The following is a 72,089-nucleotide window of genomic DNA, read 5'->3' on the forward strand; positions in this document are numbered from 1 at the left end:
GTCCTTTCCAGTAGGGCTGGTGGAGTCGGTGTAAGTTGGTGGCACTGTATGGCCGGGGGGGAGGGGGCGAGAGCGACACGGGCCGGCCGTTGGTCACAGCACGAGCGGCGACTCGCAGTTCCGACGGCCCCTGCTCACCTCACTCCCCCTCCCCTCGGCCTCAGAACAGTCCTCGCCGGGCTGTGTCTGCAGCGACGAGTGACGAGGCTGCATCTCCGCTCAGCGGTCCCAAGAGCTGTTAGGATGAGGAAAGGTTTTAGGCTCGCAGGTAGGCCTCAGTATGACTTCGGGCCTATATACAGGCCGCAAGGCTCCATTGCTTTCCTAAGAAAGATAGTCCATATAAGAGAGTGCCTAGGCTTAACAGCCCCTCTCCAGAGTCTTCCAAGCGTTGATTAATAGTTTATTCCTGCTTATTTGCGGAGATGTTAGAAGATTACTTGAGGAGCTCTTAACCATGCGCCCTGTTCCTTCCCCTGCTAGCCACGTCTCCCCTCACTTGTCTTTATTAGTAAATAGCTGTATTCCCTATAAAACAATTATGGAGCATTTTTTTTGCATTGTGTTGTCCCACTGTTATTCCCCCTGGAAACCTATGAATAAACTAAGAAATGGCTGTTACCATTCATCTGTGTCCCTACCCAGTCTTATCTTGACTAATCATTGCTGACAGTTTCATACAATGTAGGTATGGATCTTATTTAGAAGGGGAATGGTAACCTGTCGTTGTCAGTTAGGCCCGGGATACAGATTTTGCAGCGCTATTTGTTGATTTTACCATCAAGAGACACCTGCAGCTTTGAGAATTGCATGTCATGCAGAAAATGGCTTTGTACAGCAGCTGCAGCCATATAGGCAAGATCAGGTACAGTAATTGTGTCTCTGCTTACACCAGGTGCTATACACACATTTCCAGGAGTAATAACAGAGGAACTGCACAGATACTTAGAGCTATGACAGCAATACATATTGTTCTCAACAGAAAAATCACAATGACATTGACCTACATGTCACATCTGTAATAGTGTAGCAATCTAAGAGCCACCACAGAGCGTCGACAGGACTCTCAATCAGCACGGACCCTAAACCCACAGTCATCACAAAGCCTACAATATAGTTAAATAACCGCTATCACCACTGTGTGGACTATTACACTCCACTGCTATAACGACCATAAAAAAAAATATGTGAATGCAGACCTATTGAACAAAGTGCGAGCCTCTAGGGAATGTTTTGGAATGGGTAAAAAAAAAAAAAACGCTGCAAAAAAGCTGAAAGAATTGACCTGCTGCAGTGTTAAAAATGCACATTAGCTCAAAAAAATGGAAGAAAAAAATGGAAGAAAAACATTGTGATTTTAAAAATCCCTTTAATTTTGCTGCTCCTGTAAAATGTTGAGTTTTTTCTACACAAAACTCAGGTAAAATGCATTAAAAACGCTGCATGCTCTTATTAGGATTCCTTCAGTTTGATTTTTTTTAAACACTTTGAAGATTATAGAAAACATTAGAAAAAAACAATTTACTTACAGCATAGTGTGTCCAGAAAAAAACATTGAATGGTTCATAGACTTGTATGTGACACAGATCATAAACGGACATGGCTCTGATTGTTTTGCCACATACAGTTTGCAAAAAATGTGGACAGGCAGTAATGGGTTTATGTCCTGTAGAACATATCCAAGTCAATCTGAAAAACGTCGGAATGAGGCCTAACAATTTTTTTTCGAAAAAGGATTTGTGTGTAGCCGCTCTTATGAGAAGCCTAGAGATGGAAGCAGGTTACATATGGCCACTCACTTATCCGTACACAGGTGTCTGACGTACAAAGATGGAGTATGAGAGGGATGTTATGGATGAGAGGCGATCATATAGATAAGGTGCGGAGAGGGCGAGAACTGCCGAACATACAGCCATTATGTGCTGGTTTTGGGGTACGGAGCACAGCGCTCATCTGCAGACATGACCCATCTAGTCTCACTGTGCACAGGGATCACTTATACCACGTCCACACCCTGAGACATCACAGGACCCCAACACGTTACTGCAGGGCCGGCGTCAGCTCCCGGCATACCCGGGCAAGTGCCGGGGTCCTGGAAAATCAGAGGGGCCCACCGCCCACTCACTGTCGGGGCCCACTGCCCACTCACTGTCGGGGCCCACCGCCCACTCACTGTCGGGGCCCACCGCCCACTCACTGTCGGGGCCCACCGCCCACTCACTGTCGGGGCCCTGGCCGCTTCCTCGGCACCTGTTCAGTGACGCAGGCGCTGCTTGATTGCCATCACTCCCCCAGACATGGCCGCGCGCAGTGCAGCTGTGTCTGCTAGCAATGACACGGCAGGGTCGACGGCACTGCACCTTTAATTGTGCTTGTGTGTTGCCCCTGCCGCATCATTACTAGCAGACACAGGCGCACAGCGCGCGGCCATGACTGGTGAAGTGACGGCAATCAAACACCGTCGGAGGTCCTGCACAGATGGGGGGGAGCGGCCCGGACCCGACCGCAAGTGGGCCCCTCTGATGGTCCAGGGCCATGATGTCTGTGACACGCCGGGGGCCCTGCACTGCCCCATACCTGAGGAGCTGCTGGACAGGACACTGGACCGGGGACAGGTGAGTGAGGCTTCCCCAATCCCCATATTAAAAATATTTGTAATGGGTCTGTGTGAGTGCATGTATGTGAATGTCAGTGTGTATGACTGTGTTTATATATTTGTCTGTTTTATGTATGTTTTTAAGAATTTGTGTAAAAATGTCTGTATGTGTACATATCTGTGTACCATGTGTGCGTGCGTGTGTCTGCGTACCGTGTGTGCGTGCATATGTCTGCGTACCGCGTGTGCGTGCGCATGTCTGCGTACCGCGTGCATGTCTGGGTACCGCGTGTGGGTGCGCATGTCTGCGTACCGCGTGTGTGCGTGCGCATGTCTGCGTACCGCGTGTGTGCGTGCGCATGTCTGCGTACCGCGTGTGTGCGTGCGCATGTCTGCGTACCGCGTGCGTGCGCATGTGTGTGTGCGTGCGCATGTCTGCATATGTGAAGGATGAGGTGGCAGGCTGGGCCCTGCGTACTATATATATATATATTTCTCTGCTGTATCTGTGCATCATGAATCGTGTATGTGTTAAAAGGGCCCACTGAGACTCTTTCGCCCGGGGCCCAGAAAAACCTGGAGCCGGCCCTGCGTTACTGCACTAGACAGGACCCCCAGGTACTCAGGGGTGCTAATGTGACGCCTCTTCTCGGAAGCCCTTTTCTTTACCCTGGGAGATGGGGGACTCGGAGTCGGGTCCTATGATGGAGAGATGGGGTGCAGCCGTGGCCCGGACCCGACCCGTGCTCAGGGCCGTCACATTAAAAAGGATGGTGTGGGCTTATCCGGGTTGAGTGGCTGAATTACGACTACGCCACCTGTGGTACCTGGTGAAGGCCACCAGCGCTGCCGCAGTCCGCTGAGGCCTGGTGTTAGGGCAGCCGACGATGTTACTACTCCCCACAGGCGGAGCAAGGCATCAGGGCAGAGGGACAGGATGGAGGGGGTAGTAGTAGAGGAGAACGGGTGCCACGTCGTGCGGTGTAGCGCAGAATAAACAGTCCGGAGGCCATAGGGGTGAACTTCCAAGGCTTTACTCACATTAGAGATGGCAGTAGGAAGGCGACTCCCTGCTCCCCGCGGAGTCCTGCGGTCACCAGGGACGGGGGTCCGACAACCTCCGAGCAAGTCCAGCATTCAATCGGGACCCCGCACCAGAGTGTTCCTGAACTACAGACCGTATCCTCTCCTGTCCGTGTGTGTGAATAAGCCGGGTCTCCCTCTGAGCTCCTCTCAGAACAAGGGCACGGGTGGCAGCTCCGCTCCTTCCGATACCCGGTGGGATCCTCAGGGCCTACCGGACTTTCCCGACCAGGACATAGAGTAGCAAGGTCGGGTGTCGGGGGCTGGTACCCCTCTTGCAGCCGGACTCCCTCTGAATATATCAGGTGGTGAGGACAGGTGGCGTGCGCCGCTCCGTCTGCATCCTCCCTGGGATCCATTTGCTGTGGAGCTACACTCTTAAGCTCCAGGCCTTCTTGGTCGTGGTCCTTGACCAGGTTGAGACATTCCTCGTCTGCAACCTGCCCGTCGTCCCAAGGCCAAGGTACGAGGGCTGTGTCCCCATCCGCTACAGGTCCACACAGGATCCACTTTCAGGGTATGAGATCACAGTACATGACAGCCAGGCAAGTTAACTACCAGGACTGTCAAAGAACTAAACTACAAGGACCAAGAACCAAGATGGCTTTTTATTAAATATGAAATTTACAGTGTCACTAAATTGTGAGTCCTCCACCCTCACCCACTAACTGGTTCCCCTAACTCTTGGTTCCCCAGTCTCCCTGTAACCAGGAGAGCAGCACCTGGTGCATACTAGCCCCCTCTGGTGGAGAAATGTGGTGTTGGATGCAAAGGTTGGGTCCTGACCATCACGCTGTTCTTACCTCAGAGGAGGGAGGAACACTACACTCCATTAGAGAAGCGCAGCATCCCTGTGGAGGTCGAACCCTCAGGGGCGCCACACTAACACTTTACACTGTGTCAGATACACGCAGGGAATTACGGTATTTATCAGGAGTGGTTGATGGCAGGAGTGGAAATCTGCCAGGCAGGGACAATTGTGAGTTCAGGCCTGATCACACACACACAAGAATCATAGGCAGTTTATCCAAGTACTCATTCACACACAAGAAAACACATATACTGTATACACTATATATTACATGCAGTACACTATTATATACCCTATATTCTACAGATACACTACTACACACACAAGCATCATTTGCAATCATTTACACACAGGAAAACACATACTGTGCACTATTACATATACTATAGACACTAATCTATATGCTTACCTATGCTGCAGCAGGGCCTTCACTACTTGCCCCATCCCAGGATAGCAGCCAGGGCTGACGTCAGTGGCCAGTATGAGACCCAAGCACAGAAGGCTAGCAGCTGCTGCTTCCTCTTTCAGGCTCTGCAGCTAGTGTCCCCTTCCCCTCCTCTTAGGCTAAGTGCCCACGATGCAGAAATGCTGCATATTTTTTATGCTTCTCCCTGGCAGGAAAAACGCATGCGGATTTTAAATGCGGTTTTCCCGCCAGGTAGAAGAGTTTGTGAAGCATCTTTGCATGCATTTCTGCATGCGGGTTATCAAGCACTTTTCCATGGATTTATAGTAGTGTGACCAAGTTAGTTAAAAAAAAAGAATAAGAATGGTGAAAAATAAAAAATATAAAGTTTATACTCACCTACCGATGTCTTCCCGGTGTTTTGTCTGCTCCGTCCGGTCTCTTGCACTGCTTGCGGGGGTGTGAAGGACCTGCGGTGACGTCATTGAGCCATGTGATGGGTCACATGACTCAGTGACATCATGGCAGATCCTTCACATCAACGCGAACATTGCAAGACACCGGACGGAGCAGACAAAACACCGGGAAGACATCGGAAGGTGAGTATAAACTTTATATTTTATTTTAAATTCTGTTTTTTACAGTTTCTATGGTACCCAGGTCTGGATGAGAGTCTCCTCTCCTCCAGACCTGGGTACCATCCGCACATTGAACCGTGTGATATCCGCATGTGCAAATGCAGTGATGCGGATGTCACGCGGTCCAATGCAAGTCAATGGCGGCGATTACGCTGCGTGTCCGCAAAATTAATGGACATGCTGTGGATTTTTGAGCGCAGCATAAATGCTGCGGAAAAATCCGCAACATGGGCATTGAAAGTGCGGCTTGTCATTGGGAACCATGGGGGGCGGATTACCAAGCGTTTCCCAAGCTTTTATGCTGCGGAAATTCCGCAGCATAAACACTTGTAAAACGCTACGTGGCCACCCAGCCTTTGTCCCACTGCCTCTTGTGATATCAGGACAGGCATACAGTGTCCATTTTAGAACATGATGGGATATCAAAGTCGAGCATCAGAATGATGTCAGTTTGAGGCTAAATACCTTGTCTGAGAACTGATTTTGATAAGTGATTTTGAGTGAGCAGCACTAGATCCAGGAGGCAGCATCAATGTGTGATAAAGCCAAATGAGAGCAATTTTATATCAAACATGACATCAACAATAGGCAAAAACCAAAGTCGAAAAAACACAAGTGGCCTAATTTATTTGGTGGGTGCAAAAAATCTGCGGCATCAAAAATGCACCAAATACTGATAGTGGGAACTTAGCCTAAAGCTAAAGCTCAGCATGCAAAAATCAAGACCTCATACAGGTCCAGCAACGAAAAAAAAAGTTATGGGCCTTGGAAAATGGCAACAAAAAACATTTGTTCTGTATGGAGGACTATATGGAGCCCATTATACTGTATGGAGGACTATGTGGGGCCCATTATACTGTATGGAGGACTATGTGGGGCCCATTATACTGTATGGAGGACTATATGGGGCCCATTATTCTGTATGGAGGACTATGTGGGGCCCATTATTCAGTATGGAGGACTATGTGGGGCCCATTATACTGTATTGAGGACTGTGTGGGGCCCATTATACAGTATGTAGGACTATGTGGGGCCAATTATACTGTATGGAGGACTATGTGGGGCCCTGTATATTGTATGGAGGACTATGTGGGGCCCATTATTCAGTATGGAGGACTATGTGGGGCCCATTATACTGTAAGGAGGACTATGTGGTGCCATTATTCTGTATGGAGGACTATGTGGGGCCCATTATTCTGTATGGAGGACTATGTGGAGCCATTATTCTGTATGGAGGACTATGTGGGGGCCATTATTCAGTATGGAGGACTATGTGGGACCAATTATTCAGTATGGATGACTATGTGGAGCCATTATTCTGTATGGAGGACTATGTGGGACCCATTATTCAGTATGGAGGACTATGTGGGGCCATTATTCTGTATGGAGGACTATGTGGGGGCCATTATTCTGTATGGAGGACTATATGGGGCCCATTATACTGTATGGAGGAGTATGTGGGGCCATTACACTGTATGGAGGACTATGTGGGGCCCATTATTCTGTATGGAGGACTATGTGGGGCCCATTATTCTGTATGGAGGACTATGTGTTGCCATTATACTGTATGGAGGACTATGTGGACCCATTATTCTGTATGGAGGACTATATGGGGCCCATTATACTGTATGGGGGACTATGTGGGGCCATTACACTGTATGAAGGACTATGTGGGGCCCATTATTCTGTATGGAGGACTATGTGGTGCCATTATTCTGTATGGAGGACTATGTGGACCCATTATTCTGTATGGAGGGCTATGTGGGCCCATTATTCTGTATGGAGGGCTATGTGGGCCCATTATTCTGTATGGAGGGCTATGTGGGTCCATTATACTGTATGGAGGACTATGTGGGGCCCATTATACTGTATGGAGGACTATGTGGGGCCCATTATACTGTATGGAGGACTATATGGGGCCCATTATTCTGTATGGAGGACTATGTGGGGCCCATTATTCAGTATGGAGGACTATGTGGGGCCCATTATACTGTATTGAGGACTGTGTGGGGCCCATTATACAGTATGTAGGACTATGTGGGGCCAATTATACTGTATGGAGGACTATGTGGGGCCCTGTATATTGTATGGAGGACTATGTGGGGCCCATTATTCAGTATGGAGGACTATGTGGGGCCCATTATACTGTAAGGAGGACTATGTGGTGCCATTATTCTGTATGGAGGACTATGTGGGGCCCATTATTCTGTATGGAGGACTATGTGGAGCCATTATTCTGTATGGAGGACTATGTGGGGGCCATTATTCAGTATGGAGGACTATGTGGGACCAATTATTCAGTATGGATGACTATGTGGAGCCATTATTCTGTATGGAGGACTATGTGGGACCCATTATTCAGTATGGAGGACTATGTGGGGCCATTATTCTGTATGGAGGACTATGTGGGGGCCATTATTCTGTATGGAGGACTATATGGGGCCCATTATACTGTATGGAGGAGTATGTGGGGCCATTACACTGTATGGAGGACTATGTGGGGCCCATTATTCTGTATGGAGGACTATGTGGGGCCCATTATTCTGTATGGAGGACTATGTGTTGCCATTATACTGTATGGAGGACTATGTGGACCCATTATTCTGTATGGAGGACTATATGGGGCCCATTATACTGTATGGGGGACTATGTGGGGCCATTACACTGTATGAAGGACTATGTGGGGCCCATTATTCTGTATGGAGGACTATGTGGTGCCATTATTCTGTATGGAGGACTATGTGGACCCATTATTCTGTATGGAGGGCTATGTGGGCCCATTATTCTGTATGGAGGGCTATGTGGGCCCATTATTCTGTATGGAGGGCTATGTGGGTCCATTATTCTGTATGGAGGACTATGTGGGCCCATTATTCTGCATGGAGGACTATGTGGTGCCATTATACTGTATGGAGGACTATGTGGGGCCATTATTCTGTATGGAGGACTATGTGGGGCCCATTATTCTGTATGGAGGACAATGTGGTGCCATTATACTGTATGAAGGACTATGTGGGGCCCATTATTCTGTATGGAGGACTATGTGGGGCCATTATACTGTATGGAGGACTATATGGGGCCATTATTCTGTATTGAGGACTATGTGGGGCCCATTATTCTGTATGGAAGACTATGTGGGGCCCATTATTCTGTATGGAGGGCTATGTGGGTCCATTATTCTGTATGGAGGACTATGTGGGGCCATTATTCTGTATGGAGGACTATGTGGGGCCCATTATTCTGTATGGAGGACTATGTGGGCCCATTATTCTGTATGGAGGACTATGTGGGGCCATTATTCTGTATGGAGGACTATGTGGGGCCCATTATTCTGTATGGAGGACTATGTGGTGCCATTATACAGTATGGAGGACTATGTGGGGCAATTATTCTGTATGGAGGACTATGTGGGGCCCATTATTCTGTATGGAGGGCTATGTGGGTCCATTATTCTGTATGGAGGACTATGTGGGGCCCATTATTCTGTATGGAGGGCTATGTGGGTCCATTATTCTGTATGGAGGACTATGTGGGGCCCATTATTCTGTATGGAGGACTATGTGGGGCTCATTTTTCTGTATAGAAGACTGTGGGGCCCATTATACTGTATACTGGTTGGTCTGCAAGTTTGTCCAAGCTTTTCATTTTGGCCCTCTGTGAGTTTTGCCATCTCTGCTCTGCACTGAGGCGCTGGCACAGCTGACGCCATTATTGATACATGGGGGTCTTTATGTGCAGACTACACACTTCATGAACACCGGGCACCGGCTCATGGTACAAGGTGACTATGATAGTAATAGCGGCGGTTTACAGGAAGATGGCGCACAAGCGGCTCACACGGAGACAAGGAAGCGCCGTGCTGGTCAGTCACTTCCTGCGTGTCTGTGAGCAGTATGTGGTGGCTGTGGGTTGCGGGCTGTGTGAGTGTCCATGTGACCTCGTCACTGCCCGTGTCTGCCGGAGAGCAGCAGCCGCCATGCCAGGCGGGCAGACCCCCAGCACACAATGAGAGCAGCACTGTGCCCGCCACCGGGGCGCTGCACGGACCCGCTCACAACGCCACAGTACGGCGCTTCCTGGAGACATTGGGCAAGAAATACCCGACTGGCACTCAGCTCTCTGCGGGCAGATACAGAATATTCCTGGTACTCGTGTATGTCTGTGTTTTGTGCCAATGTAGTGGGCATTATGTCTGGTTTACTGACTGCGATACAAGTGGAAGTAATGCAGGTGTAGTCCAGCAGGCGGCGCCATACTAACAGCTTTATGTATACGATCAGTTGTGTGCACGATGTGAGCGCGCATTCCAGGTGCAGAGTAGATACCCGAGTGCAGCCTAACACCAGGTCACCTGAAGAGGTTTCCTATAATAAACTAACATGTTGTTCTGGCTAAAAAAATGTGTTTCCATTTGAGACCTACAACTATATTTTTCCACCATGCAGCTATAGGATGACTTGTTTTTGCATGGCGTCTTGTAACTTTTTTTACACAGTGACTCCCTGGCAGGTGCGGGACTTGGATGACGAGACATGCACGTCACAGGGCACTGTGACCCGCAGGGGAGGGAGGGGACATTGTAATTCACAATGTAGGCAGGGATTTCTTCCCGTCACCCAAGCATCAGAAAACGGATTGAATAAAAAGAAGCGCGGCGTTTTCGCCGTCATTGACTTGCATTGGAACACATGGAATCCGCATCACTGCATCTGTACATGCGGAATTCACGCGTTTCAATGTGCGGATGGTACCCGGGTGTGGAGGACAGGAGACTCTCCTCCAGACCCGGGTACCATAGTACCTGTAAAAAAAAGAATAAAATAAAAAAAATATACATTATACTTACCTTCTGATGTCCCCCGGTCTCCTTAGCGATGCGTCCAGGCTTGCCGGAAGCTCGCGATGGTCTTAAAAGGACCTGCCATAACATCATTTAGTCATGTGACGGGTCACGTGGCCTCTGACGTCAGCAGGTCCTTCAGTGTACCGCGAGCTGCCGGCAAGCCAATACGCATCGGATAAAGACTCCGGGGGCCATCAGAAGGTAAGTATGTATTTATTTTTTTACCATTCTTTCGGTCACACTATATAAATCCATGCCGTTTGCATGGATTTATATAGTGTGACCAAGTTGACAAGCACTTTCCAAGTGATGCTAAAATCGCCTGGAAAGCGCTTGACAATCCGCATGCGGAAATGCATGTGAAGAACGCTTCACTTCTGCTTGTCCCTGGCAGGAAAAACGCATGTACAATCCGCATGTACAATTTTCATGTGTTTCTTCTTTGCGATAGTCAGTAATGATTTTCATCTTTTAGATTATTCTGTGAAATGCTGAAGTAGTAATCTTGTACCTTTTTCTCTTCTAGGACAGCCTGGAGAGACACAAGTATCTGAACCGTAATGCGCAAGATAGCGGTGATGCTTATTATGGAATTAATCAGTTTTCTGATTTGTCAGTTGAAGAATTTACCAGTAAGTTAATGTCAATTATTGTATCTCACATGGTGTAAGAGGAAACCCCCATTGTCACTGTGGGTGATTTGTAAAGGGCTATCGCATGATTCTACATGGATCTGTTCACATACAGTGGGGGAAATAATTATTTGATCCCTTGCTGTTTTTGTAAGTTTGCCCACTGACATAGACATGAACAGTCTGTAATTTTAAGGGTAGGTTAATTTTAACATTGAGAGATAGAATATCCCAAAAAATCAAGAAAATCACATTGTATAAATTAGATACATTATTTTGCAGTGAGAAATAAGTATTTGATCCCTCTTGCAAACAACACTTAATACTTGGTGGCAAAACCCTTGTTGGCAAGCACAGCAGTCAGACGTTTTTTGTAGTTGATGATGAGGGTTGCACACATGTCAGGAGGAATTTTGGTCCACTCCTCTTTGCAGATCATCTCTAAATCATTCAGATTTTGAGGCTGTCACTTGGCAACTCGGAGCTTCAACTCCCTCCATAAGTTTTCTATGGGACTAAGGTCTGGAGACTGGCTAGGCCACTCCATGACCTTAATGTGCTTCTTTTTGAGCCACTCCTTTGTTGCCTTGGCTATTTGTTTTGGGTCATTGTCTTGCTGGAAGACCCAGCCACGACCCATCTTTAATGCTCTTACTGAGGGAAGGAAGTTGTTGGCCAAAATCTCGCGATACATGACCCCATCCTTCTTTCTTTCAGTACAGTGCAGTCGTCATGTCCCCTTTGCAGAAAAGCACCCCCAAAGTATAATGTTTCTCCCACCATGCTTCACGGTTGGTATGATGTCCTTGGGGTTGTACTCATCCTTCTTCTTCCTCCAAACACGGCGAGTTGAGTTAATGTCAAAGAGCTCAATTTTTGTCCCATCTGACCACAGCACCTTCTCCCAATAACTCACAGAATCATCCAGGTGTTCATTGGAAAACTTCAGACGGGCCTGCACATGTGCCTTCTTGAGCAGGGGGACCTTGCCAGCACTGCAGGATTTTAAACCTTTAAGGCGTAACGTGTTACCAATAGTTTTCTTGGTGACTGTGGTCCCAGCTGCCTTGAGATCATTAACAACTTCCCCCCATGTAGTTTTAGGGTGATCTCTCACCTTCCTCATGATCAAGGATACCCCACGAGGTGAGATTTTGCATGGTGCCCCAGATCGATGCTGATTGACAGTCATTTTGTATTTCTTCCATTTTCTTACTGTTGCACCAACAGTTGTCTCCTTCTCACCCAGCATCTTACTTATGGTTTTGTAGCCCATTCCATATTTGTGCAGGTCTATGATCTTGTCCCTGACATCCTTAGAAAGCTCTTTGGTCTTACCCATGTTGTAGAGGTTAGAGTCTGACTGATTAATTGACTCTGTGGACAGGAGTCTTTTATACTGGTGACTATGTAAGACAGCTGTCTTTAATGCAGGTAACGAGTTGATTAGGAGCGTCTAACTGGTCTGTGGGAGCCAGAACTCGTCATGGTTTGTACTGTAGGGGATCAAATACTTATTTCTCACAGCAAAATGCAAAAAAATGTATCTAATTTATACAATGCGATTTTCTTGATTTATTTTTTTGGATATTCTATTTCTCAATGTTAAAATTAACCTACCCTTAAAATTATAGACTGTTCATGTCTTTGTCAGTGAGCAAACTTACAAAACAGCAAGGGATCAAATACTTATTTCCCCCACTATATATATTTGAGCTTTTTGTTTGAGTCCTTTCTTATGATAAAGTATCGCTGCACGAAGTGCGGCTCGTCAGAATGCCAAAACCTGGACTGAACCTCAGTGGGCCCAAACCTGTGACCCTCCTCCTAACTTCCGGCATCCCCGGTGCCTCTTCTGACCAGTAGGCCCGGTGCAACATTATCGTTAAGGCACGACACATACATGACATCACTCAAGGCCTACTAATCTGAAGCTTAATACATGAAAGATGTGTTTCTGTCATCATTAGAGATTTCTGATTAAATATGGTTTCATTACTGATGGAAGTATTTAAATGCCTTTTTCTATGTAGATATTTACCTGAGGAGTTACCCTTCAAAGAACCTGGATGATTATGTACCTGATAAGACAATATTTGGAGGAAATCCTTTACCTTTGAGGTTTGACTGGAGAGATAAAAACATGGTGACTGAAGTGAAAAATCAGCTGGATGTAAGCTACTGTACATTTTTATGTAAAATTTTTATGTACAATACAAAGTTATATTGTGGTACCGTGTTAGCCAGAAAAATTGATGTAAATACTTGTATGCCAAAAATGACAAAAGTATTCTTGGGGTGATACCTTTATTGGCTAACCAGAAAATATATATATATATATATGCAAGCTTTCAGAGCACAGAGTCTCCTTCTTCAGGCAAGATTACAAATGAATTCATAAGACAAAAGGCACAGCATTTGAGAGATGTTACAACAAGACATTTGTTCATGAGGTGTAAGTTGTGATGCCTTGTACAGATAAGTTAGGGAGAGCAAATTTAGTTTTTTTTGTTGCAAAATGAGAGGCCTTGGAATGTTTAATTATCTGGAGGTGTGAATTGTGTCCATGTAGTGAGTCATAAAGCCAGGTGTTATATTTAGTCCTGTTGTCAGTGAATTGAACATCCTTATCAATTTGAATTCCCAAATTTTTCTTTCTCTGTTGCCCTTGAAGTGACCTTTTAGTATTATAATTGGCCGGTGACACTGTATGAAAGATCTAAAAGTTTTAATACTAAAAAGTCACTTCAAGGGCAACAGAGAAAGAAAAATTTGGGAATTCAAATTGATAAGGATGTTCAATTCACTGACAACGGGACTAAATATAACACCTGGCTTTATGACTCACTACATGGACACAATTCACACCTCCAGATAATGAAACATTCCCAAGGCCTCTCATTTTGCAACAAAAAAAACTAATTTGCTCTCCCTAACTTATCTGTAGGAGGCATCACAACTTACACCTCATGAACAAATGTCTTGTTGTAACATCTCTCAAATGCTGTGCCTTTTGTCTTATGAATTCATTTGTAATCTTGCCTGAAGAAGGAGACTCTGTGCTCTGAAAGCTTGCATATATATACAGTACAGACCAAAAGTTTGGACACACCTTCTCATTTAAAGATTTTTCTCTATTTTCATGACTATGAAAATTGTACATTCACACTGAAGGCATCAAAACTATGAATTAACACATGTGGAATTATATAGTTAACAAAAAAGTGTGAAACAACTGAAAATATGTCTTATATTCTAGGTTCTTCAAAGTAGCCACCTTTAGCTTTGATGACTGCTTTGCACACTCTTGGCATTCTCTTGATGAGCTTCAAGAGGTAGTCACCGGAAATGGTCTTCCAACAATCTTGAAGGAGTTCCCAGAGATGCTTAGCACTTGTTGGCCCTTTTGCCTTCACTCTGCGGTCCAGCTCACCCCAAACCATCTCGATTGGGTTCAGGTCTGGTGACTGTGGAGGCCAGGTCATCTGGCGTAGCACCCCATCACTCTCCTTCTTGGTCAAATAACCCTTACACAGCCTGGAGGTGTGTTTGGGGTCATTGTCCTGTTGAAAAATAAATGATGGTCCAACTAAACGCAAACCAGATGAAATAGCATGCCGCTGCAAGATGCTGTGGTAGCCATGCTGGTTCAGTATGCCTTCAATTTTGAATAAATCCCCAACAGTGTCACCAGCAAAGCATCCCTGCACCATCACACCTCCTCCTCCATGCTTCACGGTGGGAACCAGGCATGTAGAGACCATCCGTTCACCTTTTCTGCGTCGCACAAAGACACGGTGGTTGGAACGAAAGATCTCAAATTTGGACTCATCAGACCAAAGCACAGATTTCCACTGGTCTAATGTCCATTCCTTGTGTTCTTTAGCCCAAACAAGTCTCTTCTGCTTGTTGCCTGTCCTTAGCAGTGGTTTCCTAGCAGCTATTTTACCATGAAGGCCTGCTGCACAAAGTCTCCTCTTAACAGTTGTTGTAGAGATGTGTCTGCTGTTAGAACTCTGTGTGGCATTGACCTGGTCTCTAATCTGAGCTGCTGTTAACCTGCGATTTCTGAGGCTGGTAACTCGGATAAACTTATCCTCAGAAGCAGAGGTGACTCTTGGTCTTCCTTTCCTGGGGTGGTCCTCACGTGAGCCAGTTTCTCTGTAGCGCTTGATGGTTTTTGCAACTGCACTTGGGGACACTTTCAAAGTTTGCCCAATTTTTCGGACTGACTGACCTTCATTTCTTAAAGTATTGATGTCCACTTGTTTTTCTTTACTTAGCTGCTTTTTTCTTGCCATAATACCAATTCTAACAGTCTATTCAGTAGGACTATCAGCTGTGTATCCACCTGACTTCTGCACAACACAACTGATGGTCCCAACCCCATTTATAAGGCAAGAAATCCCACTTATTAAACCTGACAGGGCACACCTGTGAAGTGAAAACCATTTCCGGTGACTACCTCTTGAAGCTCATCAAGAGAATGCCAAGAGTGTGCAAAGCAGTCATCAAAGCAAAAGGTGGCTACTTTGAAGAACCTGGAATATAAGACATATTTTCAGTTGTTTCACACTTTTTTGTTAAGTATATAATTCCACATGTGTTAATTCATAGTTTTGATGCCTTCAGTGTGAATGTACAATTTTCATAGTCATGAAAATAGAGAAAAATCTTTAAATGAGAAGGTGTCCAAACTTTTGGTCTGTACTGTATATTTTCTGGTTAGCCAATAAAGGTATCACCCCAAAAATGCTTTTGTCATTTTTGGCATACAAGTATTTACATCGATATGTAAAATTTTGAAATTTGTTGATGGTAAATTGGTAGAATGGCTACTGTGTATTTAAGGGGAACCTGTCAGCTGATACATGCTGCCTAAACCATGGGCAGCCTGTCTCTGCCACTGACTGTACGATCACAGCCAGGTATGTTTGTCTTATAGGGAGAGACTTCTCAGCCACTGTCAGCGGGAGGGGAGAAGTCGCCATGGACCCACCTGTACAACTAGTCACCTGCACGGCTCTGTCCTCGGCAGCTATTAAAAGCATGTTGTTCTCGGAAACGCCGCAGCGTTTCAGAGACAAACATACAGTACAGACCAAAAGTTTGGACACACCTTCTCATTTAAAGATTTTTCTCTACTTTCATGACTATGAAAATTGTACATTCACACTGAAGGCATCAAAACTACGAATTAACCCCTATGGTATTATATACTTAACAAAAAAGTGTGAAACAACTGAAAATATGTCTTATATTCTAGATTCTTCAAAGTAGCCACCTTTTGTTTTGATGACTGCTTTGCACACTCTTGGCATTCTCTTGATGAGCTTCAAGAGGTAGTCACCGGAAATGGTCTTCCAACAATCTTGAAGGAGTTCCCAGAGATGCTTAGCACTTGTTGGCCCTTTTGCCTTCACTCTGCGGTCAAGCTCACCCGAAACCATCTCGATTGGATTCAGGTCTGGTGACTGTGGAGGCCAGGTCATCTGGCGCAGCACCCCATCACTCTACCTCTTGGTCAAATAGCCCTTACAGAGCCAGGAGGTGTGTTTGGGGTCATTGTCCTGTTGAAAAATAAATGATGGGCCAACTAAACGCAAACCGGATGGAATAGCATGCCGCTACAAGATCCCGTGGTAGCCATGCTGGTTCAGTATGCCTTCAATTTTGAATAAATCCCCAACAGTGTCACCAGCAAAGCACCCCCACACCATCACACCTCCTCCTCCATGCTTCACGGTGGGAACCAGGCATGTAGAGTCCATCCGGTCACCTTTTCTGCGTCGCACAAAGACACAGTGGTTGGAACCAAAGATCTCAAATTTGGACTCATCAGACCAAAGCACAGATTTCCACTGGTCTAATGTTCATTCCTTGTGTTCTTTAGCCCAAACAAGTCTCTTCTGCTTATTGCCTGTCCTTAGCAGTGGTTTCCTAGCAGCTATTTTACCATGAAGGCCTGCTGCACAAAGTATCCTCTTAACAGTTGTTGAAGGGATGTGTCTGCTGTTAGAACTCTGTGTGGCATTGACCTAGTCTCTAATCTGAGCTGCTGTTAACCTGCTATTTCTGAGGCTGGTGACTCGGATAAACTTATCCTCAGAAGCAGAGGTGACTCTTGGTCTTCCTTTCCTGGGGCAGTCCTCATGTGAGCCAGTTTCTTTGTAGCGCTTGATGGTTTTTGCAACTGCACTTGGGGACACTTTCAAAGTTTGCCCAATTTTTCGCACTGACTGACCTTCATTTCTTAAAGTAATGATGGGCACTCATTTTTCTTTACTTAGCTGCTTTTTTCTTGCCATAATAAAAATTCTAACAGTCTATTCAGTAGGACTATCAGCTGTGTATCCACCTGACTTCTGCACCAAACCATTTCCGGTGACTACCTCTTGAAGCTCATCAAGAGAATGCCAAGAGTGTGCAAAGCAGTCATCAAAGCAAAAGGTGGCTACTTTGAAGAACCTAGAATATAAGACGTATTTTCAGTTGTTTCACACTTTTTTGTTAAGTATATAATTCCACATATGTTAATTCATAGTTTTGATGCCTTCAGTGTGAATGTACAATTTTCATAGTCATGAAAATACAGAAAAATCTTTAAATGAGAAGGTGTGTCCAAACTTTTGGTCTGTACTGTATATGGCTGTGATCGCACAGCCAGTGGCTGATACATGTTGCCCAAACCGTATCAGCTGACAGGTTCCCTTTAGGAAACCATGCCATTGTAACAGGTTTGTATAAAACTGATCCAAAAGGAAGAGCAATTGCCCCAGTGGCCCCTAGGTAAAAGAGAGTATAATAGGATAGGTGATGACTATCAGATCGAGGTTCGACACTGGCTCCCTACTGATCAGCTATTATTAATTTCATTGGCGGCTGGATGTAAAAATTGAATGGAACTGAGCAGCATATCTCCATAGTGGATGCTGACAAGAACTTGCACATTTATTTTATTTATTTATTTTACTCACTTATATAGCGCCATTAATTCCACAGCGCGTCACAGACATCACATCAGCTACTTTTGTTGATTCTATTCCCTATTTTACATTATGTAAACTGTAGTGGACAGCCCCTTTAACGATATTTGAGGGAGATAAACCAGTACAGTTGTCCACCTTTACCTTTCTGCGAATTTCATTCGCTCCATCTTTTCATGATACAATTGTGATTACATTCTCACACAGACTATCATTAACATCGACTAGGATTTAGTCAGGACTAAATTGAAGGATGTACACATTATATACATTGATTTTTCCAGAGTTGTGTGCTCCAGCACCAAAGCCAGTGGCTCAGTGGGTAGCACTGCAGTCTTACAGCACTGAGGTCATAGGTTCAGATCCCCCCCCCAAGGACAACATCTGCAAGGAGTTTGTATGTTCTTCCCATGTTTGCGTGGGTTTCCTCTGGGTTCTCCGGTTTCCTCCCACACTCCAAAGACATACTGATAGGGAATCTAGATTGTGAGCCCCAATGGGGACAGCGATTACAATATCTGTAAAGCGTTGAGGAATATGATGTCGCTATATAGTTAGCGTAATAAAATAAACTCATCATTTTGATATTTCACATAATTAGTTACCAGCATTTGGTTAGGCCAGTAAAGTAATATAGGTAGTAAAGTATATTATTATGTGGAAATAATTCTGACCTTCTACTATTCTCAGTGTGGTGCCTGTTGGGCCTTCAGTGTGGTTGGTGCTGTAGAGTCTGCCTACGCTATCAGCGGACACCCCCTGCAGGACTTCAGTGTACAGCAGGTCATTGACTGTTCATACTTGGATAGAGGCTGCGATGGGGGATCCACAGACAGTGCTTTGAAATGGCTGTATCAGGTAATTACATTTTATGTGCAGATTTATTTTACACATCAGGCACATGTTGTTACGTAGCTGTACTGTAACTGTGAATTTTAATTTCTTCCTGCTACATGATGTACCATTACGTCATGCAGCTGGTGTGGGTTAATGGAGCGAACTCAGGAGCTGAGCCTGCATCATTGCCGACATCTGCCTGTGCATAAGAGCCAAAAGCTACCAACCATAAAGTAGTTTAGAGCAGGGTAGTGGGTAATAAGATAAAAAATAACCTTTATTAATATATAATAAAAGAACAAAAGACTCCAAAAGGATAATAACAAAAGGACAAATGACAACACATATAAAACCAGTGGTCACCAGGTAAGGTAACACAGCAATTAAATATGAGAAAGGAACGGTCTCACCATTAGTTGGAGTAAAGTCCAAACTCAATCCGGATAGATTCCGTGTATCCCGGAGCTTATCCAAGAGATGTAATCCGTAGAAGAGATATAGAACACATGGGGGGGAACAAAATAACCTACACAATACCCAAAATTAAATCTCATATTTGATACGGGTTAATCTATTGCACAAGCCCATTAATGCTCCCACTCCCTAGGGTCCCTTTTAGATGCAGATATCACTTTAGAGGAAATAAATGCAGCCCTGGCAGATATGACTTTGGGTAAAGCTTCGGGCCCTGATGGCCTACCTCTAGAACTCTATCTTAAATATCAAAGGGGCTTAATGCAACATCTTTTAGAGACTTTCTCAGAGGCGATGCAAAGTGGTTCCCTGCCTGAATCCTTTTATGACGCCAATATTATTGTTCTTAAAAAGGAGGGGAAGGATCCATTGGAGTGTGGATCATATCATCCTATTTCACTGTTAAATGTGGATTACAAAATTCTCACAAAAATTCTAGATTTGAGACTTAATAAGGTGATACTCTCAGTTGTCCACTCGGACCAAACAGGCTTTATGCCAGGAAAAAATACTTCTATTAACATTAGAAGGGTACAATCAATAACTCAATATAGCTCTTTGATACCAGAAAATATTTGGGCCTTGGCTTCACTGGATGCGCCAAGGCTTTTGATTCACTGGAGTGGCCGTTTTTATTTGCCTGTCTAGAGAAATTTGGTTTTGGCCCTAAATTTCGGGCCTGGATTCAAATATTGTACCTTTTGTGTCTCCCCCATTTCCTCATAGACTGTAAGCTTGCGAGCAGGGCCCTCACTCCTTTCGATATGAGTTATGTTTATTCTGTATTGTTGTATAAGTCCCCCCTAAAATTTGTAAAGTGCTGCGGAATATGTTGGCGCTATAAAAATAAAAATTATTATTATTATTGTACAAGGCCCCTAAAGCTAAAATAACGATAAATAATTTATCATCCACATCTTTTTCATTGGAAAGGGGAACTCGCCAGGGATGCCCTTTGTCTCCGGCTTTATTCGCTCTGGCAATTGAAGCTCTGGCTATAAGAATACGATCATCTGAGGATATCAGTGGAGTTACAATTGCAGACAGAACTGACAAAATTGGTTTATATGCAGACGACATGATAATTTTTATGGACAAGGTTAAAGATACTCTCCCATCTGTTATTTCTACTATTGATAAATTTAGTGAATATTCGGGCCTCTTTATAAATTGGGATAAATCTTCTCTTATTTCTTTGTCGCCCTCTCAAAATACTGACTTGGAAACGTTATCTCCTCTACCTGTAGTGTCTTGTTTCAAATACTTGGGAATTATGATTGTTAGAAATGATAGAGAGGACCTATCGAGTAATATTCTTCCTTTATTAGAATACGCTAAGTGTAAATTTTCCTTGTGGGGGAGATTACCGCTATCAGCGTCAGGAAGGATTAACTTAATTTAGATGATCTTACTCCCTAAATGTAATTACATATTACAACATAGTGCAGTACCGGTCCCTAAAAACTTTTTTACATCTCTTAACTCTTTGATGTCCACATTTATTTGGGGAAGTCCCAGACCAAAACTGAGGTTATCTACCCTTCAAAGGCCTAAAGACATGGGAGGAGCAGTTTTGCCTGACTTCCACCTATACTATTTAGCAGGTCAGCTTAAAGCTATCCGTAGTTGGATGCCTGACTCCCAATTACTGAATTCTGAGAACCACTTGGCACACGTATTAGGCACAGGTTGTTTATTGGGTTTTCTAGAATTAAATAAATCGACTCCCATTAACTTGTTACCCCTACATAGATTAGCGAGAACGGTATGGAAACAGGCAAAGAAAAGAACCGACTTTACACATGTTATAGCTGAAATGCCTATATGGGGGAATCCGTATTTTGAGACATTAATGGAACATCCATCTGCCCCCTTTTGGATAGCTAATGGGATCTATGTGTTAAGAGATATTTATGAAACATCTATACTCATTTGAACAGGTGCGAAATAAATTCAAGGTTCCAAGATCTCAATTCTTTAGGTATCTCCAACTTAGGAATGGGCTTACAAAACTGTGAAATAAATCAAACTATTTCCTCATTTCCCTTAATAGGAATACTAAAATCTCAAGGCCCACAGGGTCTTTTCTTTATCACTTCATTGGGGGACACAGGACCATGGGTGTATGCTGTTGTCACTAGCAGGTTAACACTAGGCAAAAAAAGAAAAAAGCTCCTCCTCCGCAGTATACACCCGCCTACAAGGCACCAAGCTCACCAGTTTAAGCTTAGTGTCTGTAGGAGGTAGACCTGGATCCTAACAGATCCAACCCCGTTGTGTTTTATTAATCCTTGTTCTTTCTTTTTCAGATACAGCTCTTCAGGGCTAACAGGGAACACTGTGTCCCGTTAACCCATCTTACAGGCGACCGAGAGAGCAGTGTGGCAGCCCCCACATCTCCCACTCTCGGACCCGCTGGGCAGGACTTATCCCCTGTCACCTCACGGTGTCTCAGGGTGATTCCCGGTGGCCAGTCCTTGCCTGTTCCCCACCCCAGCCCCCTCCTCGGAGCGGCCTGGGAGGGAGACGGTGGTCCCTGCGGGTGACCTTCCCCCAGATTCTGGGGTTGACACCATCTCCTGCACTGTCCAGGACCGGACAGTGCGGGAAGGAGGAAAAGCCAGGATCCCCCCTTATACACGGAGGACCTCCTGTGATCATCCTCAGAAGGGGAAAGGAAGATGAGGTATCGGGACCCCTTCAACAGCCCTGAGAGGTACATCAACTACTGTCTCTCAACCACAGGTCCCAGTTTCCCATCGCTGCTCCCCCCCCCCCACCGCCTCACAAATATGGCACTTACTTCAGCAGCGCTTCCCGGGCCATGCCCCCTTCCTCGCATCTTCAGCGTCCCCCTCCTTCTTCCCCATTATACGCGGCAAAACTGCCCGCGCTTTCTCCGTCGGGGGGCGTCTCTGGTGGGCTGTCCCTCTTACCGGCGTGTATACTCCCCTTCCGGTAATCGGCCAACCAGGGCCGAGGAGCAGGGTGACACTTCCGCCACACCCTCGAGCCTTCCCGCGGACCTATCCACGGTCGGCTCATTCAAGCCCGCCACCTTCCCCTCCTCCTATCAGAGCCTCGGCGCTCCTCGTCATCAAGGCAGCGTGCCCTGCTCCTCCCTGCCTTCTACGCCGACGCCATCACTCTGCCTCACCGCAGCTCTGCTCCTTCTACCTTACAACAGTGGCCGGCTCCAGCCTCACCTCCGGAGTTCCATCGGGGGACACGGATCGGGTAGGCTCTGCCCTGGCACCGACCCACACCCTTTCCTGCCCACAGACGCTCTCCTCTGCACTATCCCTGGTCAGGCACATATGCCCAAACCCAGGGAGCTTTCAGTCCGTCCCGCTCACATAGTCACATACTACGCCTGTGCTCTTTGCGGTACTAAGTGGGCCACGGGTCTCACAACAGCTTTCTGCTCGACCTGCAAACCTACCGCCATGCTGGCACCCCAAGATCCCCCCGCCGCCCAGGACGAAGGAACTCCCTCTCCTCCAGAGTGGGCTGTTGCTATGTCCCAGTCTGTCTCTGACCTCACCAAGGTGTCTCAATCTCTGGTGCAGGTCCTAGAACGCTTGCCCATGCTATCCACGGCCACCAGTGCTCCGAACATTCCAACGGACGATTCGCAGGCACATCTGCACCCTCCTTCTAAGGGCAGACCAAGGGCACATTCTCAGAAATGGACTCACACAAGCTCATCCTCCAGCTCTCCAGACTCCAAATTGCTCCCTGCATCTCACACCTCTTCCCCAGAGGTCGCTCCGGGATCAGACACGGCATCAGATTCTGACTCTGGGTCCGACACGGAACAATATTCTAGAGTCCAGGACATGGTTGACAGCCTTATATCGGCCGTCAATCAGACTCTGCACGTTAAAGAGGACGAGAGCCCTTCTCAGGACTACTCCATTTCCTTCAAGAGAATCAAGCGCCCGGCACGCACTTTTTCTAACCATTCAGAATTTGATTGTGTCTTTCAAAAACAATGGGAGCATCCAGAGAAGCGCTTCACTGGAAAGAAACAGTTAGACATGCTATACCCCTTTAACCACGATCTCGTCAGCAGATGGACGGAGTCCCCTTCTGTGGATCCTCCTGTCTCTCGGCTAAGACGGTACTGTCCCTTCCAGACGGTTCTTCCCTCAAGGACACTACAGATAGACAGGTTGAGGCCTTGGCTAAGTAAGCCTTCGAGGCTGCTGGCACCTCTTTTTGTCCTTCCTTCGCCTCAACTTAGGTATCAAAAGCAGTCTCCGCATGGGCCAAACAGCTTAGGCAGGGTATCCTCACCGGGGCTTCCCCAGATGATCTGGCTGACCTAGCGGATCAGATCGCCCACGCAGGGAAATATCTCCTCACTGCGTCCCTTGACGCCGCTACCTGTTCAGCCCGCGTCTCAAGCAATATCATCGCTATACGTAGGATTCTTTGGCTGAATGCTTGGAACGCCTACCCGGCCTCCAAGAAATCACTAACAAATCTCCCTTTTCAGGGCTCCAGACTGTTTGGGTCTAAATTAGACCAGATCATCTCCGATGCCACTGGGGACAAGAGCACTTCTCTTCCTCAGCCGAGACCTAATCGCCCCTTTCCTAGGAAACATTACCTTCAGTTTCGGTCCTTTCGTCGGTTCGCTTAACCAGGATTCTCCTCTCAACAGGACCGTACCACAGCGCAGCAGGACAAACGTAAGCCTACATTTAGGCCCACTCCCAACTGGCGCGCAAAGGGTCGCTCTTCCAAGCCCTCTGGATCCCAATCACGATCCAACAGATTTTCCTCAGCATGACGGGTCACCCCCACCTGGGTTTTCTCCCAGGGTGGGCGGCCGCCTACTTCTGTTCCGAGACCCTTGGGTATCGGCAATAGAAAATGCCTGGGTCAAGGAGATAGTGACCTCAGGCTACAAGATTGAGTTCAACGCGATACCAAGAACACGATTTCTCAGGTCACGCCACCCGCATCCATCTACTTCCCGGTTTCCTTCAGGCCATTGCCTCCCTTCTGCGCTCAGGAGTCATAGTTCCAGTCCCCCTTCAAGAAAGGTGTTCGGGTTTCTACTCAAATCTTTTCGTCGTTCCAAAAAAGGACGGCTCACTACGTCCGATCTTAGACCTCAAACAACTAAACCGACAGATACGCGTACGGCACTTCAGCATGGAGTGCCTCAGGTCGGTAGTCGCCTCGATGGAGGCCGGGGAATACCTATGTTCAGTGAATATTCAGGATGCGTATCTTCATATTCCAATCTGCGCACCATATCAGAAGTTCCTTTGATTTGCCTTCCCGAACGCACATTACCAATTCACTTCTCTCCCCTTCGGGCTTGCCTCCGCCCCGAGGGTTTTCACAAAGGTAATGGCGACTGTCATGGCCATTCTACGAGCCAGGGGGATTGTAATTATCCCCTACCTCGACGACCTAATGATCAAGGGTCCCACGTTCAGGGACTGCCTCCACAGTCTCCAGATCACACTGAACACGCTTTCTCAGTTAGGCTGACTGATCAACACAGACAAATCCTCCCTGGTCCCATCTCAGCGCTTAACCTTTCTAGGGATGCAGTTCGACACGACAAAGTCATTTTCTCTGATGAATCCCCTTTTCGATTGTTTGGGACATCTGGAAAACAGCTTATTCGGAGAAGAAGAGGTGAGCGCTACCACCAGTCTTGTCTCATGCCAACTGTAAAGCATCCTGAAACCATTCATGTGTGGGGTTGCTTCTCAGCCAAGGGAATCGGCTCACTCACAGTCTTGCCTAAAAACACAGCCATGAATAAAGAATGGTACCAGAATGTCCTCCAAGAGCAACTTCTCCCAACTGTCCAAGAGCAGTTTGGCGCCCAACAATGCCTTTTCCAGCATGATGGAGAACCTTGCCATAAAGCAAAGGTGATAACTAAATGGCTCATGGAACAAAACATAGAGATTTTGGGTCCATGGCCTGGAAACTCCCCAGATCTTAATCCCATTGAGAACTTGTGGTCAATCATCAAGAGACGGGTGGACAAACAAAAACCAACAAATTCTGGCAAAATGCAAGCATTGATTATGCAAGAATGGACTGCTATCAGTCAGGATTTGGTCCAAAAGTTGATTGAGAGCATGCCAGGGAGAATTACAGAGGTCTTGAAGAAGGGGCAACACTGCAAATATTGACTTGCTGCATTAACTCATTCTAACTGTCAATATAACCTATTGGTACTCATAATATGATTGCAATTATATTTCTGTATGTGATATAAACATCAGACAAACACTAATAAAAACCAGAGGCCAGCAGATCATGTGAAAATATAATTTTGGTGTCATTCTCAAAACTTTTGGCCATGACTGTATATCAAATGGGGCTTTCCTCTAATTCAGAATGTCTACGTTGTCATACCATAGATGCTGACTTTGTTCATCTAATTTGGGACTATTCCATTATTAGGTCCTTCTGGCAAGAAATTACCTCCTTATTATCCTCTTTAATATCCATTCCAATTCCATGTGATCCCCTGATTTGTCTTTATGGGGTAATGGAAGATGATGCCTGGGACCACTATATTAAGATTTTTTTGAGAGAAACCTTATTTTTGGCCAGGAAATTATTGGCTCTGAGATGGATGGGCAACACACAGCCAACATTGCGTTCCTGGATCGCTCTGGTTAACGAAGTAATTCCATTTGAAAAGATAATATACCAAAATAGAGGCTGTCCATTAAAATTTTCCAAAATTTGGCACTATTGGAATTATTCATGTCTTACAATCTCTACTTAGGCGAAAGGTTTGAGCTGGAAAGTAAATATGTAAGAGATATGTGTATAAATCGTAAATCACGTGTTACAGGTGACAAATGTTACTTATGGAGGCAGACATCTAGATCCTTATACATTATGATGTGAGTTATTTTAAGCATGGAAAAGACAGCAAAAGTTTGATATGTTGTGGTTAAGAGTTTCATGTTTGGATTGTATCCTAATCAGGAAAATATCCTATTTTTCCATCTTTTTCTCTACATATAATTTCAGAAGATGTGACATTCATAAGACAAGGAAACTATTTATATGTATGCGGTAACCCATCTGACATGTTTACTTTTATATGTCATTCTTGATGTATATCTATGTTGATGTGATATCTCTGGATGTTTTCCGGTACCAAATGCAATGTATAATTGTTTATAAAATTGTTTAATAAAGAAATAAAGTTTAAAAAATATATATATATTTACGATTACCGCATTCGTAAAAATATGGCCTATCAAAATGTAAAATTTAACCCATAGGTATACTCTGTAAAGCAGAAAAATTAAACGTCAGAATTTCTGTTTATTTTTATTGTGGCATTTCCCACCTAAAATTCCATAAAAAGCAATCAAATCATTGTATGTATCCTAAAAAAAATGTTAGCTTGCAACACAAAAAAAGCCCTGACAGAGCTCCATTGACGGAAAAATTGAACCGTTATGGTTTCCAGAAAATGACAACAAATTTATTTTATTTTTTCACCACTAAAAAAAAAAAAGAAGATATTATACAAGTTTGGTATAATGACCTGAAGAATCATGTTGGCGGGTCATTTTTACCACACAATGAACACCGTAAAAACATCACACAAAAAAATGTTGACATTGCGAGGGGGGCAGGTTCACCTTTTCATTGCATCTGGAATTATTTTTCTCATTTTTCAGTGCATTATATGGTAAAATGAATTGTGTCATTCAAAACTACAACCCATCCTGCAAAAGTTAAGTCCTCATACAGCTATTTCATCAGAAAAATCTTATGAGTCTTGGAACAAAAAATAAAAGTGCAAAACTGAATATTGGCCACAGCGGGAAGGGGTTTATGAAACATCAGTTGCATTGCTGATGGTTTAATTTTGGAAAACAAATTTAAATAATAATTTTAAACAACTTTAACTTCATTTTTTTTTTTTATTTTTTTAGTCGCATACAAAACTTGTGGAATCTTCTAAATACCCATTTAAAGCAAGAACTGGAATTTGTCATTATTTTCCTTTGACAGAGGATGGGGTTTCTATAAAGGGATATAAAGCTTATGATTTCAGGTAAATGTTATTTTACTACTTTAGAAATCTGATTTACATTAAAGGGGTTGGCTGGTCACAATGTATTGATGACTTATATTTGAAACAGAATATGAATGTGAGATTGGTGGGAATCCAACACCTGGCACCTCCACCGATCAGCCATTTTTTTGGCACTGATGCACCGCTCCTATTATTTTGCGTAGAAGCTGTGCTGCAGCTGACTGTTAGGAGTGGCGGGTGTCGGACCGCCATTGATCTGCTATCGATGACCTATTCTGTAGACCACCTATGCCTGGACAACCCCTTTAACTTTGTTGTCTCATGTAAAAGACAAGCCAGCAATCACCTCTTATTCTTCAGAAACTCCTGGCAGTCGTCTACTGCATTCAATAAACATCTTCTAAATGCTTTGATCATCTTTTGGTCCATTAAAGGCAATGTGTCATCAGAAACTGCCCTGCTCTGTAATTCAAGTTCTGTCTCGCTCTGTCTCATACTGAATGCAAGTTCTAGTAATAGAAAGAAAAGTTTAAAGGACGGAGATCATTTGTTTTCAGATAAAAACATCAGTTACCACGAAAAATTCCAAAGCTGAATTATTTGCTTAGTTGGGATCAATTTTATTTTCCCCTTGTGTGGTGTTTTAACACAAAACATATAAAGACTCGCTCTTTTTTTTTTTTCCCCTATTTGTCAGTGTTAGGCTAAGTGCACACTGCACCTGTGACAATGTCGTGCACGTATACTAAGGAGATATGCACTCAACAGTGGCCGCAGACAGGATAGATGCCCAGGCACCAGTCCACAATAGAAGCTCTCTATGTCAAATCATGACCAGTCCTAAGTGGAGATGGCTAACTGGCTCATTTTAGTAGCTAAGCCAGCCCCCTTCTCTGTCTATGCAGTGGCAAAAAAGGGGGATGTCTTATCTTAAAAATCAGCTAACGCCCTTGAGACACAGCAATGATTGTATGCCATCATAGGAAACTGGTGCTGCTGGGACCCAGGACCTGGAATCCTTTCTCAATGCAAATGTTTTAGTAATTTGTATCTATTTAGCTTTTACTCCTTAAGAATTTTTTTTTCAAACCGATAACCGCTTTAACTCTCGACTTTCTGAGAATTAATCCACATGACACCAGGGGGTGCTTTCTCTCTTTGACTGCAGGCTTGTGAATGCTCACATCACACGCAGCGTGCACTGTCCGGATTCTCCGGAGAGCTGCTGCTCTCACTTTCTCTGGATGTATGCGATACGTCCGAATCGAGAAGAGTGAAGTCAGCGCTGAATGGTCACAGGGATTGCGTGATATAACAATGTCACATTATCCCTGGGAGAGCCAATGCCGACGCCGCTTGAATGGTACCGGCGATCAGTATAGATGTTATTATTTTACTGAGGGAAAACATGGGGATTGAGAAGGGGTTGTTGTAGTAGTGGACAACACCTTTAATACTTTTATAGTATAGCCATTGTCCTTGAAACAAGTGATTCGTTCATACCTGATCATCCAATGCCTTTGCCTGTAGAATGTAACGGTAAGCAAATCAGTAATCTGCAACTTACAGTTTTCTAGCTGTTGCAAAACTATAACTCCCAGCATGTCCTTGCAGCATAATTGTCGTTTTTCAATAGGTTATAGAACACTGTACGTCGTGATTAGAAGTGTTTTTATACAATATAACAGAGATTTCCATTGCTTGACATAGACCTACATAATATCTTAATATCCTCCATGAGGAAAATGTTTTTTTGTTAATCATTGGCGTATTCTTCTTCAGTAACTATGAAGAGGAAATGATGAGCTTTTTGATAAGTGTTGGCCCTTTGGCAGTCATAGTCGATGCGGTGAGCTGGCAGGATTATCTTGGAGGTATAATTCAGCATCACTGTTCCAGTGGACACTCCAATCATGCTGTCCTAGTGGTTGGCTTTGATAAATCAGGTAAGATGGACACCTGTCTGGTTCATTGTCATTTTTTTAAAGTAATAGCCAGGCTCACACCAGAGCAGAAGAGTTTCCTAGTTCTGACTGCAGTGCTATGGCAGGTATATAATGTCTCTGGTAGTGCATTCTGCTAATATTACTATACTGTATACTCTTGGTTTAAAGGGGTTGTCCAGGACTTTGATATTGATGGCTTCTACCCACCAATATGATACTGACTGCCTATCCTATAGAGATGCCATCAGTATAAAAGTCATGGGCAACTCCTTTTAATATAGTGGTCTGTGTATGAGTTAACAAGTAAGGTATATCATTTTTGTCTAAGTCCAATAAATACGACATACAATGAGATACACTTTTTAGCAAGAAAAAAACCTTGCTAAAAAGTTTGTCCGTCTTCTAGTCCAGAGACAGCTTCCTATGAACTAGGAAATGGCTGACCCAGGGTTTTTACTGATAACTGAGAGAACAGCTCTCTTTCCTCCTGACTTCCACCACTGATCAGTATTTTTTTCTTTAAATTTTCTTTCAGTCCCCATAGGGAACTTGAACCTGCGATTATTTGTACGGTGATTGAACTTCACAGGCATGGCACTAATGAAGGGGGCACTTCGGCAAGCCATTAGCTGCCAAAACTACCCATTGGCAATCTGTGCTTGCATTACAGAGGAAGGGGGTGATGGCACCATAACAAATGACTGATCAGGAGTGCGGCATTTAAATAATAATAATCTTTTTACTTGTATAGCGCCAACATATTCCGCAGTGCTTTACAATTCAGACAGTTTACAGACATTATCGGCACTGTCCCCATTGGGGCTCACAAGCTTCATTCCCTATCAATATGTCTTTGGAGTGTGGGAGGAAACCCGGAGGAAACCAATGCAAACACGGGGAGAAAATACATTCATATGAGAAAAATGTTTAAAGCCTCACCGTGTTGTGCAATATCAGGACCGTTCACAATATAGCGTTGCTGCTCCAAGGAGAACCGCTGACACACGGTAAAATAAAAAAGACAAATTCCAAGTGTCGGCAACTGAATAAAATCTTCAAAGCTTTATTTCAAAACATAAAATTAAGATTCATGGTGGTAGATAAGATAAAGTTCAGACACGTTTCAGGCATGAACTGCCCTTGATCACTGAGTATAGCAGACAAAACCATGACAAAATATTTAAAACAAGTGCTGACCAATCATGAAATGGCAGAAACTACACAGGTGTGCAATAATTAGAGTAACGAGGGTATAACAGACACCAGTGGATATACAACATTGTCATACTTGTACCTTCATAATACGAAATTGCACCAATAATATTAAGCGACAGATTATTGGAGGTAATATATGAACATAGTGTCATTTCTAAAAATCACAGGTCAATAAACAGTATCACACAGAAAAGGATTAGGTACACAGCTCAGCAAAGAGTATCACACAGGAGAGGATTAAATACATGGCTCAGCAGGCAGGACCACACAAGGATATTGGGTACACAACTCAGCAGAGCGTACCGGTCTGCTGAACCGTGTGTCTAATCCTCTCCTGTGTGATACTGCCTGCTGAACCGTGTGTCTAATCCTCTCCTGTGTGATACTGCCTGCTGAGCCATGCATCTAATCCTTTTCTGCAATACAGACACAGAGACGCTAGCCTCAGTCTGTGGTCTGTTAGTATAAGGGAAGATCCAATTTTTTTTCATTTTATCCAGTCTTTCAGTATCTAGAAAGGGACGTGAACTTAGCGCATCACCATCAGTTGATCATATGTGTCTTCAGGAACCACATCCATACTACTTTATCCTATATTTATCCCACGCACAGTCTACCATTTTTAATACTGGATAAAATCATTGCAAAGATCATAGTGTTTTGCATGTTTGTTTTTAGTTTTGTTTTTATTTTACTGTTTTATTTTTATAATTTTATTTTTTTTAATGTGTTTGCAGGTGACACTCCTTATTGGATAATGAAGAATTCTTGGGGTAAATCTTGGGGTATAGACGGATATGTCCATGTTAAGATGGGTCAGAACTTATGTGGTAAGTTTTATGTCTTAGATATGCTACTCCTATTTAGCAATCCAGGTGAGCTGGGCCAAATTTTACTGAAAAAAATCAAAATGCCCAGCTTTTTGCTTATGAGTCTTTCTTATTTTATATACACTGCTCAAAAAAATAACGGGAACACTCTAATAACACATCCTAGATCTGAATGAATGAAATATTCTCATTGAATACTTTGTTCTGTACAAAGTTGAATGTGCTGACAACAAAATCATACAAAAATCACCAATGGAAATCAAATTTATTAACCAATGGAGGCCTGGATTTGGAGTCACCCCCAAAATTAAAGTGGAAAAACACACTACAGGCTGATCCACCTTTGATGTAATGTCCTTAAAACAAGTCAAAATGAGGGTCAGTATTGTGTGTGGTCTCCACATGCCTGTATGACCTCCCTACAATGCCTGGGCAGGCTCCTGATGAGGTTGCGGATGGTCTCCTGTGGGATCTCCTCCCAGACCTGGACTAAAGCATCCGCCAACTCCTGGACAGTATGTGGTGCAACGTGACGTTGGTGGATGGAGCGAGACATCATGTCCCAGATGTGCTCAATCGGATTCAGGTCTGGGGAACGGGCGGGCCAGTCCATAGCTTCAATGCCTTCATCTTGCAGGAACTCCTGACACACTCCAGCCTCATGAGGTCTGGCATTGTCCTGCATTAAGAGGAACCCAAGGCCAACCGCACCAGCACATGGTCTCACAAGGGGTCTGAGGATCTCATCGCGGTACCTAATGGCAGTCAGACTACCTCTGGCGAGCACATGGAGGGCTGTGCGGCCCTCCAAAGAAATGCCACCCCACACCATTACTGACCCACTGCCAAACCAGTCATGCTGAAGGATGTTGCAGGCAGCAGATCGCACTCCGCGGCGTCTCCAGACTCTGTCACGTCTGTCACATGTGCTCAGTGTGAACCTGCTTTCATCTGTGAAGAGCACAGGGCGACTTTGCCAATCCTGGTGTTCTGTGGCAAATGCCAAGCGTCCTGCACGGTGTTGGGCTGTGAGCACAACCCCCATCTGTGGACGTCGGGCCCTCATACCACCCTCATGGAGTCGGTTTCTAACCGATTGTGCAGACATATGCACATTTGTGGCCTGCTGGAGGTCATTTTGCAGGGCTCTGGCAGTGCTCCTCCTGTTCCTCCTTGCATAAAGGCGGAGGTAGCGGTCCTGCTGCTGGGTTGTTGCCCTCCTACGGCCCCCTCCACGTCTCCTGATGTACTGGCCTGTCTCCTAGTAGCGCCTCCAGACTCTGGACACTATGCTGACAAACACAACAAATCTTCTTGCCACAGCTCGCATTGATGTGCATTCCTGGATGAGCTGCACTACCTGAGCAACTTCTGTGGGTTGTAGAGTTCGTCTCATGCTACCACGAGTGTGAAAGCACAACCAACATTCAAAAGTGACCAAAACATCAGCCAGAAAGCATTGGTACTGAGATGTGGTCTGTTGTCCCCACCTGCAGAACCACTCCTTTATTGAGGGTGTCTCGATAATTGCCAATAATTTCCATCTATTGTCTATTCCATTTGCACAACAGCATGTGAAATTGATTGTCAATCAGTGTTGCTTCCTAAGTTGACAGTTTGATTTCACAGAAGTTTGATTTACTTAGAGTTATATTCTGTTTTTTAAGTGTTCCCTTTATTTTTTTGAGCAGTGTAGTTTATATGGTTGAAAAAAGACAAATGTCTATCATGTTCAGCTGAAGGATGGGAAAGGATAAAAGGAAGGGGTATATGTACAACAATAATGCATGATCTGGTCAGCCTCGGAAGAGCTAATCTTTCCCTCGTGAAAGAGTGTCGAATCATTTGACTAAAGTTTCAGAAAAGAACTTTACACATTTTATATACCGTATTTTTCGGACCATAAGACGCACTTTTTTCCTCCAAAATTTTGGAGGAAAATGGGGGGTGCGTCTTATGGTCCGAATGTTGGGGGGGGGGGTGTATATTTATGTGTGGTGTGGGGGGAGCGGTATCGGTGGAGGAGCGGGGCACAGAAGGCAGCAGCCGTCCGCTGCAGCCTACACTGTCCCCACTGCTAAAGAAAATGAATATTTATGCTCCTTAATAGCGGTGTACAGTGTAGCCGCGCTGCGGCTGCTGCTGCTGCCTGCTATCTCCTGTGCCCGCTGTTAAAGGCATGAATATTCAACCTCTCTCCATGGGCATGGGGAGGGGTTGAATATTCATGCCCTTTAATGAGCGGGCACAGGAGACAGCCGGCGGCAGCAGCTGCCGCAGCGCGGCTTCGCTGTGTGCCGGCTATGAAGGAGTGTGAAGTCACTGCTCCCCGTGCACACAGACCCGGCGTGGGGAGCAGTGACTTCTGGCAGCTGATCTCTCCATGTGAGCCGCGCATGGCAGTGACGTCATGCGTGGCTCACATGGAGTGATCAGTGCAAGCAGACAGGACGCAGCGCTGGAGGAGAGAGAAGAAAGGTGAGTATGAGTGTTTTGTTTTTTTTAATGTGCAGCCTGATGGGGATTAGGGGTGGCATGCATACCAGGACAGGGATTAGGGGTGTCAAGCATACCAGGACAGGGATGAGGGGTGCCAAGCATACCAGGACAGGGATGAGGGGTGCCATGCATACCAGGACAGGGATGAGGGGTGCCATGCATACCAGGACAGGGATTAGGGGTGCCTTGCATACCAGGACAGTGATGAGGGGTGCCATGCATACCAGGACAGGGATGATGGGTGCCATGCGTATCAGGATAGGTATGATGGGTGCCATGCATACCAGGATAAGGATGAGGGGTGCCATGCATACCAGGATGGAGGGATGCCAGGCATACCAGGATGGGGATGGGGACCACATATAAAAGGAAGGGGGGCGGCATATATACCAGGATGGGGGATATTGTCAGAATTGGGGGACATTACCCTATACCAGTGTCAGCAGAAGACCCCCTCCCTCTTAAAAGTGCATCATGACCACATTTTTTGCATACATTTTTATTTTTTTATTTTCCTCCTCTAAAACCTAGATGCGTCTTATGGTCCGGTGCGTCTTATAGTCCGAAAAATACGGTAGTTTTTTTTAGAAGAAAATTAAATAAATACGCTTTTTTTTTTAAAAAAAAAACATCCATGGTTTTCACTGTGACCAGCTCCTGAGGAAAACTATTGCACAGATAAATAGTTTTTATGGTAAAAAAAGGCCTGTCTCCTCTGGAGATTGAATCTTTCTTTCTCCAGGTGGAGTGAGTGTACTTTTATCTTTTGAGGGGGTTTTACATGATTAAGGGTGGATTTGCTGTACCTGGCCTTTGCCACTGTAAAGTTAACCGAGCTCTGTACGTCCTCTCTGCAACTGAGCACATCCAACCGGGAACAGCTGATCCTTGGGGGAGCTGAGTCGCACCCCCACTGATTTTGATATTAAAGTCTTATGCTATCAATATCAAGTACTGGACAATCCCTTTAATGAGTGGAAGCTCGGAAAAGCTTTTTAATGTTTTCCTAAATGGTAGGACCATTTTACTGTAATTTCTAGTATCACCCTTTCAGGTCAATAATATATTCTAGAATATTTGTTTAATGTTCACCTACATGTATACTACAGTTAAAGGGGATCTGTAGCACTTTGTTTTTTGAGTTGTATTAATGTGGCCAACTGGTATAAGAAGGACCAGCAGTGTCAGCTCTACATCCAATAATGCAAAGATTGTTTAAAGGGGTTGTCTCGTCTTGCTTTTTCAAGAGCTCACTACTCTCATGCTTCTTGCTTTTGGAGGCGCAGTGTGTTGCTGCTTGATTGACAGTTTGGACCAATGTCATCATTGCTCAGCTGACCCCAACCATATGATAACTGGATCTGCAAGCAGAGGCAACTTTAACTCTGCAGCTTCAGCAAACAGTGGGCTCCAGCAATTCGGCTAGTTTCAGAGTTGAGTTCACAAGTAGTGATGAGTGTAACATACCTGGCGGCGTCCTTGCATAGTGGTCCATCTCCCACTGTGCAAGAGCGCGCACTTGATTTCCAGTCCAGACTGCCACTCTGGCTTCTTTCCATACTGTCTGCTTTGCTCTGCTCTGGCTGCTTAGGGCGACGCCCGCCGAACTTCCTGTTTCTTATAGCTGCTGCAGACGCACCCCTAATGCGTCCTCAGCCTATTGCTGTCTGTCACCTGGTATTTAAACCAGCTCCTCCTTGCCTGAGCATCTTGTTCTGTCAGTTGGCTTCTAGTCACTGATGTGCCAGGTCCTGTCTGTTTCCTGCCTTGCGGTATCAGTTCCCGTGTCTGAATTGTGTCCTGTCTGTGCACTCTAGCCAGCTGTCTTTCTGCCTTTCCTGGAGGCTGTAATTCCAGGCCCGTGTGAACTCGCTCTTAGCCTGTTCGTCCCGCTCTCTGGGGGCCGCATACCCAGACTCGCTCCTGTATCTCGCTTTAGTAACTGTTCTTGTCTGAACTGTCTTCTAGCTTCTTACCTGTTTTGTCTTTATGTCCTTTTGCTCCCTTTTTCTGCAGTGTCTGAACCAGCACTTGGCTTTACCTAGGCTCGTTCCTGCATTTTGTTGCAGTAACTGTTCTTGTCTGAATTGTCTCCTAGCTTCTTATCTGTTTTGTCTTTATGTCCGTTTGCTCCCTTTTTCTGTAGAGTCTGAACCTGCACCTAACTTCTACTCGTCATTGTACTTCCGTTTGTGAGTTGGAGTCCTTTTGCTACTTCTTTGCAAGTACCTTGTGTGTATCTGGTTCTGCCTTTCTTTTCCAGTCTGTTCCGTGTGAACAGAGCCGTGTCCCCTTTGCTTTGTCTTTGTTTATCGCTTCGGCGATTTATCTCTGTCCTGTCTTACTTACCGCTTCGGCGGTTCCTGCCCGCTCAGCCTTGTCCACCGCGTCTGCGGTTTTGCTCTGCTCAGCCCTGTCCACCGCGTCTGCGGTTTTGCTCTGCTCAGCCCTGTCCACCGCGTCTGCGGTTTTGCTCTGCTCAGCCCTGTCCACCGCGTCTGCGGTTTTGCTCTGCTCAGCCTTGTCCACCGCGTCTGCGGTTTTGCTCTGCTCAGCCTTGTCTACCGCGTCTGCGGTTTTGCTCTGCTCGGCCTTGTCTACCGCGTCTGCGGTTTTGCTCTGCTCGGCCTTGTCTACCGCGTCTGCGGTTTCGCTCTGCTCGGCCTTGTCCACCGCGTCTGCGGTTTCGCTCTGCTCGGCCTTGTCCACCGCGTCTGCGGTTTTGCTCTGCTCGGCCTTGTCCACCGCGTCTGCGGTTTTGCTCTGCTCGGCCTTGTCCACCGCGTCTGCGGTTTTGCTCTGCTCGGCCTTGTCCACCGCGTCTGCGGTTTTGCTCTGCTCGGCCTTGTCCACCGCGTCTGCGGTTTCGCTCTGCTCGGCCTTGTCCACCGCGTCTGCGGTTTTGCTCTGCTCGGCCTTGTCAACCGCGTCTGCGGTTTTGCTCTGCTCGGCCTTGTCTACCGCGTCTGCGGTTTTGCTCTGCTCGGCCTTGTCTACCGCGTCTGCGGTTTCGCTCTGCTCGGCCTTGTCCACCGCGTCTGCGGTTTCGCTCTGCTCGGCCTTGTCCACCGCGTCTGCGGTTTCGCTCTGCTCGGCCTTGTCCACCGCGTCTGCGGTTTCGCTCTGCTCGGCCTTGTCCACCGCGTCTGCGGTTTTGCTCTGCTCGGCCTTGTCCACCGCGTCTGCGGTTTTGCTCTGCTCGGCCTTGTCCACCGCGTCTGCGGTTTTGCTCTGCTCGGCCTTGTCAACCGCGTCTGCGGTTTTGCTCTGCTCGGCCTTGTCAACCGCGTCTGCGGTTTTGCTCTGCTCGGCCTTGTCAACCGCGTCTGCGGTTTTGCTCTGCTCGGCCTTGTCAACCGCGTCTGCGGTTTTGCTCTGCTCGGCCTTGTCAACCGCGTCTGCGGTTTTGCTCTGCTCGGCCTTGTCAACCGCGTCTGCGGTTTTGCTCTGCTCGGCCTTGTCAACCGCGTCTGCGGTTTTGCTCTGCTCGGCCTTGTCAACCGCGTCTGCGGTTTTGCTCTGCTCGGCCTTGTCAACCGCGTCTGCGGTTTTGCTCTGCTCGGCCTTGTCAACCGCGTCTGCGGTTTTGCTCTGCTCGGCCTTGTCAACCGCGTCTGCGGTTTTGCTCTGCTCGGCCTTGTCCACCGCGTCTGCGGTTTCGCTCTGCTCGGCCTTGTCCACCGCGTCTGCGGTTTCGCTCTGCTCGGCCTTGTCCACCGCGTCTGCGGTTTCGCTCTGCTCGGCCTTGTCCACCGCGTCTGCGGTTTCGCTCTGCTCGGCCTTGTCTACCGCGTCTGCGGTTTCGCTCTGCTCGGCCTTGTCTACCGCGTCTGCGGTTTCGCTCTGCTCAGCCTTGTCTACCGTGTCTGCGGCTCTGAACCCATCTCCCAGTCTGTACTGGACCCTACCCAGCCTGCACTCCAGCCTGCCTGTTCCTGTATTCCCCGGTGTGGGTCAACAGCCGTGTCCGGGGTCTGACCTGGTCCCTCTACTCGGTTCCTCCCTGATGCACTGGCGTCGTATGCCGTCGTGCAGCCTTGGTCGGATCGGGCAGATACTTTGTTACGCCCCTCCAGGCACTCTCCGGTTCATGGCACAGTGGAATCACTAATCACGCACACGCAAGTCAGTCCGGGCGCGTGCATTACAATGAGCTACCGTGTTCGCTCGAGCATCAGTGTGCTGGACGTGCTCATTACTCGGCGAGTATATTTATTTTAAGCTCGGACGGAAACTCGAGTCCCCACCCCGCATGTTTGGTGCTTTTTAGACAGCCAATAAGCATGCAGGGATTGCCTGTCTGTCACTGTAATGCCGAAGCCATGTTGATGGTGGTATTACTGTGATTGGCTGGCCGCATAGCGTCATCAGGTCTATGTAAGACCCGAGACCCTAAGCTCGTCACAGTCTACCCTGGAAACAGGCAGAGTAGAGAGAGCTGCTGCTGAGCAAGGGTGAGCATTTTAGCTGCATATACGCAGGGATTCTACACCACTTTTATTTCTTTAATCTGCAACAACACCCCTTATTAGGGCTCATTCTAATCAGTATTAATACTGCTCTTAGCAGTAGCTAGGGAGAGCTTGTGCAGGAGGCAGAGTGTAGGACAGGGTAGGATTAATTGCACATCCTGTCTGCTGTAGGAACTCGTATCAATAGCCCTTCTCAGGGCTACTAATATTCTTTCTGCTCTTAATCCTGCAAATTGTTGTAGAAAGAGATATTATACTCCATTTATACTGCTCCATTTGTGCGTTTAAAGGAATACAGTCAGACTTGGTTGATTGGAATAGCATCGCAATTTATAGTGCAAGCAGTGAAAAAGGTCGATCTGAGGTGTGCTAAATTTGCTGACATACAAATACTGCAAAGTTTTCTCAGCATCAAAATATTATACACCATTTAAACTTAGCCAGTTGTGCGTTGAAAATATACATCCACACTTGGCAGGTAACCAATAGCATCACTATATTGCTATTGCAGTGTAACAAGTCCATCTGAGGTGGGCAAATTTTACTGCGATAATCCTGCAAAGTTTTAGAAGCAGCAAAATATTGTATGACATGTAAAATGGGCAAGGCGCGTGTTATGGGACGAGAAAGTGGACGTGATGCTGAGTGCTGTGGACATGGGCAAGGTGAAACTCTGCCTGCTGCGGGAGCACAACAACCACACACATCATGTCGACTTAGCTTCCTGTCCCACTTTTTAGGGGGTGCGGAAGACCACTCTTGAAGCCAGACCAGCGTGAAAAGGTTGTTGGTTGGATAGCAGATAATGCTTCCAGTCAGTTTGCCAACACCACCCTGTCTTCCACACGGTCCAGTCTAAGTAGCCGTGGGTTTGGACCACATAATCCTCACCCTGATCCTCCTTCCTTGCACCTTGCCGAGTGCCCGGAGACAAGTGAATCCCCTACTTGGACACTCCGAAGAGCTGTTCACATTTCCATTTATAGATTCTGGCCTCTCGCCCTGCCCATTTCAAGTGGGACATGAGGAGATCGCAGGTAACCATGCCCAAATATTTGAGCAGCCACTCTCACACGAAGGCGATGGTGAGAAACTTCAATTACTGTCACAAGAGGTGGATGATGAGGAGATACAATTGCCAACAAGTGATGTTGTTAAGTCAGGAGTAGGATGAGGGTGCTTAAGTGGAAGATGAGGTGGTGGACAATGAAGTCACTGACCCAACCTGGGAAGGTGACATGCAGAGGGGGAGGGATTCACAACAGGCAGGAAGAGGCAGTGGGGTGGCCAGACACACAAGGTGGGCAACTGTTCCCCAGAATACCAAAACCAGGGAAGTTTACAGTCCAAAGGTTGGGTCTTCCCGAGTCTGACAATTTTTTTTTTTCCAGTTAACCCAAAAAATGCCATTTGCAACATCTGCATGTCAGAATCAGCAGTGCCAGCACAACTACCAGCCTGACCACCACCAGCATGCTCAGGCTCATGACGACAAAGCACCCGACTAGTTGAGCTGAACGCCAGGATCCAGAAACTGTGTTTGCGGGTGACACCACTGCCTCTTCCCCTGTTCTACGTGCACGCTAATCCCCTGTCTATGACGCAGGCGAAGATGCCTCCCACCCTGCACCTGTTGTTGCACACTTGCAACCACGTCCTTGTCCCAGTGCAGCGTTAAGTTATCACTACTCCAGTCCTTGGAACACAAGCGTAAATATGTATCCACCCACCCACAGGCCACAATACTAAACGGCCACATTTCCAGACTGCTTGCACTGGAAATGTTGCCGTTTAGGCTTGTAGAGATGGAAGTTTTCCGCAACCTCATGGTGGCGGCCGTCCCTCGGTACTCAGCCGACACTATTTATTTTGTTGTGTTGTCCCGGCTTTACACAAGCACGTGTCCCATAAAATCAGCCGTGCTCTGAACAACTCTGTTACTGGTAAGGTCCACTTAAGCACGGATACCTGGACAAGTGCTTGTTGCCAAGGATGCTACATTTCCATGACTGCACACTGGGTGACTATTGCGGAAGCTGGGACCCAGTCGGACCCTGGGACGGAACATGTGCTGTCGATGCAAAGGATTGTGGGCCCTGGTTCAATCAGGGTTTCCCTCTCCTTCTACAGCAGTTCCTGCACCTCCTCCTCCTCCTCACCCTCCATCTCTGAAACTTCAACATCAGTTGCAAGTAGCACTGCATTAGCCAAATTGCAACAGGCTCTGCTGAAGCTAATCTACTTAGGTGACGAACTACACACCGCCACGGAGTTGTTGAAAGGTCTAACAGACCAGACTGATCAGTGGTGAACCTACACCAGGCATGGTCATGTGTGACAATGGCTGTAACCTGGTGGCGGCTCTATATCGCACGCGTACCATGCCTGGTCCAAGTGCTCCACTTAGTGGTTCAGCAGTTTCTCATAACCTACCCAGATCTGTCTGAGCTGCTTGTGAAAGTATGCCGCGTGTGTGCCCATTTCCGCAAGTCAGCTACAGCTTCCACCGCCCTGGCAGTGCTTCAGCAGTGTTTTCAACGTCTAGCTCACCGACTGGTGTGCAATGTCACCACGCGTTGGAACTCAACATTACATATGTTGGCTAGGCTTTGTGAGCAGCAGAGGGCAGTAGTTGAATACAAGCTCCAACATGCCCATTGGTATTCCGATCAGTCTCCGCACGTAAGAACTGATGAGTGGGCATGGATATCTGTTGTCCAAAACTTTGAGGAGTCGAACAAGATGATGAGCGGCGATGACGCCATAATTAGCTTAACAATCCCACTTCTCTGTCTACTGAAACGCTCACTGCTCACAATTAAAGAGGAGGGTTTACAAGCAGAGCAAGGTGAGATGGAGAAAAAACTATACAGGATGATGCTACACAACCCAACCTCATCTCATCTTCTCAATGCAGATTGGGTGATAATGAGGAGGAGGAACAGGAGCTTGTTGCCTGCGCTACAGTTGGTACTACCTACACCACCTTCATCCTGTCTGTTCAGCGTGGATGGCCTGAAGATGAGGAGGATATGGACAGTGGTCCTCTTGGTGGGGACAGGGAAGTGTTGGCAGTCTGGCACACATGGCTGACTTTATGTTCCTCTGGATTTCCTGTGACCCTCACGTTGTACGCATTTTGGCCAACACTAATTACTGGTTGGTCGCCCTTCTAGACCCATGCTACAAGGAGAACTTTCCATTTCTCCTTCCCGTGATGGAGAGTTCTGCGAAAATGTTGCAGTACCAGAAGGCCCACTTGAAGATTTATTTAAAAAATTCCCATCTGACAACACTGGCGACAGAGGTCACAGTTCCTTGGACAACCAAGGAGTAGACACAAGGGAAACACATACCCGATGCAGCAGAGGAAGGGGAACACTCTCAAAAGGACTGGGAAGGTTTTCTCAGACCCTCCCACCGCCCAGGCCCTGATGCGTTGGGTACTCTGACAATAAGGGAAAAGTTTTGGAAGATGCTGAAGTTGCCGAACGTACCAGCGTCCTCCGTGATTCCCCTGTGCCTTACAATTATTGGGTATCCAAGCTAGACACGTTGCATGAACTGTCTCTCTACGTCTTGGAGTTCCTGGCCTGCCCTGCAGCTAGCGTTTTGTCAGAGTGGGTTTTTAGTTCCGCCGGGGGTGTTATAACTGATAGGCGCATCCGCCTGTCAACTGAAAATGCTGACAGGCTGACTTATGAAAATGAACAAGGGCTGGATCGGGCCAGACTTCTCACCACCACCAGATGACAGCAGCGGAACATAAACTCATATCCAGTTATTTTTTTTGTTTCCATTGTGTATTCTCATTTACCCCTTCCCACCCAAACATGGGTATACGCTTCAAGATTTCATCTTTTTTGTGTCCTCCTCATAAAATGTTTTTTTTAAGGGTCTTTGATATATATGTATACCCCCAAGGGGTAAATGTTTTCCAGCCCATGCACTTAGTGCATGCGCATTACCAGTCTAGGATACCCGCTCCTTAATAATGGGAAAAAACGTTTTCTGGGCCCTCCACTACATCTCTTCAAAGGGGTATTGGCGTGCCTCCTTCTAATTTTTGGCATCTCTTGCACTTAGTGCATACGCTTTACCAGCCTACGAGACCCACTCCTTGTTAATGTGAAAAATTGCTTTTCTGAGGCTCCACCTTCTAGTTGAGGGAACATTTTTGGAAACCGATTGTGCCGGTGGGTACTACTACTATATGATCCAGTGCCTTATTGTGGGCTGTTAAGTGGTCGTCACATAGGGAGTTCTCATGCTGCATACAGGATTTCACAGCCAGGACAGGAGACTTTGTACAGTAAGTAAAGAAGATCCTGGTTGATGACATAACAGTCCTTGGTGCTGCTACGAACAAAAAAAAAACTTTTTTCAGGTACGATTCATATCTATTCTATACTCTACAATATTACTATATTACCTCTCTTATGTGCAATTCGTGTACGGTGAACTATCGCACTAGAGATAGCGTATTACAGGCATCTAGTCAGGGATTATTGCCTTATAGTCCTTGCTGCTGCAACCAAAACAAAAAAAATAATAATATTCCCTATAAATACCGCTTTTTGCTGCATTTAGTTATAGGGATAGGTGCAAGATATCATCTGCTGGAAACGATTAATTGTGGTTGCATCCATCTTTCACTGTCTATAACTTGATTGCTTTTTTCCAAACACTCATTGACAGATTCACAATTTCTATGGTGATATGTACACTGAAATTTATCAAAACAGGCAAAATTAACTGATTTAATGGGTCTATTCACAGTTTCTCTGTATCATCTAAGAGGTAGTGATGGGAGACTTTACGCTACTGGAGCTGGAATTACCACTTCAGAACTTTCCAGTGCTTTGGTGCCATCCATTTCTGGGTGCTTCTTCAAGTATGTTTCTGGTCATTGTCCTGCTGGAAAACCTAGGATGCAAACCCAGCTTTCTAGCACTGGGCACTACATTGCGACCCAAAATCCATTGGGAATTTTCACATTTCATGATGCCTTGCGCACAGTGCCAGAGGCAGCAACACAACCAGTAAATATTTTTGAACCTCCACCATATTTGACTGGAAGTACTGTGTTCTTTTATTTGAAGCCCTCATTCCATTTACAGTAAACAGTTGAATGATGTGCTTTAACAAAAAGCTCTGTCTTGGTCTCATCTGTCCATAACGTGCCTGCTGGCCCTCTAAAAATAGTGATGGCCGCCTGGTGGCCCTCGAAGTTTCAAACTTTACAGAATATATATGAAAAAGAAAATTTGACCACCTCAGATGGATACATTATATTGCAGTAGCAATATACGGCTATGCAAATCATAGCCAATTATTGGCCCCCCAAAAATGCTTAGCGAGGGCTGGCTGCTGGCCCTCTAAAAATGCTTAGTCAGGGCCAGCTGCTGGCCCTCTTAACAATAGATATGGCCCTCTACAAATAGTGAGGGAAGCCTGATGACCCTGAAAAAAAAAATGGGCCTTTCACAGACCCTCCTTCATAAGTGAAACAGGATGTGTCTTATCATGCCTCACACACCACATGGCCAGATAAGGTAGTAAAACGTTAAAATTACATTTACTGGTGAATGGTTTTTTTTTCACCGTTGAAAGCAATGCGAACGTGCAAAAACAGTACGTGTGAACACAGCCCAAGGCGTGGAGGAGCATTTTTTTTTTCTCATTTATTTAGCCTTATATTGTGGAAAGAATATTTCTTAACATTCTTACCAGTAAAATGCATTTTATCTTCGTTTTTGTATGTTTTATTGTCAGTCCGTAAAAGTGGCATAATAGTCTGACAACATTGTTCCCAGCAGCGACCTGGCATTCAGAGATGCTCCAGGGGTCTTCCCCATACAGTTTCCATGTCATTTCAGCACTGTTCCCTTTGATTTGAGCAATTTTATAGACCCCTCTAGACTTCCGGGGGTGGGCTGCCGGAAAATTGCTTGCTTTTACCATTGACTTCCATTACACTCACTACTCGGGTCGAGCACTCAAGCATTTTAGTGCTCACTCCTCACTATTTACAAGCTGTATTGCAAAGAACTTGTAAGTTCTACTCATGTTCAGCCCACTCTGCTCCGCAATGTCCGGTAACCTAAGCATTGAGCAATAAAAATAAAAATCCCTCCCATTCTTGAGAACAAATGGTTTTTAGTAAGAAGTAAATTGCAATGTTGCTTGTTATACAGGAACTTTGCAATTTTATCCATTTATGATCATTTATGATGAGATGGGGGAAAAAATTGTAGCTAAAAAGCAGAAAAGAATCTGTTAAGTCCACCTAAATCTAAGAGTATATTATTATAAAAGAGCAGGAATAAAGTACTTTAAAATAATGCCTGTTTTGATGGATGTCTGCATAAAGTGAAGGTTGAAATTATGGACAAGATATGAGAATATGAACAGGCATTGTAATGGTAGCCTGTCTGTGAATGCATTTTGGAAATGTTACATGTTAAGCAAATTATTAACCTTGTAACCTGTCTTTATTTTCCTTTTTGATTCATATTTGTTTTAAGAATTAACTTTTTTTTTCTTATCAATCTGTTTACAGGAATAGCAGATTTTGTAACTTTTCCATTGATGTGACTTGGATGAAAACCAGGAAAAACGTGTACCATTGATAGATATTTTGTTAAATAGTCTGTCTTCTATCGGACATCCAGTCAATTGAAAGTGAAGCGGTAAAATTTTGCAAATCAAAGTCCAGAGTTGATGCCTTTTAAACACTTTACATCTTTGAACATTTTATTATTGTATGCACTTTTATAAGTGGGGAAAATAAGTGTTTGATACACTTCCAATTTTGCCAGTTTTCCCACCTACAAAGAATGGATAGTCTTTTTTTTATCGGAGGTACACATTGCCTGTGAGAGACCGAATTTAAAAATAAAATCCAGAAAATCACATTGTATGATTTTTACATAATTAATTTGCATTTTACTGCATGAAATAAATATTTGATACAGTAGAAAAACAGAACTTAATATTTGGTACAGAAACCTTTGTTTGCAATTACAGAGATCAGACGTTTCCTGTAGTTCTTGACCAAGTTTGCACACACTACAGCAGGGGTTTTGGCCCACTCCTCTATACAGTTATTCTCCAAATCTTTCAGGTTTCAGGCTGTCGCTGGGCTATATTGAGTTTCCGCTCCCTCCAAAGATTTTTTTATTGGGTTCAGGTCTGGAGACTGGCTAGGCCACTCCAGGAACTTGAAATGCTTCTTACGGAGCCACTCCTTAGTTGCCCTGGCTGTGTGTTTCGGGTCATTGTCATGCTGGAAGACCCAGACATGACCCATCTTCTAAGCTGTTACTGAGGGAAGGAGGTTGTTGGCCAAAATCTCGCGATACATGACCCCATCCATCCTCCCTTCAATACGGTGCAGTCGTCTTGTTCCCTTTGCGGAAAAAGCACCCCCAAAGTTTGATGTTTCCCCCTCCATGCTTCATGGTTGGGATGGTGTTCTTGGGGTTGTACACATCCTTCTTCCTCATCAAAATATGGTGAGTGGAGTGAATACCAAAAAGTTCTATTTTGGTCTCATCTGACCACCTGACCTTCTCCCATGCCTCCTCTGGATCATCCAGATGGTCTTTGGCGAACTTTAAACGGACCTGGGCATGTGCTGTCATGAGCAGTGGGACCTTGCTTGCCCTTCAGGATTTTAATCCATGATGACGTAGTGTGTTACTAACGGTAACGTTTGAGACTATGGTCATTGACCAGGTCCTCCCATGTAGTTCTGAGCTGATTCCTGACCTTTCTCACAATCATCCTTACCCCACGAGGCGAGATCTTGCATGGAGCCTCAGACCAAGGAAGATTGACAGTCATGTTGTGTTTCTTCCATATTCTAATGAGTGTGCCAACAGTTGTTGCCTTCTCACCAAGCTGCTTGCCTATTGTTTGTAGCCCATCTCAGCCTTGTGCCAGCACAATTTTGTCCCTGGTGTCCTTAGACAGCTCTTTAGTCTTGGCCATGGTGGAGAGGTTGGAGTGTGATTGATTGCATGTGTGGACAGGTGCAAAGAAAAACTAACAGGTCTGTGCGAGCCAGAATTCTTGCTGGATGGTAGGTGATCAAATTTCATGCAAGAAAATGCAATTTAAATATTTAAAAGTTATACAATGTGATTTTCTGGTTTTTATTTTTAGATTCTGTCTCTCACAGGTGAAGTGTACCTTCCATAAAAATGACAGACCTCTCCATTCTTTGTAGGTGGGAAAACTTGCAAAATCGGCAGTGTATCAAATACTTATTTTCCTCACTGTAGGTACTAACCATGCAGGGCGCCCAAATTTTGGCTCGGACCATTTTCCTTTTTGTAATTTTTAAATGTAAAAGATGAAATATATAATGTATATATATTTTGCCTAAAATACAACGGAAATGTGTCATCTTTAACTTTAGGCCTTTTAGAGATCATTTCACCTTCAGCTTGCTTAACTGTTCACAATAACAGTCATTTTGACCAGGGGTACCCAAACTTTTACATGTCATTGTAGATATGTACATCTGAGGAATGATTGATGGCTCATTTTCATGAAATATGTATGGGGGCATTTAGTTTCAGATTTTTCTCTTGTATTATTGTCTCTCCCAGTAATACATGTTGGATGTGATCTCTGTATCTATCTATGTTTCTGTGACTGTCACTAATATATCAGCACAGCTTCTATCCTGAACATATTGTTTATACAAGTGTTTTCCTCTTTGTCTACAGCCTGCTTGTCTGCCCTCCTTAAGACGGTAGATGCTTTGCCACTTCCCCACAATGTGTGGAGATATGTGTACAACCCTTTCTAAGCTGCTATCTCGACCATGGAGAGAACGGAAGACGACAGCAGAGACAGCCGTCAGGAATGAGCAGTCTCTGATGGATCTATATCATTTTTGCAGATCACTCAGCCAGATAAAAGATTTACAAACAGAAGCAAAATAGTAGATTTTTTTAATGAAAACTATTTTAAAAATTACTTTATATTGCATTTAGCAAGAAAATAAACAATAAAAACTAATCCAGCAAAGTTGTATATAGCCTTTAAGTTCTATAGCCACTAATTGTAAGAGTGTGACTGATTACACCTCCACTAGGGCTTACTCTCAAGTGTCTTTGGAAGGTTTGTCGGGCATCAATTGCACCTAACGTCTCCCCAATCTGTACATTTGTTGTAAATATGATCCATGATGCTAAAATGCCATTGACGTGGACTCACAAAATATCTTTCAAACTGTGAGTTTCTTATAACTGTTACATAAAGCACTAAGATTTCTACCCATTATAATACACCGATGCTGGTGCCAGACCCTTTCTTAATGGGAACCTGTCTTCTGATTCATACTGCCCAGTCTGCAGGCAGCTTTTATCAGAGCCTGGCTGCATAATTCAACATGTCGGATTTTCTCTGAAATTCTCCAGCGTTTCAGAGAAAATATGGTCTGGAGGTTCGGCCGGGGAACATAGCCACAGATGAGACTCTTCCCAGCACTACTAGAGATAAGGGACAGGTCTCTCACTATGTACACCCGAGGGAGAGACCTGTCAATCACCTGCAGAAGCGCTGGAATAAGCTGGACGTAGGTGGCACTAGTCTGATCTCTGGCTATGGTCGCCGGCCGGATCTATAAATTAAATGATAACGTGCAGAAGGTTTGGCATTTACCCATGATATCAATGCATTACATATATAGGACTGATACAGGTTGACAGTTGTACTGGAAGTCACTTTAATTTTTCAGAGCACTGTGACGACTCATCCAAGAGGTCACAAAATAACCCCACAACAACATCCAAAGAATTGCAGGCCTCACTTGCCTCAGTTAAAATCATTGTTCATGACTCCACCATAAGAAAGAGACTGGGCAAAAATGGCATGCATGGCAGAGTTCCAAGATGAAAGAACCTGCTGAGCAAAAAGAACATAAAGGCTCCTCTCAGTTTAGCCAGAAATCATCTAGGTTTAGGGTGCAATCACAGGGCCCTGTAGGTTTGGATTTTTTTTCCCCCTTAATAATAAAGACCTTCATTTAAAAAATTGCATTTCGTGTTTACTTGTGTTTTCTTCGTCCAATATTTAAATTTTTTTTTTTTAACAATATATTTTTATTTGATTTGTGAAAATAACATCAAAATGTTTATACAACACAAATGAACTGATCTGAACGTACATTGTAAAAGAATAACGTAACATACAGGACTAACTAATGCATTACAATATATCCAGACAACTAGGAAAGTATACCAAAGTCAAAGCTAAGTTATATTATCAGGATGATCTAGCCAAACTCTCCAATTTACCATAAATGTAGGCATCTTATTATTTTTATATGCTACCATTTCTTCAAATATATACGTTCTATTTATTGAATGAATTATTTCTTCCATTGTGGGCATCCCAGAGGATTTCCAATATCTAGTGATCGCAATTTTCACTGATAACAGAATATGAGCAATAAGTATTCTATATTTAGAATCAATAGAATGAATTCCCAATAAGAGTAACGCTAAAGATGGTGAAGGTTGTACTGTGCAGTGAATTAATGATGAAAACAATTTGAAGACCGCTTTCCAGATGGGGGCTATTAGCTGGCAGGTCCAAAGGATATGGATGAGAACACCTTTAGAGCCACAATTATGCCAGCATAACTGCGAGGATGCAAGAAACGGCCTATGTAATCTCACTGGTGTGTAATACCATTTCAATACAGTTTTCATATATGATTAGAAGTAGGAAGCGCATGTAAATGTGCGAGTGGCTCATGCTAGTGAGCTGGACCATTCATTATTTGGAAAAGTTTACTTTAAATCCTTTTCCCATGTTAAAAAGGGGGTTGACTTAATAAAGACATTTTTTGCTTCCAATAAATTATATATAGGTTTCAGGCCCCTTGAAGTAGATGTTGTTTTATATAAAGCTGAAATTAGACCTGAATTTACCTTTGTCAGATGAAATGAGAACTTCTGTAGTGCGTGTCTTATGCGTAGATATGTATAGAACTCACTATTAGGGATCTTGAAACTAGAGTGTAAGGACTCAAAAGTATGGAGAGTATAACCGTCCAATAAGTCTTTAATCAGTATTATGCCCCTTTTTTCCCATTCTTGAATGTTTAGGTCTGTTTGGGGCTATGGAGAACATAGGAGTGGAAACGTTCAAACTTTTTTTTATTCCAACTATGTAAGCATGAGATTGTTAGAGGAATTTCTTGATGGCTCCACCAAGGATGCATAGCACAAAGCTTGTAAATTGTTCGAAACTGCATTGTGTGATTGAATCTGAACCCAGTTGCTTTCCTTTCGGCCTCTCCACCACCCTTTGACTAGGTCGAGTTGGGAAGCCAAATAATAATCTAGGATGTTTGGAAGACCAAGTCCACCCAGCTTCTTAGGTCTTTTTAACAGATGATTGGACAAGCGAGGTCTTTTATTTTTCCACACAAAAGCGTTTAATATTTTATGTATCTGATGAAAAAATGCCTTTTTGAGAAGTATTGTGATAGTACAGAACAAATATATTATCTTAGGTAGGGAAAACATTTGAAAAGCTGCAATGTGTCCCACCCATGAAATCTCATATTTACCAATTTTATTCAAATCTGATTCTAAAGAGTGTAGTAAGGGGAGATAGTTTGATTCATATAATGCTGTAGTTATAGGGGTTAGGGATATCCCCAAGTATGCAATGTGGTCTTTTCTCCAATCAAGGGAGATTTTCTCTTGGACTTGGGCTAGGACTTTGTCTGAGATGTTTAAAGTGAGAATTTGGGACTTGTTTTCGTTAATTTTATAAAATATGTTTCTGAAAAGTTTAATAGTTATTAGAGCTTCCTCAATAGATGTTTCTGGTTCAACCAATGTCAATAATACATCATCTGCATACAGTGCGAACACCAATGTACCTCTACACCTCTAATCTTAGCGTTTTGCCTGATAGTTTGGACCAGTGGCACTATAGATAACACAAATATCAGGGGTGACATAGGACACCCCTGCCTTGTGCCGTTTGTTGTTAAATATTTATCAGACATTGTTAATGGAACCAACGCCTTCGCCGAGGGTATAGAATAAAGGGCTCTATTGGCGTGAATAATTGGACCTTCAAACCCAAACTTTTTCAACACCGAGAAGACGTACGACCAATTGACTCGGTCAAACGCCTCCTCAGTGTCCAGGGTGACCAACACTGCCGGATCCTTACGTTTATTCATTATATCAACCAGGTCTATAGCTCTCCTTGTGTTGTCTGCTGCTTGTCTCCTCTTTACAAAACCTGTTTGATCTATTGAGATTAAAGATGGAAGCTAAGCGTAATGCTAAACATTTAGCGTAGATCTTAATATCGCTATTTAATAGTAATATTGGTCTGAAATTCTGTGGGATGTCAGAGTTTTTTCCAGGCTTTGGTAATGTAATAATGGTGGCAGAGAGCATCTGCTTTGGGAATGCGCCCTGGGACATTGCAAGTTGTAGTGTTTGTGTTAGGAAGGGGGTCAACTGGTCTGTGAAAACTTTGTTGTACTTATTTGAGAAGCTGTATGGACCTAGCGCTTTATGCGATGGTAAGGATTGGATGATTTTCTTAATCTCTATGCGATTGATCTTGAATCAAGGAAGAAAGATTTAGTTTAGATAAAGACTATGTCTACTGGGTCTGGTGTTATATGATCGGGGTCTGATGATAAATTATAAAGCGAAGAATAGTAATCTTTAAATTTGTTCGCTATGTCTCTGGGGCTATATATTTTCTGATGATTTGGGTAGTTTATAAGATAATTGATTTTAGCTTTAGATTCTCGGAATTTTAATCTGTTTGCTAATAGTTTCTCAGCTTTATTATCTAAATATATGCTTTAATTTTTTGGAGATTATTTTCATATTTGTTTAAAGACAATCTCTCATTTAAATCTGAAGATCGATAATCTTATTGGCTCCCTCCTCGTTAAAGGAACATTTGTTTAATTTTTCTAACCTGTAATTCTGATATTTCATCAAATCATTTTTCCCTTTCTTTTCTACTATGGAATAGTTTAATAAAAATTCCTCGCATGAATGCCTTATATGAATTCCAAAGGGAAAACGGATTGTCAACTGAGTTAACTTGCATGAATTCTTTCAAATAAATGTTATTTCGGAGATATTCTACATATTGAGGGTTAGACATAGTATAGGAGTTGGCTTTTCAGGGATATGTAGGACATGAACAATGTTCTTCCTCTACTTGCAGAAACACAGGAGCGTGGTCCGACCACATGATAAGACCTATTGAGGAGGAAATAACCTTGTTTAATAATAATCTGCATACCAAGAGTTATGTGTTATGGACAGGTGAGAAAAAGGTGTCTCTTTCAATTTCGTGTTCAATTCTCCTAATATCATATAGATCCTCTTTGTACAGTAAAGATGAAAATTGAGATGAATATCTTTTAGATTGGGATGAGGAGTCTAATACGCTATAATTTATTTAGTTGAAATCACCACAAAAGATAACGTAACCCTGTTTTACTTTATTAACTTTTTTCAGTAGCCTGTATAAGAAGCTTGTCTGGGCTTTATTGCACACATATACTACTACAAAGGTGTATATTACATTGTTGATGGAACAAACTTAGATTATACATCTGCCCTGTGAATCTAGCACTGCATTGATAGGAGAAAAAGATACCAAACTATTCACAGTTAAAAGCAGTCCCCTTTTTCATAAAACAGGCATGAGTTATGTGGGAAAAGAGAGGATGTCTCACTCTAAGGCTATGTGCGCACGTTCGGGATTTGAAGTAGAAATTTCTGCAGCATTTCTGCATCTCCTTGGCAGGAAAAATGCTGCAGACAAAACGTGCGGTTTGCCGCGTTTTTGACGCATTTTTTACACGTTTTTTGAAGCGTTTTTGTACATCAATGAATGCTTTTTGGAGCTAAATAAAATATTTGAAAAGGAACGTGGGACGTTGCTTTAACCCTTGTATTACTGTCAGAACTGGAGTGAGTATATTGGTTAATTTAAGCATGTGTCTTGTATTTCAAATAAAGTGTTTGCTCTGTGTCTGTGTGTTTATTTAACTCTTTACTTTAATTAGGTTTGGTGATGAAAGGGTCTGATTGACACCTTGTCATCACCAAAACAGCTAGGTGTCAGCTAATCCCATTCACCCATTCGTCATTAGCATTTCCATTCATGTAATTTCTGGGGCAGGTGTGTGCAGCTATTTTTAGCCTAGGAAGGTGCCATTAGGCAAACATGGTCCCTGGCTATTATTAACAGCTCACAGCTGTTTCATTAGTCGATACGTCCCCACAAACAACAAGAAGCAGCGCTTTGGACGCAGCGTAGTTTTGCCGTGTCCAAAATGCAGTGTTCTATTGCTGCTGATGTAAATCCACCGCCTATAATGACACTTCAATCAGTCAAAATCTGCAGCGGAGACTAGCGTGTCCGCTACAGAAATTGACATGCTGCGGGTGAGTTTGGGTATGTGGCCACGATCAGGAGCCGCTGCAGGATTGATGCTGCTTATTTATACAGCGTCAAACCCGCAGTGTCAAGATGTTACAGCATAGTGGATGGGATCTCTAGAAATCCCATGTCCACTATGTGTGCGTCTGAGTCTGCGGATCACCCGTGGACATTGACTCAAATACTAGCCCTCTTCGCGGCTAATAGTATCACCCGTCAGCATTCCCAGAAATGGCGCATACATAAGATGCGCCAAATCTGGTGCTTAGCCTCTGCTCTTCCCACTGCCCTGTAGCGGTGGCGAGTGGGGTAAAGGGGTTAGGGTTCATGTCAGCCTGGTATTGGCGGCTGACGTGAAGCCCAGGTTAGTAATGGAGGGCGTCTATAGAACGCCCCCATTACTAACCGTATAGTAAAGTTTTCGCTGCTATTTCAATAAAAGACACGGCCAGAATAAAGTATTTTAATAAAATAAAAATACACACGGTTTTAATAATTTTTTTATTGCACGCGATCCGGGTCACTTCTACAGCAGTGACATCAGCAATCACTGATGTCACTGCTGTAGAAGACAGCAATGTACACTGACGGGTGTAATCACTCCTGTCAGTGTACATGGCTCTGCTGCAGGAGTGAGATCACTTGGGTTCATCAGCTGATCAGCCCCGGTGACCTCAGCATCAGTAGTATGTGGGAATGCAGCACCGTTGCCGTAAAGTGAGGTCACATGAGCTCTCAGCTGATCTTTAGTTGAGAGCTCACGTGACCTCAGGTCCTGGCAGCGCAGCGATGTACACTGCTGGGAGTGAGCGCACTCTCGTCAGTGTACCACCGGCCGCCAGGTGGATCACATCGCCAGGGGGTGCCGGACAGGTGAGGATAGTGTTTTTTTTTTTTTTACACAGCATGCAGCCCCGGCTTGGCGGAGGATACTACTACTCCCCTTTGCCACCACGCTCTCGCTGTTATCAGTGGAAGCGGCAGTCGGATAATGGGAGTAGTAGTCCTCCTCTGCCGACCCGGGTACCACTCTGCATTTTTGCAGCGTTTCACCGCCTATTGACTTTAATTCAAATGCAGTAAATCTGCAGGTATAAATATTATACATCAATTTCTGTTGCGGAGACATTAGTCTCCACTATGAAATTTGCACAATAGAATGTATAGGGTGCGGTAACGCCGCATGGTTAAGTGAACACATGTGGATTTACCTGCATTACTATAACACAGCATTTTGGACGCCTCAGTCATGCTTGAAATAAAACTCCAGTTTACTTTGACATTTTTGGTTTCTTTTCCTTTGGGTCATCATACCAGCCGATGGGTGACAAGGGAGGACCGAATCTGTGATAATGGAACTGGAAATGTCTCTATAACAGCTCAGGGCAAGACAGAGCTCTGGTCTCAAGAAGCCACTTTGGTCAGCAGCCAAGTCACACCGCCCCCATATTTAAAATTATTTTGTGATCTGAAACATTTAAGTGTGACAAACACGTAAAAGAATAAGAAATCAGGAAGGAGGAGAACAATTTTCTCACACCACTATATATATATATATATATATAAGAAAGTATATCAAAAGGCAGCACTCCAAATAGTTTTTTAGAAAAAATGGACTTTAATGAGCCCAAAAAGCAGCAACGTTTTCGGTTCACAGAACCTTTTTCAAGCAGCTTGAAATACTTTCTTTATATATATATATATATATATATATATGTATATAAAATTTCCTACTTTTTCTTTCTTTCTCTTTCATTTATTTCACCGTAGATACATAAAACAGGGGTATTTCGCTGCTTTAATACATATTTATTATTGCTGATTTCCCCAGTAACTAGGGCTGGATATTGGCATTTTCGGGCTTCTGCCTCCGCTGCAGAGCTGATCTGTGCTGTGGGTTTTGTATATTATAATAAAATATATCACTTTGTGTCATCCATTTTTCCTCTTTTTCTGTTTTGATTGTCAGTTCTCTGTAATAAACCATCTTTATAGGGAGTCTGGCCGGCTCTGACAGCAGATCTCCACTCCTGCAGCCGCACGATCACCACCTAAACCCCACATGGTAAAAGATGGAACTTTCCGAAGACACAAGGATTAATATTAATGATATAAATGATTTATCACTTAGGTCACATATCATTAATTCATCAATAGTTTTTAATAGTAAACTCTGCAACCAGTGAGTTAAATGTTCTATGGTGAAAAAAAAACACGTGAGATACTAAATATATACAATATTCCCCATAATATGACGGAATATATCATTAGGGTATGTTCAACATTGGCGCTTTTTCAGCATTAAGATTCTATCACAATATTCCGTGATGACATCACTGGTGATTGTTGGCCATTATGACATCAGAGCTCACAGTCTCTACTTCTACAATGTGCACAGGGTCACGGGTGCCTTTTTTGGCTTCATAGTGACTGTGCGCACTTGCAGTTTCTCGCTATTCCATAGTGACTGATCGCACTTGCTGTTTCTAGCTATGGCTGAATTGATTCTGAACAATCTTCAGGTACAAGCCCTATGGGGGATTGTTATCAACAATCGCCCTGACATTGAGCTTCTACCACCCGATGGCGTTCTCAGTTTCACTCACCAGCTGATGGTGGAGCTAGTAAGGGACTGCCTGACCAAAGACCGCCAACGTCGTCTGACCTCAGACTATCTGACGGATTTACGTTACAACATCAGGACATTATTACTCCAGGTAAACTTCTCTATAATAATAGATATTAATGGTGGGATAGAAGCTTCTTCTTTCCTCCAATGTAAATCATGATGAATCCCCAGATATGTAGACATTGTATCTGGAGAAAGAGGAGCAGATGTCACATACAATGGCGGCCTCCATTAGGCCCTTTCTCATAATCTCAAGATTTGTGCTTTTACTTTTCTTCTTTATAGGCTGAAAAAAAATCTCAAAATGGAGATTTGGCTTTTCTTAAAGAGCTGGCCCAAGAAGTCCTGTCTGTACTGGAATGTACGGCCCCCTCATTGGAATGCCCGGTAAGTACCCATCCAGGGGCATGCATAGGAATCATGGGGCCCCATAGCAGAAATCCCAATTGGGCCTCCCCCAAAAATTAAAAAAACTGAATATTCAGCAGAGTCACAGAAGAGCACACCCCACAACTTTGTAGCCCTTACAAAGTAATTTTCCTCCAGTTGAAGCCCCTTACTGTTCCCATGCATTAAGATTCCACTTTCATGGCCCCCATAAAATATGATGCCAACAAAAGTGCCCTCCAAACACAGTATTGTACCCCCCACAGGAAGATCTTACACAGCACCCTCAAGACACATAGTTTGATGACCCTATATTACCCCGCACCCGCAAAGTATAATGCCCCAACAAAATATGATGGCCCCGACACATGCCTTCATACAGTATAAAATCCCTCCATACAGCATAATGGCCCTTACTCCCCTCCACACAGTATTGTGGCCCCTACACAAGCCTATACACAGTATGGTAGCCCAACACAATCCTCCACACTGTAAAATGGCCCCCACACTGTATAATGAACACAACTATCCCTACAAACAGTATAATGTCCCCACATATCCCTGCAAACAGTATAATGGCCCCCAGATAGTTCTCCGTACAGTATAATGGCCCCCGCATAGTCTTCGAAACAGTATAATGGCCCCACGTATCCCTCCAAACAGTATAATGACCCACACATAGTGCCAAACAGTGTAATAGCCCCCACATAGCACCGAAACAGTATAATGTGTAACGGGTCTGGGAGGCGGAACCTCTGAGCAACTTATACAAGGGGGCAGTCCTTGTAAGGAAGCGGGTGGCGACCAGGGAAGACAGGCAGGCGGTCACAGCAGGTGACCGGGACAGTCTCTGGGCAAACGGGCAGGAGGTCACGGCAAGTGACCGGGACAGTCTCTGGGTAAACGGGCAGGAGGTCACAGCAAGTGACCGAGACAGTCTCTGGGTAAACGGGCAGGAGGTCACAGCAAGTGACCGGGACAGTCTCTGGGTAAACGGGCAGGAGGTCACGGCAAGTGACCGGGGCAGTCTCTGGGTAAACGGGCAGGAGGTCACGGCAAGTGACCGGGGCAGTCTCTGGGTAAACGGGCAGGTACGACCTGTGACGGCAGAGCCTCCAGGTAGGCTAGCAGGCAGATGGCAGATGAGTGCTCCCAGGTGAGCAGGCGAGAGTCTCAGGATAAGCAGGTGGTCACAGCGTGTGACGGCGGAGCCTCCAGGTAGGCTAACAGGCAGGTAGCAGATGAGCGCTCCCAGGTGAGCGGACAAGAGTGTCTGGACTGGCAGGTGGTCACAGCACGTGACGGCGGAGCCTCTAGGTAGGCTAACAGGCAGGTAGCAGATGAGCGCTCCCAGGTGAGCGGGCAAGAGTCTCTGGACTGGCAGGTGGTCACAGCACGTGATGGCGGAGCCTCCAGGTAGGCTATCAGGCAGGTAGCAGGTGAGCGCTCCCAGGTGAGCGGGCAAGCTGGTCCATAGACAGACTGACAGGTGTTGGAAGGCAGACCGTCGGACCTCAGGCTAGCAAGCAGGAAAGCGGATGACAGGCAGGAATCAGGCAGCAAACTGGCAGGAGACTGGCAGGTAACTGGCAGGTAACTGGCAACGGGACCTGAGGGCTGAAGCAGAGTAGTGAACAGTGCAACAACATTGCTCAGGCACCTCCATTTTGGAGGAGGTGCCTATATATGGAGGGATCCTCCGGCCATTGGCCGGGGACTCCTTAGGGCGACGCGCGCGGCCCCTTTAAGAGAGGGGGAGCGCGCGCGCGCGCCCTAAGCACAGTGACCGGGGCACAGCGGGCGCTGCAGGCAGAGTGGGAGGAAGCCGCCGGGCACGGAGCAGAGAGGTGAGGGGAACAGCGTCCCTGCCTAGCAGGAGGCAGGAACGCCGACGCTACAGTACCCCCCCCCTTTAGGCCCCCCCTTTTTTAGGCCAGACAGAAATTTAGCAAGGATGAGAGGGGCATGGATGTTCTCCCGGGGCTCCCATGTTCTCTCCTCAGGACCAAACCCCTTCCAATCCACTAGAAAACAGGTCTTTCCTCTTACCCTTTTGGTGGCCAGAATGTTCTCTACCTCAAACTCGTCTTCAGCAGAAACCGGAGCAGGAGGCGTACCTGTAGACTTGGAAAAGGAGTTAAGTACCACGGGTTTGAGAAGAGATACATGGAAGGAGTTAGGGATCCGTAAGTTGGCCGGGAGTTTCAATTAATAGGCCACCGGGTTGATCTGTTTGATAACCTCCAGTGGGCCGATGAACCGAGGCCCTAACTTATAGGAAGGAATCTTGAGCCGGACATATTTGGATGAGAGCCAGACTTTATCTCCGGGACGAAATTGTGGGGAATCCAGGCGTTTTTTGTCGGCGTGTCTCTTCATCCGCTCGGATGACTGAAGGAGTGTGGATCGGGTGCTCTCCCAAATGGAGGAAAATTTGCTAACGAGAGATTCCGCGGCCAGGTTGTCCACAGAGGTGGAGACAGGAAAAGGGATCCGAGGATGCTGACCGAAGACTGCAAAAAACGGGGATTTAGAAGAAGATTCGCTCTCGTGATTGTTGTAAGAGAACTCGGCCCATGGTAGGAGATCCACCCAGTCTGAATGGTGGGCATTAACGAAGTGCCGGAGGTAACTGGTCAAATTCTGATTGATCCGCTCCACTTGACCATTGGACTGTGGGTGGTAAGCGGAGGAGAAGTCCAGGGTGACGTCGAGCAGTTTACATGTGGCTCTCCAGAAGCGTGAGGTGAACTGAACCCCACGATCCGACACAATGTGGAGAGGCAGACCATGGAGACGGAAGATGTGGCGGATAAAGTCCTTAGCTAGCTCGGGAGCAGACGGGAGGCCTGGCAGGGGAATAAAATGAGCCATTTTGGAAAAGCGGTCAGCGACCACACAAATGACCGTACAACCAGCAGAGACGGGGAGATCTGTTATGAAGTCCATAGCTATATGTTGCCACGGGGCAGCAGGCACAGGCAGAGGAAGAAGGCGGCCGGCAGGCAGGTGTCTCGGAACTTTGTTGCGGGCGCAGGACACACAGGCAGAAACAAAGTCAATTACATCCTTGTGCAGGGTAGGCCACCAGTAGTGCTGGGTAATAAGCTGGAGGGTCTTTTTCTGACCGGCGTGCCCAGCTAGCTTAGACGAGTGACCCCAGTGTAGAATCTTCTTCCGATCGGACTCCGTTACGAACGTCTTACCGGGAGGGAGACGATTTAGGCCCACGGGGGCTACCTGCATTACTCTGGCGGGATCGTTGATGTGTTTAGGCTCCTCCTCAAGATCAGACACCAGAAAGGATCGGGACAGGGCGTCAGCTTTGACGTTTTTGTCAGCCGGACGAAAATGAAGAATGAAATCAAAGCGGGCAAAAAACAAAGACCACCGGGCTTGGCGCGGGTTAAGTCTCTGGGCGCTCTGGAGATATGCCAAGTTCTTGTGGTCAGTGTAAATTATTACCGGGTGGAGAGCCCCCTCGAGCAGGTAACGCCACTCCTCCAGTGCCATCTTAATGGCCAACAATTCTCGGTCTCCTATAGAATAATTGCGCTTAGAAGAGGAGAAAAGTTTGGAGAAAAAGCCGCAGGTTACCTTTCTTCCGGAAGAAGATTTTTGGGTAAGTACCGCCCCAGCTCCGGAGGAGGATGCGTCAACTTCTAGGAAGAATTGTTTGTTGCCGTCCGGACGATGCAGCACCGAGGCGGAGAGGAAGGCCTGTTTTAAGGAAAGAAATGCCTCCTCTGCTTCGGGCGGCCATTCTCTGGGGTTCGTACCTTTACGGGTGAGAGCAGAGATAGGGGCGGTCCGGGAAGAGAAGTGCGGTATGAACAGGCGGTAATAGTTGGCGAAGCCCAGGAACCGCTGAATAGCCTTCAACCCCTCTGGTCGGGGCCACTTCTGGATGGCAGACAGTTTCTCAGGATCCATTTGTAGACCAGTCTGAGAGATTATGTAGCCCAGAAATGGAAGAGAGGTCTGCTCAAAGATGCACTTCTCATATTTAGCGTAGAGGTGGTTCTGCCTGAGCCTGAGCAGGACCTGACGAACGTCCCTCCGGTGAGTAGGAAGATCCGGAGAGAAGACCAAGATATCGTCCAGGTACACCACCACGCAGGAGTAGAGAAGATCACGGAAGATGTCATTGACCAACTCTTGAAAGACGGCAGGAGCGTTACAGAGACCGAAGGGCATCACAAGGTAATCATAGTGGCCGTCCCGGGTATTGAATGCCGTCTTCCACTCATCCCCCTGACGGATACGGACCAGGTTATATGCCCCACGGAGATCCAGTTTGGTGAAGATTCTAGCCCCCCTCAGACGGTCAAATAATTCAGGAATAAGCGGAAGGGGGTATTTATTCTTCACAGTAATCTGGTTTAGGCCGCTATAGTCTATACATGGACGGAGTGAGCCGTCCTTCTTTTTGACAAAAAAGAAGCCTGCTCCCGCCGGGGAGGTAGATTTCCGGATAAATCCCCGGGCCAGGTTCTCCTCAATATATTCAGACATGGACCGGGTTTCAGCAGCGGACAAAGGGTAGATTCGCCCACGGGGAGGAGTAGAGCCGGGCATCAGGTCGATTGGGCAGTCGTATGGTCTATGAGGAGGTAAAGTCTCTGCCTCTTTTTTATCGAAGACATCCGCATAAGACCAATAGGGAACCGGAAGACCGGACAGATTGGCTGGGGTAGGAGTAGGACGGGCAGGATGAACGGGAACTAGACAAGTCTTATGGCAGTCCTGTCCCCAGCGAAGGACCTCTCCGGTCTGCCAGTCAAGCACGGGTGCATGTCTCTGGAGCCAAGGCAGGCCAAGCAATAGTGCGTGAGAGAGTCCAGACAGAACATGAAAGGAGATGCTCTCGGAATGCAGCATTCCCACCTGTAGAGTCAGAGATTCGGTGATGAGTTGGATGGGATGTGGTAAGAGGCCCCCATCCACGGCGGCGACAGATATAGGTATGGCCAGAGGTTTGGTGGGAATGTGGTATTTCTCAACCAGGGATTGAGAGATGAGATTTCCAGCAGCTCCAGAGTCAAGTTGAGCCAGTTCAAAATAGCGGTTCTCTCCACAGAGGATAGAAACAGACAGCATCAGGGATGGAGAGGGTTTACTTTTGTCTAGGGCGACCTCTCTGAGCGATCCTAGACACAGGCGTTTCCCGACCTCTCAGGGCAGGAACGGATCCGGTGCTCCTTACTGCCACAGTAGAAACAGCTCCCCTCGGCACGACGTAAGTCTTGACGGGTCTTGACCATCTTGGTCTGGTCGACCTGCATAGGCTCAGGTGAGTGTGCCTGGGGAGTAACAGGGGGAGTGACGGGTCTCTGGAAGGTAGGGACTAGACGTGGAATCCTCCTCTCACGGGTGACCTCCCTAGCGCGCTCCTGGAACCGGATGTCAATCCGGGTGGCAAGTGTAATCGAGTCGTCGAGAGTGGTAGGAATGTCCCGACCGGCGAGTTCATCTTTAATACGGCCGGACAGACCCTCCCAGAAGACGGACACCAGAGCGTCGTTATCCCAGGCCAGCTCCGAAGCAAGGGTACGGAACCGTATGGCATATTGGCCCACGGTGAGACTCCCTTGACGGAGGCGTAGCAGAGATGAGGCGGATGAGGTCTTCCGTCCGGGTTCGTCGAAGACCTTCCGGAAAGCCGTGAGAAAGGCTGGCAGGTCGGACACCAGAGGGTCTCCTCTCTCCCATAGAGGATTTAGCCAAGCCAGTGCCTCTCCCGTGAGATGGGACATGATGAAGGCTACTTTGGCCCGGTCGGAATTAAACTGGTGGGACTGGTGTTCAAAGTGCAGGGTGCACTGGTTAATGAAGCCCCGAGCTCGAGCGGAGTCGCCCCCGAAGCGAGGAGGTGCAGAAAGCCGGATTCCAGAGCAGGATACTATGGTATTGGTGGGCAGCGGAGCAGCCGGGCTGCAAGTCATGACACTAGCGGTGGTTGCTGGTGGGGCAGTCAAAGTGTCCAGGCGAGTATTGACATTCCGCAGGTGACCTAGGATGGACTCCTGTTGGGACCTCTGTCGGGACAGTTCATGACAAAGGTCCGAGAGCGAGGGAGCTTGGGTGCCACCGGGTTCCGGTGCCCGAGCAAACTGTAACGGGTCTGGGAGGCGGAACCTCTGAGCAACTTATACAAGGGGGCAGTCCTTGTAAGGAAGCGGGTGGCGACCAGGGAAGACAGGCAGGCGGTCACAGCAGGTGACCGGGACAGTCTCTGGGCAAACGGGCAGGAGGTCACGGCAAGTGACCGGGACAGTCTCTGGGTAAACGGGCAGGAGGTCACAGCAAGTGACCGAGACAGTCTCTGGGTAAACGGGCAGGAGGTCACAGCAAGTGACCGGGACAGTCTCTGGGTAAACGGGCAGGAGGTCACGGCAAGTGACCAGGGCAGTCTCTGGGTAAACGGGCAGGTACGACCTGTGACGGCAGAGCCTCCAGGTAGGCTAGCAGGCAGATGGCAGATGAGTGCTCCCAGGTGAGCAGGCGAGAGTCTCAGGATAAGCAGGTGGTCACAGCATGTGACGGCGGAGCCTCCAGGTAGGCTAACAGGCAGGTAGCAGATGAGCGCTCCCAGGTGAGCGGACAAGAATCTCTGGACTGGCAGGTGGTCACAGCACGTGACGGCGGAGCCTCCAGGTAGGCTAACAGGCAGGTAGCAGATGAGCGCTCCCAGGTGAGCGGACAAGAATCTCTGGACTGGCAGGTGGTCACAGCACGTGACGGCAGAGCCTCTAGGTAGGCTAACAGGCAGGTAGCAGATGAGCGCTCCCAGGTGAGCGGGCAAGAGTCTCTGGATTGGCAGGTGGTCACAGCACGTGACGGCGGAGCCTCTAGGTAGGCTAACAGGCAGGTAGCAGGTGAGCGCTCCCAGGTGAGCGGGCAAGAGTCTCTGGACTGGCAGGTGGTCACAGCACGTGACGGCGGAGCCTCCAGGTAGGCTATCAAGCAGGTAGCAGGTGAGCGCTCCCAGGTGAGCGGGCAAGCTGGTCCATAGACAGACTGACAGGTGTCGGAAGGCAGACCGTCGGACCTCAGGCTAGCAAGCAGGAAAGCGGATGACAGGCAGGAATCAGGCAGCAAACTGGCAGGAGACTGGCAGGTAACTGGCAGGTAACTGGCAACGGGACCTGAGGGCTGAAGCAGAGTAGTGAACAGTGCAACAACATTGCTCAGGCACCTCCATTTTGGAGGAGGTGCCTATATATGGAGGGATCCTCCGGCCATTGGCCGGGGACTCCTTAGGGCGACTCGCGCGGCCCCTTTAAGAGAGGGGGAGCGCGCGCGCCCTAAGCACAGTGACCGGGGGAGAGCGGGCGCTGCAGGCAGAGCGGGAGGAAGCCGCCGGGCACGGAATAGAGAGGTGAGGGGAACAGCGTCCCTGCCTAGCAGGAGGCAGGGACGCCGACGCTACATAATGGCCCCCATATAGCCCTCCAAACACTATAATGGTCCCCATATAGTCCTCCAAATACTATAATGGCCCCCAACTAGTACTCCAAGCAGCATAATGGCCTCAACATAGCCCTCCAAATACTATAATGGCCCTCACATAGTCCTGCAAACTACATAATAGCCCCCATATAGCCCTCCAAATACTATAATGTCCCCCTTATAGTCCTCCAAAGAGTATCATGGACCCAACATGGCCCTCCAAATACTATAATAACTCCCACATAGTCCTGCAAACTGCACAATGGCCCCAACATAGCCCTCCAAATAGCATAATGGCCCACGCCTAGCCCTGCAAACTTTATCATGGCCCCCACATAGCCCTGCAAACTGTAAAATGGCTCCATATAGCCCTGCAAACTCTTTTAGGGCCCCCACACAGCTCTCCAAACATTATAATGCCGATCTCCTCAGCGTGTGTTCTCCGCAATATAGTGACATCATAACATCTGCTGCACTGAAATGTCAAAGCTCAAATGCAGGGGGAGAATGATGGCGGAGAGATCGTCAGCTGACAGCTCCCTCTTCCATCATTGCTTTCAACTGTATTGGCATCCTCTGCAACTGCAGTCGTTACGCCCCTTGGTGTGAAGGTCCCATCCAGCATTATCCCCCATGTGACCATGAGATATCTCTATCCTAAGGGTAGATGACACTACTGTGTTGCAAATTATTATTTATAAAGGGAATCTGTCACCAGGATTTTGCTTCCCAATGTAACAGTATTATTAAGTAGTAGGGGCAGTGACCCTGATTCCAGCGTTGTGTCACTTACTTTACTGGTGGCAACAATTGTGATAAAATCACTGTTTTGTATGCTGCAGATCTAGCAGTGCTCTAAATGCTGACCTCTGTATAACTCCGCCCACACCACTGATTGGCTGCTTTCTGTGTACACTATGCATAGGCTCAAACCTGCTAATCAGGTTACAGAGATAAATAGGACAATATGGCACAAGACAGCTAGTCCTTTAGGGACACTCTTCTGCTGATAAAGCACTGATTTTATTGAACCAACAGCTCACAGCCTAGAAAGTAATACATCGCTGAAATCAGGGTCTCTGCCCCTACATCATGCTGCTCTTAGATTACATAACAAAACATGCTGACAGATTCTTTTAAGTTCTCCCCTGTGTGATCTCCCGTACTATCCATCACTATACAATGATATGGGTGTATAGCGGATCCCCCCTTATATTACATCCATGCGGAGTGTCCTGCTTGTATCGTCACTTAGATCGGATCAGTGTAAATCAGTCTGGACATAATATAGGAGAGAGAAGATTTTACATCCTGAGATGTTTTCCTGCAGCTTCTATATCTTATTACTATTTCTTATTCTTTTTTAGGACTTGATCAAATCATTGGTCCCGGCAGGAGAGCCGCACATGAGCGACTATGAGACATCTAAACTCATCAGCAGTGGAAATTTTGGGTGAGATTTCTGTTAACATAATCCACATTTCTCAGGGTTCCCTATGACAATACTTCTGCCTCTGTGCTCTGCCATTCAGTGTTATCATAGGGAAACGATACGAGTCCACATCACTGTCCACATCTAAATGTCACTATGCCGGTCTTTTATATAGAGCTGAGCAAACTGATCTGTAACAAATCAAACTGTTAAGGAAAGAGATGACAATAATATAATATATTACACTCGGCGGTCCGAGACCCTCATCTGTCCTTATGCAGCCTCCTCCATCAGAGCTTCCCGCTCCGCTGGCCGATCGTCACTTTTTCGGGGCTCCAATATGAAGCTGATAAGACTGATTGGCTGGGGTGAGGGTCTCGGCAGACGTGGCATTGTGTAGACCTCCCATAGGTGATCTATGTAGTGATATTTCATCTATTTCTAGATGTGGATTTCTAGTGATGGTCGGACTTCTAGTATTAAACTTTAGGACAGAAGATCATATAATGACTTCTATAGACGGACTGTTAATAAGGATTTATTATAACCCATGGATTCTCCTTCTCTCCAGTGCCGTCTACTTAGTGCGCCATAAAGACTCCCAACAGATCTTTGCTATGAAGAAATTGGCTAAGCAGAATCTGGATACTCCACAGAAAGTGGAATGGGCCTTTCAGGAGAGGGACATCTTAACATTCTCAGATTGTCCCTTCGTGGTCTCCATGCTCTGCTCATTTCCTTCGAGATCTCACCTGTGTATGGTCATGGAGTATGCAGGAGGTAAGACACGTATATTGCATTATATTCAGCCCATGTCTGCTGACATCTTATCACCTCTCATATCATTAGGACTTGTTCATGTGAACGGTTACATCCCCACAGAGCATTTACTATAGGTGACCTATTACCCAGATGCCCAGAAAGTCATTGATGTGTGTGATCTCCTCTGTATGTCCGCACTGAGCATGTCGATATCTCCAGCTGTACACGAGATGTGATATCACTTTATGTTATTAGTTACATGGAGGACATTTCACCATGACTTCAGACTAATATTATGTGCACTATGCATTATATCTTTCTATATTCTCTCCTGCCCCAATATCTCCTCTCACTTCTCATTATACATCATGGTGATCTGCTGTATAAACCCCTCACCGATCATATTTCCTTTCTTCTATAGGTGGAGACTGTGGGACCCTTCTAAGCACCAGGGGTCATTTATCTGTCCCATTGGCCCGCTTGTACTTTGCAGAAGCGGTTCTTGCTCTGGAATACCTGCATAGTTATGGTGTGGTGCACAGAGACCTGAAGCCGGAGAAGTAAGTGCTCCCTGTATTATAATAAAGGGGGTAAAGTTATTATTTAATATCACATTGTGTGTGAGGCTAAAACCATCTTCTCTTTCACAGCCTCCTGATAACATCTTCAGGACACGTTAAAGTCACCGATTTTGGGCTTTCAAAACTTGGTCTAATGATACCAAAAACTAACACCTATAAGGAATTGCCAGAGGACATCAGCAGAGAGTTCCAGGATCGAGAGGTTGGTAACACTTACAAGAACTCAGCTTGTTCTTTACAAATGTCATCATAGTATTGTCTTCTCTCTACATTCTTCATTTCTAGAGAACTTTTCCATTGATTTCATCTTCTTTAAATTGTGTTTTTATGGCGAGAACTTGTCATAATTATAGCTTCATCAATCTCATCTCTTTTTTCTGTTGGTTTCCAGGTCTGTGGCACCCTGTATTACACAGCCCCAGAGGTCCTCCTGAAACAAGGCTATGGAAGACCTGTTGACTGGTGGTCAATGGGCATAATCCTACATGAATTTCTTGTGGGATGTGTACCTTTTGATGGGGATTCTCTAAATAGGCTTTACAAAAATGTTGTCATTGGTAAGCAAAATTATTTGATCTTTGACTGATTACATTGGTTTAGTTATTTATTTTGCTTTATATTACAGTCCATTAAAAATATTTTATTTTCTATACAACAGGAGACCTAATTTGGGATAGTGATCGCACTCCTCCCCCGGATGCTCAGAACCTCATCACTGAGCTGCTCAGAACTAATCCTGTGCATAGACTTGGGACAGGTAACATATATAATAGTATTAATATTCCCTTGTTATACCGAGGACATATCGCTCATGTCCATGAAAACCAGCACTTCTCTATCAGCTTGTCCATTTCTAGTTCTCCATACTAAGACTTTCAGTGTATTTCCTTCATGTCAGCTCAGTTATATCATTAGTTCAGATTAAGATAAACTCTTCAGATATGGAGAAATCTCTGACAATATCCGCATCACTTTTGTTTTTCTATTTCCAGGAGGAGCATTTGAGATCAAGGGTCATCCATTCCTGAGTGACTTGGACTTTGACAACATTCTAAGTCAGAAGCCGGAGTATGTTCCTCAGCTTGAGTCAGTTGTGGACACCAGCTTTCTTATCAGTAAGTAGAATGAGACATCATCTAGACTAAGTGACTGTTTATCTCATCTTCCCTAATATGTGATGATCAGTTCTCATTAATATTAGTGATAAATGGTGACTTTATTACACTGACAACCTCTAATAATACTTCATTACCTATGTTTTGCAGATCACTCTGATATAAATAACCATGTGGCCTCAGAGAATGAAGAGGGCAAAAGTGAGGACATTGAGAGCTTTGACTTCCTAAATTTCACATCATCTTCTGAAAGGCTTTCTAAAGTAAGTAGGTGATCAGTAAACCCAAAATATGCCGAAATAACCCCTCTAAAAGTAAAAAAAAAAAATTAATATCTTATTGTTTATTGCATTTAGCTCTGTACCATCGCAACCAGGTTGATGAACGATGAGGATGCAAAGTCCCCTCCAGAGTGTACACCAGCATCAAGCACAAGCATATCAGAAATGTGAGTAGATTATGGGGTCATTAATGGGATCTCCAGGCTGATATATGTGCACCAGACCAAATATAGGACATAAATACCATAAATACCATAATATTAAATGCAGCATCCACTGCCCCATGGTTAGCGGCCATTGTGCTTTTGGCTTTAGAAACCGCTGGTGCTAACAGCCCATAATTGCGGCCGGTCATGCATTTTTACTGCTGCCCACGGTGTAGGAGAGATGTAGTATTGAATGCCAGAGATTCTTGGTAGTTGTCTGCTCTATAAAAGGTAGTTTTGAGCAGCAGATTTTCCCCACTATGATGCTCATATGTCCTATTAGGCCTTATAGTCGTTGTTCTTATAGTGAGACACCCCCTTTTATACTGCGTTTACTTGTGATTTACACGTTTTTCTTTTTCCAAACAGGCCGGAAGAATCTATTCCTGTATCTAATACAGACGATGCTTTTAGCAGCTTGCCACCCTCGTCCCCATTATCAGGTATGTACATGTCTACAGCACCAACAATGTGAATGTTGACTTCAAGACTCAAACATTTCCACATGGTTTTTCTGCAATAGGTCTCCTATGTCATCCCTGTTTCATGGATCCCAATTATGTTGACCATGAGCCCGTACTGTATCCCTATTTCCCTAATTTTATACAGGAGTTTTTTTTATGTATTCTGTGAATTATGTTGTACCATACAGTAACTTAGTGATAAATGGTGACTGTGTTGTACTGGCAACCTCTAATAATACTTCTTTACCTATGTCTTGTAGATCACTGTGATAATAACAACTATCTGGTCTCAGAGGATGAGGCAGGCACAAGGGAGGACAACAAGAGCTTTTCCTCCCTAAAAATTGCATCATCTTCTGAAAGACTTTCTAAAGTAAGTATGTGATCAATAAATCTAAAATATGTAAAAAAAAAAGACCTCTAAAAGTAAAAAAAAAATATTTCATACCTTATTGTTATCCACATTTAGCTCTGTACCACCACTACCGGGATGATGAATGATGAGGATCCAACATCCCCTCCAGAGTGTACCCCGGCCTCCAACACAAACACTTCAGAAATGTGAGTAGATTATGGGGTCATTACTGGGATCTCCAGGCTGATATATGTGTACAACACCAAACATAGGACATAAATGCCATAATATCAAGTGCGCATCCAGCGCCCCATGGTTAGCGGCCATTGTGTTTTTTGGCTTTAGAAACCGCTGGTGCTAACATCCCATAATTGCGGCCTGTCATGCATTTTTAGTGCTGCCTACGGTGTAGGAGAGATGTAGTATTCAATGCCAGATATTCTTGGTAATTGTTTTCTGCTCCTCTCTATAAAAGGTAGTTTTGAGCAGTAGACCTTTCTCACCACAACAGTCATAAGTCCTATTAGACCTTATAGTCGTTGTTCTTATAGTGAGACACCCCCTTTTTATACTGTGGTTACTTGTGATTTACACGTTTTTCTTTTTCTGAACAGGCCGGAAGAATCTATTCCTGTATCTAATACAGACGATGCTATTAAGAACTTTCCACCCTCGTCCCCATTATCAGGTATGTACATGTCTACAGCACCAACAATGTGAAAGTTGACTTCAAGGCTCAAACATTTCCACATGGTTTTTCTGCAATAGGTCTCCTATGTCATCCATGTTTCATGGATCCCAATTATGTTGACCGTGACCCCGTACTGTGTCCCTATTTCCCTAACTTTGTGCAGGAGTTTTTCGTTCATGGATTCTGGCAATTTCGTTATAGCATCCAGTAACCTATGTCATCATAATGAGACATAATCTCCTATAGTAGAATATCGCTCATTAGGGATGCCCCACATGGCGGCACACAGGGCGCTCACTACTCCATATTAGTGACACATCTAATGCCCCTCAGATGAGGTCTTGTGTGGTATATAGGACTTATTCTGCCCTATTATGATGTAATACCAGATTACCAGGACTAGAACAATTTTACTATATACATGAAAGATACAAAGCAGATCCTATAAGAATATATCGTTAATGAGATTTTTTTTACTTTCAGAATTTCCAGCTCAGGAAGAAGGAAAATCTGCAATAAATTTGAATAAAGAGCAAGAAAAATCAGGAAATGTAGAAAAGGGGAAAAAGAGACGAGGTAAGTGTGAGAATCAGCTCCATGTTGTGTGATGTCAGTGAGAATAATTCATGTGGAGCAGATGTTATCTGTCAGTGATGGATTGTCACATGTATGATGGCTGACAATGATCCCTGATCTCTGTATGAATGATTCCTCTGCCATCCGGCCACAGTGACCGCACAGTAGTATCATGTAATATGGAGTCCCATCACTTACATTATATTTATTTCTCTTCTCTTAGGTTCCATCTTCCACCGGATCTTATCATCCTGTCGGCGTGGATTATCCAGGGCAGCTCACGTATTTGCGTGTTGTCACTGTTGCCCTAAAACCATCTAAAAGACAGGAAACATGAAGTCCAGCAGATCCACCATCACTGCTGGACCTGTATAGAAGGACCTTCACCAGCTACCTGTGGCCTTCTGACTGTTACATCTCTACCCGGACATGTTTAACGCCTTTGTCACCAGGCTCCGCGGTATTCATACTGCTCGCTTGATTTGACTTTTACTATCGCCTGGTATCTGGCCCTCATCCTTCTAAACTTTTTTTTAGTTTTTATTAAAAAACCATTGCAAACCATCACTTACAGCAATGAAATAAAACATCATATTACATCACTTCTGGATATGGCATGGACCCTCATTATTAGCACATGAACCAAACTACATGGCCCAATAAAATACACAACACGTTATTTTTTGGGTGTCAAACAGGACACAGCTTTTATTTTATATCATAAGAGTATAGTAAGAGTCAGGTGAAATGCTAGGCAAGTATATTCTGAGATTTATCGATACCGTGAGATCCCCGAGCTGCCTGCCATACAGCAATGGGCAGGCAGCAATCCAGGGGCGGCACACTCTGACTTGCCAGAGTTGCAAGGCCAGTCTACTTCAAGGGCTGCAATGACCCCACCAATGATCCTCATTCCTGCGCTTAACAGATAAGCCGCCCTTGGGTGACGTTACCATTATCACATTCTTCAGGCGCCCATCAAAGCTCAACCTATTCACCCCCATTGTGCAACAGTTAAAATAAAATTAGTCCACCATAACTTGCCGCCCACTTCCACCTGACTCCCCAACCGCATCATCACAACTGTGACAATAATATACCATCCTGATCTATATAAATCGCCTTTCATTCTAAATTTTAATTCTAATTATTTTTTTTTTATTATTATTATTATTTTTAAAGAAACCCAGGCTAAAATCTATAAAAAGACACTAAACCTCCAACTGAGAAAGAGTCATCCTTTAGCACTCAGTAGAGGAAAACCCCCTTGAGGAGGAAACATCTAGAGAATAGTGATGAGCGAGCATGCTCATTACTCGAGATTTACGAGCATGCACGGGTGTTTTCCGAGTATCTTCAGCGTGTTCGGGTGTTATGTTTGAGTCATGCCGTGCAAATGAATTGCGACTGTTTGACAGCTTTAATACATGTGAGGAATGCCTGTTTCTTAGGCATTCCTCACATGTATTAAAGCTGTCAAACAGTCGCAAATCATGCACACGGCGGGAATAAAACATAACACCCGAGCACGCTGAAGATACTCGGCGAGCATGCTTGGGTGCTCGCCGAGTATCTTCAACTTCCTTGCCCTCATCTCTGTCAGTGACCAAGAACTGAATCCATTGTGGCCTTAGTTTTACTGGAATTCATGTTGTATGGCGTCTTCATTTTCCTTTACACTAGTGACGTAATCGAGTCTTGCGGTGGGGGGATTGTCTGAGTCTCCGCTGTTCGCCTGTGAACTCGCTGCAGCATTGCAATTTTAATGTTCTTTGATTAACAGATCTGTCATAATTACCAAAGGATTGCTGTTATTAATAATTTTGTGAGCGTTTGTGTGGCTAAGCAGAAGCTTGACCATTAGACCAGCAGTGATGTTACTTTCTGTCGTGTTCTGTCTCTTGTATAGATCACCAGCAGATATGACCCAAACACAACAAGACATTGCCGTGTAATGTCCGGCCTAGGTTATGGTGACGCTGTATCTCTAGGGTTGTCTTCCATAATTTGTGTCTTCCTCCTATCTCAGATGTCTGACCCGTGCTCCATAATGGTAAATATGTTCCCGACAACTGTCCTCTCGATGCTCTGCTGCGCTTTAATTGTGTCCGATCCCATCTATGTAGAATCTGTGAATGCGTGAGTGCATCAGCAAATTAAAACCTGTGCTTTATTTTTCCTTATGTTTGTTTTTTTACATACACAGCTGCTAAACATGCAGCCGCGGGTATACCAGCATTTGACTCGAGCACGCCTGCTACTGTATCCGAACCCGGGCACGCTCAGATTACGCTATATCCGGGCATGCTCGCTCATCACTAGTCACCACCTATGTCGAAGTCAGTGAAGCCAGAATACCCCTTCAACCACCAAA

The 72,089-nt window shown here is 45.3% G+C and overlaps 1 protein-coding gene across 1 annotated transcript; it reads left to right on the forward strand.

Moving 5' to 3' along the window:
• The first annotated feature begins 9,355 nt into the window (after positions 1-9,355).
• Positions 9,356-47,360, forward strand: CTSO (cathepsin O). Its single transcript, XM_073644932.1, has 9 exons — positions 9,356-9,679; positions 10,904-11,009; positions 13,043-13,182; positions 18,686-18,853; positions 27,253-27,374; positions 29,139-29,302; positions 31,255-31,347; positions 44,881-45,010; positions 47,057-47,360. The coding sequence occupies exons 1-8, from the start codon at positions 9,428-9,430 to the stop codon at positions 44,913-44,915; spliced, it is 1,080 nt and encodes a 359-aa protein (XP_073501033.1). The 5' UTR covers positions 9,356-9,427; the 3' UTR covers positions 44,916-45,010; positions 47,057-47,360.
• The last annotated feature ends 24,729 nt before the right edge of the window (positions 47,361-72,089 follow it).

This window comes from Phyllobates terribilis, unplaced genomic scaffold, assembly GCF_046119375.1.
Source record: "Phyllobates terribilis strain yellow unplaced genomic scaffold, ASM4611937v1 Scaffold_1__5_contigs__length_1240528914, whole genome shotgun sequence".
NCBI classification, from domain to species: domain Eukaryota; kingdom Metazoa; phylum Chordata; class Amphibia; order Anura; family Dendrobatidae; genus Phyllobates; species Phyllobates terribilis.

Coding starts and splice junctions, on each gene's coding strand:
- CTSO (XM_073644932.1), top strand. CDS start 9,428: ATGTGGTGGCTGTGGGTTGCGGGCTGTGTGAGTGTCCATGTGACCTCG. Junction 11,010..13,042: donor GTCAGTTGAAGAATTTACCA/GTAAGTTAATGT, acceptor TTTTCTATGTAG/ATATTTACCTGAGGAGTTAC. Junction 31,348..44,880: donor GATGGGTCAGAACTTATGTG/GTAAGTTTTATG, acceptor ATCTGTTTACAG/GAATAGCAGATTTTGTAACT.